The 72,089-nt window shown below is 42.0% G+C and overlaps 1 long non-coding RNA gene across 1 annotated transcript; it reads right to left on the reverse strand.

Moving 5' to 3' along the window:
- Nucleotides 1-21,251: 21,251 nt before the first annotated feature.
- Nucleotides 21,252-53,355, reverse strand: LOC137165903 (uncharacterized). The gene is made up of 3 exons (XR_010923520.1): nucleotides 53,240-53,355; nucleotides 31,328-31,462; nucleotides 21,252-21,405 (listed from the first exon to the last, which is right to left on the reverse strand). It is a non-coding gene; the product is annotated as an uncharacterized lncRNA (long non-coding RNA).
- Nucleotides 53,356-72,089: the final 18,734 nt, after the last annotated feature.

The following is a 72,089-nucleotide window of genomic DNA, read 5'->3' on the forward strand; positions in this document are numbered from 1 at the left end:
AATGGCTCCACTGCTACCTGGGGGCCTGAAGGAGAGGAATCTGTCCCTGCTGTGGAGAACTGGATAGTCCTTGTTTTGTCAGGCTTTGAAAAGGGGATGTGGATAGGCTCAGTGGGAGCTGTGCACAGTTATTTGAAGGCAGAATGTAACCCTTATTCATAGTATTTTCATATTTAATCCCTTACTTACAGTATAATTCCAGGACTGAATATATACTTCTCTGTTACATGTCAGCAGCCAAACTTGTGCACTGAAAGACACACAAGCACCTTTTCGTCTTCCAACAATTTTGTCAGTAAGAAACGTCGCAGGACAATGTCATTCAGACGCAACCATTAAAATCATTCATAATTCAATCCATTCATAATTTTTCCTGAAAATTAAGGTTCTGAATGTGACTAAAATTGCTGTCCGAGGAACAGATAGTGTCTGCCCTGCGTGCCGTGAGAGAGCAATCCCTTCTTGAAGGCCAGACACGACCGCAGTCCCTCCTTCTGGAAAACTGTTGGGAGGCCTCCCGCTGAGTGCCACTGGGGGTACAAAAACCATCAAATGAAACATAGAGAGAAATGGGGGCATCTGCTCTGAGGCCCAATCCCTCAGTGAGTGCCTCCTGGAGCTTCTGCTCAAGACTAAGGATCCATGTGACTTAAAATGGCACTTCAGCAGAAATAAGTCAAATAACGAACGCAAGTGAAACTGGGAATAGCACATGGTAGCGCAATCCATGGGACTGTCCATGATATGCCATGCAATAAAAAGCCTCATCTTCAGATGGTGTCAATCATTGCAGCTCCATGGACATCACTGGAGCAACACCAATTCACACCAGCTGAAGAACTGGCTCAGCGCCTGACCTGAAGGGACTTGGGGTCTGATCCAAGGGCCAAGGAAGTCAATGGAAATATTCCCGTTTACTTCTATGGGTTCTGGAGTAGGCAAACTTTAGAGAGACGGATGACAAATGCTGATGTCTAACCACCCAAATAAATAAAGCCCAAACAGGCCCCACTGTTTAGTTCTTTAATTCATTGACTATCATACCTGCTTAGAAAATATTTTTAGCAAGTTAACAAATTCTACAGACAGAAGGGTAGTCAATATATTTTAAAAACTCTGCCAGTGAGAGTGAAATATGTTTCCATCATTTCAGTGCTGTTATTTTCTGAAAATATTGTTGGGCTTAATGTGGAGACTGGCATCGAAAATCGAGTCATGCCATGGAGGGCTTTAGATATTGGTTTTGGTTGAGTCTTTTTGCCTCCAGCTGTGTTTGTGCTTGGGATCAGTATTTAAAATCAAGGGTCAGCTCTGCAGGCAACTGTGCTGATAAACATTAACTGGTCTGGTAAATGGAGTGGGTTTGAGTGCAATGCCATGTACAGCTGAGTGGGGAATCTATAGACTGGATAAAACAGTGGGACAGAGTGTGAGAATCTGAAAATATTTAATTGGAAAACATGACAATGGGACTGATTTCTTTAGGAGATTAATGATTAAAACATTTATGTTTAAAAATGAAGTAATTTCAACACACACCCCGTCCGCCCCTATTTGAACAAACCTTTTTTTTAGAAACCACTTCAAGGAGCTGAGTGGGGCAAATAGGGGAGCAGCTCACAGAACATGAACTCTCCTTCACCTCCCACCCCACTGCGCTGAGGGTGTTTTTGTGTTTGACACTCTCATTGCTTATAGAGTGCTTTGAATGCTAGTAACATCGGGCTAGATTGTGACCTGGAGAACATGTCACTGGCAGAGGGGTATCGGAGATGCTAGTCATCTCAGCTAACCCAGGCTTTTGACTGGGGACCTCCAGAGCTGAAAGCATGAGTCTCTATGGCTTGAGCTAAAGAGCCAGGCTGGGGTAGCAAGTGTGGGTGGGATCACTTTGTAGTGGCTCTAATCTTTCTGGTGACTGATTTAATGTCCTTCATCATTATAACATAGCAATTACAACATTAGATCAAATCAGTGGCCCATCTAGGCTAGGGTTATATCTCTAATAGTTATATCTCTAATATCTCTAATAGCCCATTAATTATGCTTTAATTAAAGGTTCAAGAAACCAAGCAGTAGACAGTTATGGAACAACTTTCTCATAGGAAAAGTTTTTTTTCCTAATCCCCCTAATCCCTAGTTTGGTTTATGATCTGAAGCATGAGAAATTTTATCCATTCCAATCTTGGAGGTTTTGTTTAAATCAGCACTAATGTAACTCTGAATATTCTTCCTGTCCATATAGATTAGATGTCCAGTCCTGTTAAGCTCTCAGCATCAATAATATCTTATGGCAATCAGCTCAACGAGCCAATTGCATATTGTGTGAAAGAGTATTTGTCTCTTCAGTGTATGTCTTCAAACTGTCTTGACTGTGTATGAAAGAACATTATTTAACTCGGCAAAGAACTAGGACGTACCCTTATGAGCCTTGTGTGAGCCTTATGCAATTGGGGCTCAAGCCTAGATGGTGCTGAGTGCTCTGGCTTCAGTCAAGGAAAGCACTGAAGCACATATTTAAGTTTAAGCATGTAAGAAGTCCTATTCACTTCAGCAGGGCTTCTCCATAGCCTTCAAGATGTGTTTAACTGCTTTTTCTGGAGCACAGCCAGCATGCTCGACACCTTGAAGGACTGAGCCCTTATTGCAAACTATCTGGAGCATTTAATATAGGTTTGTACAATGCCTAGCACAACGGGGTCCCAAACTAATAGAAATATAATGGCACCACCACAAACCTAAATGATCAATAGTGCATAATAATATGTTTTACCTTCCAGGCTCAGACTAAAAATGCCTAACGTTCTCTTTACAAACAGGCATAAAATACAATCTTATGGTCAAATATTTTGCCTTCAGATCACCATTTCAAATACAGTCCAGATTTTGAATATAATGTTAGCTACCATCTTGTGTCTTTTATAGCCGACAGAAAGTGATTAGATGTTCTGAACTTATTTCCTACTGGACAAATGAAGTCAGCAGAAATGTGATTTTTTTTTAAAGCATCAAGTTTTTGGTACTATCATTAGAGTATGTGTAAATTTTCTTTTCATTAACTTCCTGTTTATATTTCCCCCACCAACTGGTAAGGAGCAGCAAGGTTTTTTTTTTGTTTTTTGTTATTTTATTTATTTTGGTCAGCTTCGCTTCATTTAAAGTTTGTTTGCAACTCACCAGTGCATAGCTGAGGTCTGGAACCTTCTTCAGCATTGCTATGAAATATAGCGAAACTCTATGGTTTGCTTGGGTTAAAACAATACCAGCTTTTATTCTCCCTGCTTTCCCCCCAGTGCAAAAACAAACCAAAAAAGAATGGAAAGCGTGCCTGGAATTTCAGCTCAAGCAACATATGCAAAAGAGAATCAATCAACAGGCAATTTCAAAAAAGCTCAGCATTGGCCTGACTCTGCTCCCATTGGTCCATGGTGAAACTGACCTTGACTTGAGTGGGAGCAGAGTTAGGCCAACAACAAATGCCACTCTAAATGTTCTTAATACCAAAGGAAGGTTACAGCTATTTAATCCTATATTTATCTCTGGTTTATTTAGAACCTTTTCTACTGTTTGAAGGCCAATATGTTGGTTGCTGTCATGGTGTCAAGGATAAGGACACAGGCAGCTGCACCTAGTAGTAGGAGCAGGAGTCAGGCCTAGTGGTTGGAGCAGAAGTTGGTAGCTGGGAATAGGAGCCCAGCATCTGAGCTGGAATCAGAAGCCAGACGCTAGAGCCAAGGGTCAGAACTGGAGTCAAGGCCAGGTGTCAGAGCTGAGTGTCAGAGACAAAGTCAGAAATCAGAGCCAAGGGTTAGAGCCAGGTTACCTGGAGTGAGAAAAGGCAGGAGCAGGGCTGGAACAAGAGAGAGATAAGGCTGGGAACACACAAGCAGAGGTTGGCTATCACAGACATGGGGGGATGCTTCAAGCAGTCAGTACCCTCCCGCTGCTGGTCTTAAGAGCAGGTCTGCTGATCCCCTCAGCCAATCAGGTGGTTGGGCCAATTGGAGCCCAGCTACACTTAATAGACTGCCTGGGGTAAAACTGCCTATTTATTCTCACCCTTTGTTTGCTATATTTTAACATATTACTGACCATAAGAGGACCTTGAGGACTTTCCCTCTTATCCTATGGCTGCTTAGCTTGCTTAAGAGTCTTTGGTGAGGGATCTTGTCAAAGGCTTTCTGAATGTCCAAATAGACTATCTTGACTGGATGTGAACAAGAGTGATCCAGTTCTTGTTTAATTTATCATCTAGTTCCGATACCTCCCCTACTGACTCCTCAGCCTGGGCCAATTCCTCAGATTTGTCACCTAAAAACAATTACTTGAGTCTGAGAATCTCTCCCAGTCCTCTGCAGTGAAGACAGATGCAAAAATTCATTTAGCTTCTCTGCAATGGCCCTGTCTTCTTCTTGTGCTCCTTTAGCATCATGATTGTCCAGTTTTAATCCTTAGTTAGTTAGTTGTTCTTCAGATTCTTTCTTGGCCTGCTTAATTATACTTTTATATTTGACTTTCCAGAGTTTATGCTCCTTTCTATTTTCCTAACTTAGATTTGACTTCCAGTTTTTAAGGGATGCCTTTTTCCCTCTCACTGGCTCTCTTACTCTGCTGTTTAGCCATGGTAGCATTTTTTTGATCCTTTACTAGTTTTTTTATATTTTGGTATACTTTTAGTTTGAGCCTCTATTATGGTGTTTTTAAATAGTCTCCATGCAGGTATTTCATCTTTGTGACTGTTCTTTTTAATTTCCATTTAACTAGCTTCCACATTTTATGTAGTTCCCCTTTTTGAATTAAATGCTACTGTTGTGGGTTTCTTTGGTATTTACCCCCTACAAGGATATTAAATGTAATTACATTATGGTCGCTATTACCAAGCAGTTCAGCTATATTCACCTCCTGGACCAGCTCCTGTGCACTGGTGTGGACTAAATGAACAATTGCTTCTTCCCTTGTGGGTTCCAAGACAATCTGCTCCAAGAAGCAATCGTTAATGGTGTCAAGAAATTTTATTTCTGCATCCCTTCCTGAGGTGATGTCACACTGTCTGGAGTGATGCACAACCATGAGTGTCAACCTCAGGGCAGACTGTCAAAAAGCAGGGCAGAAACCTGAAACTGGCTGTGTGGTCTATAATTAGATTTCACCAACCCAGTTACAAGTGTGAACTCCTAACACACTATAACAGTCTAACTATGAAGTCACAGACAGTCCCCCTGGACATGACAGTCTACCTTGCCACCCAGGCAAACTGGACTACGTGATAGATGATCACTTTACACCAAAATCACAACATTATTCATGTTACTCCTAGTCCCAAAGGACCAGTCACTTCCCCTAGGTCATTTGTACTCAGATCTCAAAGCAAAAACAATGCCTGTAGCCAATCCTGTAATAAACTAACTAAAGATTTAATGACTAAGAAAAGAAATGAGTTATTCGAAGATTAAAATGGGAAACATACACACACAAATGAGTCACAGTCTTAGATTTTAACAGGATTGTAATATAATATAATATAATTATTAATAAGCAGTTCTATATGTCCTTTAGGGCTGACTCATGCCAAACAGCATGGAGTTCTCTTACTTACATTTAGGAACCTTTGCCCCTCAGAGTCCAGACAGCATAAAGAGACCCAGTTTCTCCTTGTCGGGGATTTTTATTCCTTTCATCCCTGAATCCAAGCTGATGGGATGAATTCATGCACAGGTCTCCTGTTCCTGGAGGGAATGAGGAATGTAGTCAACAAGGTCTCTGTCCTTTGATGCTACACAAAGCCTCATTTGCCTTCAATGGGCCACCTTGTGTGCAGGAACACTTTACCTAAATTAATGCTGCTTCTCCTGTTTGATGAGTTACGTGGTTACAAAGATTTACAATGCAAATACTCAGCGGAACTTTATACCATGGGATACAGATATTATAAGTAGGATTAACACATGCAGCATCCTACAAACATTCCGTAAAGTCGAAGCACTAAACACATTCTGATAACACTAATATCTATTTTAACTACACTAACCCACAGGTGAGCCGGACTGATTTCCAGCTATACATTTGTCAGTGTCCAATGAGGCCCTGGGCCATGGCATGAGCTGGCATGTCGTCTGCCAGCATCACAGGTGACATATACCCAGTCAATGTGAGGATAGTTGAAATCCTCCATTATTATTGCATTTTCTGCCTTTGCAGCCTCTCTAATATCCCTGAGCATTTCACAATCACTATTACCGTCCTGGTCAGGTGGTTGGCACTATTCCTACTGCTACATTCTTACTGACAGAGCATAGAATTTCTATCCAGAAGGCTTCTATGGTACAGTTTGATTCATTTAAGATTTTTATTTGACTCTATGCTTTCATTTGCACATAGTGCCACTCCCCCACCAGCATGACCTACTCTGTCATTCCTATATGTTTTGTACTGGTTTTACTATATTCCATTGATTATCCTCATTCCACCAAGCTTCTGCAATGGCTATCGTATCAATATCCTCATTTAACGCTAGGCACTCTAGTTCACCCACCTTAATATTTAGACATCTAGCTTTGGTATATAAGGACTTGTACATTAGGTCAATATTCAGTTGCTTCCTTCATGTTGCCAGTGTGGACAAGGTAGTTTGTCGCTTTCACACGTCAGCAGGTCGAGATAAAGATTGTGGGGAGTTTAAGGTTTACCTCAGCCTACTAATGGGATCTAACTACAAACTGCCTTGTCTTCACTTTTTACCTCATATTATTTACCACCTATTAGCTAACATGAGTGAAGAACACCCCCTTTGCCCTACTGAAGACAGAGCCACTTAGGCTCCTCAGGCACTTAGAGCCAGGTCTTTAAAGGTATTTAGGCACCTAAGGATGCAGATAGGTGCTTATGAAAATCCCACTGGCTGACTATCAGCATCTTTAGGCACTTAAATACGTTTTAAAAATCAGGCCTTTAGATACTTCTGAAAATTTTACCACAGATTGGGATCTGAACTTTGATACGCGGCCTTCTCTCTAGCTGAGGTAAAATTGACCAGACAAGATTTGGTTCCAGCACAAGTCTTTGTGTGACCCTTTCCACACCTTTCACAATATTTCACCTTTACAGCATTAGGTGCAGCTCAATACACTTCAGGATCTAATTACATTCATTTTCTGTTTGATTAAGAGTGTTTAAGGGGAAAATGTTTACAACAGCCAGAAGGATGTTGGCTGCTCCTGTTTGTGACAGCTCCCTCTCCCTCCCCTCCCTTTTACCTCCCCCTGTATGGGAAGAGCCTTTTTCAGTGACGCTTTATGACAGGTAAATTAATTCCCTGTTTCTGTCCATGGCATCCAGTCGGTCCTTGCATCTGAAGCTACACTAAAGAGTAAGGGTGCAATTCTGCCTTCAAACGCATCGGTCCTTCTCCCACTGAAGACAGTCCACCACTGACTTAGATAGCCTCGTACATTAGGATTGCATGGGCTATGAATGGGAGTTGTGTGTGTCTGGCTGAGGACAGGATTGGCCCCCTGTGTCTCTTTGCTGAAGCCTCTGATTGCTTTTCCAATCTCCAGAGTTTGAAATATTTGACTGTAAGATGCCTTCTGTGTCTCTTTCCCCCACAGAGAATGCTAAGGGCTCAGTCCTGCAAAGTACTAAGTAATCCTGCAGGTTGCTGAATGCCCTCAATTCCCATTAAAGTCAGGGGGAGTTGAAGGCATTCACTACTTCAGAGGGCTGCTTGGTACCTTGCAGGACTGAGCCCTAACTGCAAAAGATCCCAGAGGAGGGTACTAGAATGATATTGACAGAGGGAATCCAGTAACAATTGATACATTACCTACCTACTCTCAAGGGTCAGTCTGGCTAAAAAAGTCTACATGGTTAATGTCTGCTCCTCTCAAACCAAAGGTTAGCTGCTGATTTAAGATGCCCTGGAGGAAAAAATGTTACACACATACAGTAGATATTAATTATTTATCCATGGATCTAAAAGTCTTCCAGTTAATGGAAAAGGCACACTGCTTCCAAAATCATCTCAAGAAGCTGATGTCATAAGCAGCAGGCAAATCCTCCATCGGAACCAAGATTTAAAATGGTAACAAGACTATTAGATACTGAGTGCTTATATATTCTGTGTGTGTTTGTGTGTGTGTAGTGCATGGGAGGGAGACAGAGAGAGATATACACCATGCCACAACACATTCAGCTAAAATATACATGATTCCAAACAAACACTCATTCTGACTCGGATGCACAGTCTCAGTCACCTCCTTCCACCAGAACTGTATATTTTTCCATTTAGGGTGGACACAGAAGCATAGAGAGCCCAAATGATATTGTAAGCTTTCTCCAATACAGGTTGCAGGAGAGAGTTACATTGTCCCCTTAATAATATGCCTTGCTCAGTGTTTCTCCTTCTTAAACTCCATGAAAATTCCATGACCCTGGATCCGCCCTCAGATGAAAACTTGTTGGTACAGTAGCAAGTAGTTCTTTGGAAAACATCCAAGCTAGTGAGACCAAATGTATATGACTGCAATACAATCACATGGGCTCAGACAGCAGCTTGCTGGCCCCAGGTTAGCTTCTCCTTCTAGGTCACCAGAGTGTAGGACTAGGCGAATCTCTTCCTTTCCACTCTGTTTTGATACCAGTCGCATAGACCTTTCCAAAGGACTGCAGAGAATGTGACCCTGATACATTAGATTAAAATGGCTAAGTTTCTTGTAGGATTCCTTAACACTTTGCAATAGGAGTCCACAGTACATACAATCTGGATGGTACATTCAAGCCAACTGCTAGAATCTTTTCCCCAAACTTCATATTAAGACCAGTGGAAAGTACTGGAAGCCAGCAAGTAAATATATGCATTTTATGGAAATTTTCTCAGTATTTCATAAGGTTGGCATTGGAACGATCCCCAGACTGCTTCTCAAAATTCAATAAGTGGTTCATGAATTGCTAAATATAAGAAATGTAAATAATGGCCAACCTTACTGTGATTAATTTGGCTCACTATCATAATGTACTAAAACATCCAGGGTGCGATTTTCAAATGCATTCAGTATTGGTCTAAATCTGATCTCATTGATGACAGTCTGAGTTTTACTACTGACTTTGGTGCTGACCGAGTTAAGCCGATGCTGAGCTTTTATGAAAAACCCAGCCCTTGAGCAGCACCCATTCTTCCCGATGTCAGCAGCTCACTAGAAGGTCACTGCTTTTGTAATCACCTCACAGAGATTTAAATATCTTGGGACCATGAGAGCTGTGGAATTTGTTTAAACAGAAATTATGTACCTCTTAAGTGTCCACCTAATGCTTCCCTACCTTGCAACGGCAGCCCAGAAAAGATACGAGACACATAAACAGTGCTGTGAGAGAAGTATTTGAAGGGAGATCTAGCAGACGTCTATAAGATTTGAAAACATTTATGAGATGGGAGTACCATGTCTTTCTCATTTTGCCCCTGCCCAAAACACTCAAACAGTATTACTATTTATTTATTATATTTATGACTATAGCTTCTAGGAATCTTGGTCATGTACCAGGGCCCCATTGTGCAAGGTGCTGTACAAAAAGATGCCCTGTGCCCCAAATAACTGACAATCTAAATATAAGATGGGACAACAGATGGATACAGACCACCAGGACGAGTACAAGGAAACAATGAGACAATATTGGTCATCCTGTTAGGTAGTGATCACAGCACACCAGCAGTCTAACTGCTCTCAAGTTTTCAGGGGCATCACAGCAAATAAGAGTTTTAAGGAGGGTTTTGAGGAAGTTTAAAGAGGTAGCTTTGCAGATGTTTACAGGGAGCTCCTCCAAGCATGTCGGGTGGCATAGGAGAAAGCACAGAGGCACTTGTTCAAAATCATAACAAGTGGGCAATGGAAGCTAGCAACGTGTTCTTTGGCTGAAATTTAGGGCTTTGCAGAATGGTGCTGGCATCATTCAAAGTGTGCATTAGATCTGAGCAAAATATTTCCTTGAAGTTTGACACACTCATAATTTCCCCCTTTCCAAGTTTGCTTCACGCACTTGTTCCTCTGAAGTTTTTCATGTGAGCCAACATGTTGTCAAATTCAGTCAAGATGTATTTTTTGCCCCAGACTTTCTGAACATTGTGAAAATGTCAATGGGGATTCTAAAGACACAAAATTAAGATTCAAGAGTTCGTTGGCTTCCATCACGTGGTTAAAGCCAGATGGTTCATTTTCTGGTTCCCGGTGTTGCTGAGCCTGTTCAAAAGGTTAGTATAACTCACTGGTCAGTGTGTGTCATGTGTCCTCTTGTAAGCAGACAATGTGAGTCTACAGCCTACAAGGAAACTCATGCCTGTAGATGGAGGTGTCTGGTTCTGTGTGTCAGCCAAGATGGTAGTTATCACGACAGCAGAAGCCATTTTGATTCCTTCTCTCAGTGGCAGAGTGTGCTGCTTCTGAGCCACTCAGGAAAAAAAATGTTGTGTCTGTTATTTTTCAAGTATTTGAACCTCTAATAATTTTTAATTATACAGCCTGGGAGTTGATTTCTTTTTCCCAGTATTTCTGATCCTAATTAAGCCATGCATTTATTATTAACACTGCTTCCTATTTTATATGGGGGAACAGCCCCTAGAGAATCTGTTCTGTTGTGATGTGACACCCGAGGCCTTGTGTCTGTCTAATTATTGAGGCCTGCCTGTATTCCCCTCAGGCACTGCCCTGTTTATTCCCCATCACTTATAGAGCCTGCCGGGAACAGTTTCTTCTTCTAGTATTTGAAGTTCAAATTAAGCCTTATGTTTATTTTTAGTGTTTCATTTCATATGGGGAACACAGGCCTTAAGAGGAAGATCAGAGAGCTCTTCTGCTCTCTCTTGTAGTATCAGGGGCATTCCCCACAATGTGGAGAGGGTCAGCAGCAAAAAGTATAAACAGGAGGTAGTTCTAAAGTTAAAAAAGAAGACAGCACTTCTCCAAACAGGCCCTGCTGTCCAGGGGCCACCAGTAGGGTTTTTCATTCAAGAAAGGACAAGTCTCAGAGCTGCTGGCTCAGAGCTGTAGTTCCAAACTTAATGGGGAGCAAGAAGCCATGAGGAAAGTGCCTGTCTGAGCCAGAGACTGGGGATGCAGGTTGTCCACTTACATCAGAGAACAGGATGCTGTTGCTGTGGCACTTCATTTTGAACTGGAGGATCATGCTGACAGGCCTGTTGAAAGAAATTTGGGGTCCTGGTACATCCTGTTCACTGGAGCCCCAATCCCTCCCATTTCACTTTATTTACACAGACGTTACAGACATTTTGGGGGACCCCTGAGCTCGGGGCCCTGGAACAATTGTTCCTCCCCGCCTTGTCAACACTGCAGGCTGCCACGGAGCCTCTGGATGCTGAGACAGTCACTGTCACTAGGGGTAACAGTGGATAAGAAGCTAGATATGAGTCAGCAGTGTGCCCTGGTTGCCAAGAAGGCTAATAGCATATTGGGCTGCATTAGTAGGAGCATTGCCAGCAGATCACAGGAAGTGATCATTCCCCTCTATTCGGCATTGGTGAGGCTGCATTTGGAGTATTGTGTCCAGTTTTGGGCCCCCCACTACAACAAGGATGTGGAGAAGTTAGAGAGAGTCCAGCGAAGGGCAACAAAACTGATTAGGGGGTTGGAGCACAAGACTTATGAGGAGAGGCTGAAGGAACTAGGCTTGTTCAGTCTACAGAAGAGAAGAATGAGGGGGGATTTGATAGCAGACTTCAACTACCTGAAAGGGGGTTCCAGGGAGGATGGAGCTAGGCTGTTCTCAGTGGTGGCAGATGACAGAACAAGGAGCAACGGTCTTAAGTTGCAGTGGGGGAGGTCTAGGTTGGACATTAGGAAAACGTTTTTCACTAGGAGGGTGGTGAAGCACTGGAATGGGTTACCTAGGGAAGTGGTGGAATCTCCATCTTTAGAGGTTTTTAAGCTGCGGCTTGACAAAACCCTCGCTGGGATTATTTAGCTGAGGTTAGTCCTGCTCTGAGCAGGGGGTTGGACTAGATGACCTCCTGAGGTCCCTTCCAACTCTGTGATTCTATGATACAGATGTGGAGAGGCAGCCCTGTGTTAGTGACCATGAGGAGGCTGCTGGTGGGATGGAAATCTTCTCAGCCCAGAGTTCTGTACTGTGTCAGGAAAGAGCCTGCACTGCTCAGAAGGTAGAACAGCAGCTGTAACAGCATCATGCATGCTGAACTGCTGTTGATACTGCTTGCTGTCATGACCTGTCATCCCTTCTTTGTTTTCTCCTGTCTCATCATCACCATTATCAGTGTCATGACACCGGTAGTGGCAGCAGCCTTGGGAGGGGAAGCTTGCTCATTTAAAGCCCCAGGGCTGAATCAATACAATGTACAGGTTGGATTCAGTGGAGCTGTGTGTGAATACAATTGTATCTATATTTTCTTGTCCAGACTTTGCTGCTTTTCTTTTTACCATGCTGCTAGTTGTGTGTCTGTGGACTAACAGCCTATGTCAGTATGTCATTGATCTATGTCTCATATGTATCCTACTCACCGGTATCCAACTGCTGACTCTGTGTCCTCTAGCATACCTACACCAAGGACTTTAACTCAAGTACATTATGAAAAATGACTGCAAAAATGACACGTTCTCATTAAAGGGATTCTCCCTGCATGTACCCAGAGTCACATCAGCTTACTTTACTGACAATAATATTTCTCACTACTTTTTACTCCTGTCTGCTTTGCATGGCTGAAGTGGAGGGAGCTGGATTTTATTCCGATTGGCTCATCCTTGACGGAACTGTTAACTAAGCTCCAACTGCAGAATAATCTGTGTCATAGGTGATGATGCATGAGCCAGGAAAAAAACACGCACACCCCTCATGAATTTCCGATCCCAGGTGGAGTTTGCAGCCCTGGCAGTTACAGCAACCATCTGATCACATTGATATGGAAGCCATCAAGAGACAATGAACTTGGAAAACCTGGGTGCCGTTTTTACAGTCACTTCATAGAGCTGAGCATCACTTTAATGCGAAACCGACTATGGCACTTGATTTACTGGCGTCTTCATTTGCTGTCTTGAGGCAGGATGAGGCAATGGCAATTCACCTCCCAATCACCACAGGCATGTGGATAAATTGTTACAGTGCTGACTCATGGGCGTGCCCACTGGATGAACTGGGGAAGGCAATTTTGAAGCGAGAAGCGGTAGGAGGGTTAGTACTACAACAGAATCCAGCAAGATGCCACCACATGGACATGCAGTTTCCAGCAATCTCACGCTGATCCCTTCCATGAGCTTAGAGAGATAATAGCTGACTGGTCGGCCAGCTCCTCTGTCTGCTGGGAGGTGCTCAATGTTGGGTTTGTCCTTCCTCCCCGGTAGGATTGCACCAGGCTACAAACAAAGGAGCCGGCATCATGGCAGAACACAGCATAGCTGCATAAGGGCCAGGCTGGTACCCTGCTGAGTACAGCAAATCTTCCCTTTCCTTGTGCGTTACCCTCAGGAGATTGATATCGCTCATGGTCACCTAGGGAAGACGGCACATGTTTAAAATACCCGAGCTATACAGCAGATACCCTGTACCTCTCTATTCCCCATTGTAGTGTCCTACCAAGTCACTTTAATTATTTTGCTTTGGTTTCAGAAAAGACTATTAACCACCCAGCGCTGTCTGCAGATCCCTGTGGCCGCCTACTGACAAAACTTTCATCCAAATTAAACCATGTTGCCCAGGCACCCGTCTAACACAGGGCATTTGAAATGAGCTTTTTAAAAATCATGAATCCTCTCTATAGCAGAGTAAAGTGCCCCTGGCTTACCATCTCTGTAACGGCACAGCGAGCCGACCCTTCTGGGATGTTAGGAATGGAATGAGGGTCTGGGTTTGCCTTGTGCACTGTAAGGGGAGTATTTTATACATGGTTGCACTTGTTTCATTTTCTAACAATGGCAACCTTGTGCATTTCTTTTCGTTCTGTAGACACCTCGGGCTTGGCCCAACCCTCTAGAAATGCTGCGGAAAGACTATCGCAGATTAGAAAGAAAAAAAAATCAAGAGACAACATGTTTGGAGAGCTCATGGATGCCTCCGTGGCCACAGAGACAGAGCACAGAGAGTGGCGGCTGACCTTGTCCCAGAATATGGACATGAACAGGGAGAGTCGCAGAGAAATGCAGGAGCATGACCGCAGTAACACGCAGGAGATGCTGCGAATCATGCGCAACCAGGCAGACATGCTCAGGCGCCTTGTGGAGCTTCAGGAGGAGCGGAGGCTGGACAGAGTCCTGCTGCAGCCCTTCCATAATGTTCCTCAGCGTATGGCTTTGCTGCCCTGTCTCTCCCCCGCCCCTAAGAGGTCTCAGAGGAGAATGGCCAGGCTGCAGTACGTGATGCACTCCACCCCGATGGAGATGAGCAGAAAGCAGCGGCAGCACCGCTGACAGCTGGCCTGCAATAAACCATAGTACCCCTTGAGACTGTGAATGAACACTAGCCTCCTGCCCCCACCGACTTGAATGTTCATAAATAAAAGTTTGCATCACTTCTGCACGTTTCTTTATTAAATCATAGCTTGTTTGGGAGGGATTTCGAGGGTACTGATATCGATGGTGGGGGCAATGTTGAGCAGAGGCAAACAACATGCTTGAACAGAAATCAGTCCTGCATCTCATTGCAGAACCTGGTTTTCAGTGCTTCCCTAATGCAAAGTGCTCCGCGGTTAGATCTCAGTGTAATGCTGGCATCGGGCTGCCCATAACTGGGGGCCAGTCTTTCTGTCTCCACAGCCCAACCCTTGGGAAACCTCTCTCCCGTCGCTTCACACACATTATGAAGAACACAGCACACAGATATCACTGACGGAAGATTCTTTTCACTCATGTCCAGCCTAGTGAGCAGATTCCTGCATCTGGCCTTTAAACACTGAAACGCACGTTCAACAATCGTTCTGCAAGTGCTTAACCTGTTATTAAAACACTCCTTGTTGCTGTCAAGATGCCCGGTGTATGTCTTCATTAGCCAAGAACAAGAGGTAAGCAGGATCCCCCAGGATCACTATTGGCATTTCCACAGCCCGATGTGAATTTTTTGGTCAGGGAAAAAAGTTCCAGCCCGCATGTTAGAGAATAGCCCTGAATTCCAAACTACGTGCACGTCATGCACTTTCCCAGACCACCCCACATAGATATCTGTAAAACGACCTCTGTGATTCACAAGGCCCTGCAGGACCATGGAAAAGTATCCCTTGCGGTTTATGTACTCGGTTGCTAGGTAGGCAGGTGCTAAGATAGGGATGTGCATCCCATCAATAGCCCCCCCGCAGTTTGGGAACCCCATCGTGGCAAACCCTCCACTATGTCCTGCACATTTTCCAAAGTCACTAGCCTTCGTAGCAGAAGTCTATTGATGGCCCTGCACACTTGAATCATAGCAGCACCCACTGTAGATTTACCGACTCTAAATTGATTCCCAACCGAGCAGTAACAGTCGGGGGTTGCCAGCTTCCACAGAGCGATGGCCACTCTCTTCTCCACAGTCAGAGCTTGTCTCAAGTGAGTATTCACGCGCTTCAGGGACGGGACCAGCTCCGAGCAAAGTTCAAGGAAAGTGGCCTTTCGCATACGAAAGTTTTGCAGCCATTGGTCATCATCCCAAAATGATGTGGTCCCATCAGTCTGTGCTTGTTTCCCGGGACCAGAACTGGCTCTCCACAGACTGCAGATGATGCGTTACGGTCTGCAGCAATTGGGAATTGTTCCACTCGATGACTTGTAGCAGGCCCGCCTCGGTGGCATCGCTGTTGCCTGTGCTTTGGGTTCTCGCTCTTCTTTGAAAATACTCAATGATAAGCCATGATGTATTTGTGACGCTCACAATAATAGTGCAGAGTTGAGCTGGCTCCATGTCTCCACAGCAATGGCGCGCGCAACATAAACAAACGGCGTGAAAATTGGTTTCCTGTTTGTTTGGGGGAAGAAGGGAGGGGGAAGGAGCGTTGCATCATGGGACAATGAAACTTGTCCCAACAGCCACCGCGGCTAGTTGCACTGTGGGATAGCAACCCACAGTGCACTGCTTTGAATGTCGACACAAGTGTGGTGAGTGTGGACGCACGAGCCTGGCTCAAAGAGCGTAGTGTGTACACGCTCCAGTGACTTCTTAAAATCAGTGGGTGAAAGTCGACTTTAAGTAAGTCGACTTCACTCTACAGTGTAGACCAGTGCTTCTTAACCTGGGGGTTTAGAGGGGTCGCAAGTGCAGAGCTGGTATTGGGGGTGGCAAGAAAGGCAATTGCCTGGAGCCACAGGGGCGTCATGAAACTAAGTTACATGCCTCAGCCCCGTGGGGGTGGGACTCAGGCTTCAGGGGTACAGTAGTTTGGAAAGGTTAAGAACCACTGGTGTAGACATACCCTTTAGAAAACCATCTAGTCTTAGTCCAGAGGCAGCTTGAAATTGCATGCACAAATCATGGCATCATTTTCTAAGTTTTGTATTTGGAAATTCAAATTAAATGCCTTTTTTGGGCAAGTGATCTCCTTCTCTACATTCTCTTTTTGTCCTGGGACATGTCTTTCTCTGTCAAAGGGTACACTGGCCCTTTAAGAGGATGGCAGCTCTGCCTCACCTGTGCCAGGTGTAGCTGAAATCCCCAGGTGACAGGAATGATGGGAATGACTAGAATCAGGCCTGATAGGTAACACAGGCGGCCTGAAGTCACTCAGAGAGAGTTTGAGGAGGGAGGTTGTGGAAGGAGGGTAGGTGCCAACTTCGTAAAGCTTCCAGATAGAAGGTCTGGGAGGGAGACCTGCAAAAAGCAGGAATTTGTTGAGTGTTAAGCCTCAGCTGATGGACATGCAGCGAGCAGGAGCCTGCTGGGTGAAAAGCCCCCAGTTAGATGGGCTGTAAAGGACTTTGAGGGCTAATCGGAAGGGGAAACCCGCATAAAAGACTGGCAAGACATTTGAGACTAGAAGGCGGGTTATGTGAGTCCTTGAGTCTGCAGAAGAAGTCTAGAATATTTGTTATTTTATGGTGATAAACCAAGCCCAGAAGACAGCGGTATGGAGAAAACACCAGATGGTTTGTCTTGATGTGACATGGAAGGTAAAATGAGGCAGTGGATGGCCCCAAAACCAGACTGGGTAAGACCCTGCTACATTCTTCAGTCACATACCATGTGTACCATTCGCCCTTCATATTCCCAATGGTTTTCTGGAATCCAAGCAAACATACACCAATTAATACAAATTAGATTAATCAGTTGTGGCACTTTTCAAATTAAATTTACCCCAAAGTTGGCTACATGTGATTGCTGAGATTGATGAAAATGGAGCTCTTCAGTCTCCTCCATAAATCTGACCTTCCCATTTTGGAGTATTGTTAACCGCATGGCTTGACATTAGTCTAGTACAGGATTTCTCAACAGGGGTTCCGTGGACTGAGTTGAAGGGTTCTGCGAAAAAGCGGAACCGCGCCGCCGAAATTCAAAGAAATCACACGCCGCCGGACAGCTGTTAGCGTGCCGCTGAACAGCTGTTAGCGCGACGCCAAACAGCTGATGGCGCCGCACCAGCCTACACCGTGCCACAGAAAAGGGGAAGATTTCCTGGACTTTTCGGCGGAGGGTATGGCATGGCTGTGCAAGGGTTCCGCGGCGAAATATAATTGAGAAACACTGGTCTAGTATAAGGGGAGACGTCTACCATCATATCTGTATGAGAGATCTCTTCACTGCTTTGCTTTCCCGTCTCATCATGCAGAACTCTTATTGATATGAGTGCCAGACCTGTGCTTGTAGAAATGACAGAATATTAGAGATGTGATCCATCATGCAGATCTGAGCACCGAAATTTTGCCTTAATTAGGTTTTCTTAAAAGTAATTTATAATAAACTGCATTTACTAACAGTCCTAAAAATGTTTCCCTGTAACTTAGTGACTGTTTGTATCTTTAGCTCAGACATTTGTAAAATAGGCTATTTGGGTAATAAGAAGAGTTTAATGAAACTTCCTTCCCCGCCCCCCCCTCCTTTGGAGGGCATTGAATTCAACAGTCATAACTGTGACACTGACAAATGTATCACAAGGGATATTTGCATAGAATATGCTGGAGTTTCATTTTAGCTCCCATGACAAAACAGAACAGTGATTTTATCATTTCTGAGCCATTTATATTAGCCCAGGGCTACATGACACAATGATAATTCTTGCGCATGCAGCAGTTCATCATCAGTAGTTCATAATCTACATGATGAACTTTCACAGCTATGATAAGCTACGGGAGTGACAATACCATACATGTAAACCTGCTTCAATAGGAAAAAGGTCTAATTGCTCACCTATTTCCTAAAAAGAGTGATTATTTTATACAAAATGGTTATTTAGGTGTAAAAGAGAATGCACAGACCTGAAAACAGTGGCTTAATCACTTTGCCAACATAGTAATAGGCGAGATTTTTCTACTGTAATTTTTTTCAGTGGCATTTGCTCTTACTGCCTGGCCCTACTAAGACACCAACTCACTGCAAATTACTTACTAGCAAGCTACTGAGGTGTTTAATGCCTATTTTGCTCCAGTACTCACTAAAAAGGTTAATGGTGACCCAGATACTAAACACAATTAATATTAACAACAGGGAAGGAACACAAGTCAAAATAGGGAAAGAACAGGTTAAAGAATATTTAGATAAGTTAGTTGTATTCAAATTGGCAGGGCCTTATGAAATGCATTCTAGGGTACTTAAGGCACAAAAGTGGCAGAAAGGTGAATCAATGCGAATGTATAGCTTCTAAAAAGAGAGATCAGTAAATACACTTGCACATTAGATTTATCATCCACATAGGCATTTTTAAAAATGTAAATAATCAGCCCCTTGATTATATGGATTTATTTTTTTAAGGTCTAGTTACAAAAGTCTATTAGTGAGGCTCCCTCTTTACTGTTAGTTACTCTTCTGTAGCAGATACATTTCTCAGTGAGCAAATCATTCTTATCAATCCTGTTACTGAAGTTAGATTTTAGACAGGAGGCAAAATTTTCAAATGCACCAATGTCCATTTTCAAAACTAACGATAGGCCAGATTTTCAAAGACAGACAGGTGCCAAGTGGGATTTGCAAAAGTGCCTAACAGTCTAATTCACACTGAAACCAAGGAGTGTTGGTTGCCAAGGCCCAAATCTTCAAAAGTATTTAGGTGCCTGGGAGTTAGGTACCTAAATAGTTTTGTGGATCTAGACTGTAGGTAATTCTGAAAATGACATTTAGGCTCTTTTGTCACTTAGGCAGTTCTGAAAATTTTACGAAGTGTGCATTTGTGTATGTATCGTAACCTACTGTATCTGACTTCTCAGAAAGAACCAGACTGACAGGCTGATATATAAAAATATTCACAGACAAGCTTTTATTTCCACTGGACACATCCGGGAAAAGTATGCAAGGTTCTTGATTTTAATAATCTCTCTCTCCTCCTTGTTTTGGAAAGACTGAGCAGGATTATAGAGTTGAGATAATTTTTCTGCCATCTCTTATGAGGGTTTGGCAGACTGGTATAACAGCTCACTATCAGCACCGAATAATGCCACAGACATCAGATATAGCTGATGGGGGTGAAGGCTTGTCCTTGTTTGGGGTAGTTTTTTGTGCTGCTGTTTACAGTTATTAAGCTTTAAGGCTCCATTATTATTAAATCTGACCTTCAGTTCTATTACCTTATGCACATACTTAATGTATCTATTTGTTCTGATATCTCTGTTTCCCAAATGCTCACACATGCCTCATTCCTTTTAAATCTTCTCTATGACAATTGGAGTTTTAACAGTGTTAGTTTCACTACCATATAGTAATAAGATTCACTTCACTCTCCCATAACTACTAAAATTCTTCTGTAAAAATATTATCCTACCTTGGGCACAAACAAACACGTAGGTGGTTTCACTGCTTAACGTAGCCCCTTCTCTAAGGAACTGGAAAAGCAGAAATGACACATGTCAAGAGGGAGGTACTTTAGCAGAACTATATGGGGACGCTTTCCCAACTATCTATGCTTGTAATTTGCTTGGCTCAGGTCAGGAGGGTTATTAGTCCTTCTCTTTCATACAAATTCCTTGAAACAAAATATTTCTTTTTGGATCAAACAAAGTTTTTGAAACAATTTTTGTTGACACTTTTGCTTCATCCACCAAATTGAAACAAATCAATTAATGGTCCCCGGTTTGCCATAGTGTGAACTTATTATTACAGGATTTCTCAAACCAGGTTTTAATGGAACCACCTCCCATTTGTTAACACAGACAACTTCCCTTTCCCCATCCATTTGGCACATTAGGAAAGGATCTAGTGCATTTTTCATGTCTTTTAGCAGCTGGAAATAAGAAGGAACTAGCCTTAAGTGACCCACTAGCTCTGCAGACCAGTGGCAACTGCTTCCCAGATCACTAGGGGTCCTTGGAACATTGCTTGAGAACACTACACTATTATAATTCATTATTAATATTATTTACACTAAAATGTAAACCAGTTTGTTATTCAGCGGCTTTAAAACTTTGTGAGAAACTTCACAGAAATTACATAGACAAGCTATCCTGGAAGTTCATTAGCATTGTGCCTGAATAAGACACTGGAAGGACTGGAAGATTTGGACTGCTATTTATAGTCCCCTAATTCTTCCATGTTTGCTCTGGTTGCCCATGCAACAATGTTTAGTATTTATATTCAGGAGGTTTTGATTTTTGCCTTGTTAAAGGCATTCTGGCTCCTGGATATTCTGCCTAAGCTTGGATTTACTTTCTATCTCCCTCCCCCGTTCCCTGCAGTTTGTCTCCTGCTGACAGATGATCTTTCCTTAGCTGAGGTATTTTTCTCCAAGTGTGAAATTGATTCCAGATGACAACTGAGTGTGTCAATCACTTTCCACTTTTGTCATCTTCAAAGACTCCTCTCCCCCTTATTTAAATTGTATTTTCATAATTGAAAATTGCCTTCAGATGACTTAATGAATTCTTGCATTTTATTATGCTCCAAAAGGAAATGAAATACTGCAGGGTTCAAATGAAAGGCACTTTTACAGGGAAGCATTTGCAGCAACCAATTTGAAAACAACAACAACAAAAATGTCTGCAGCATATATTTGTTTACAAACACATACACCAAAGAAGCAAATCAGAGGAATAGTAGGAACAGAATCTCCCCCCACCCCCCTACACACACACACACACACACACCCTCACTATGCAAGATGTTTTTTAAACAAGTATTAAATTATACTTTGGTCTTGATTTTTTTTTTTAAGCTTCTGAACTCTTGAAGTTTCCATCAACTTCCAAATGGCTAATGGGGTTCATGGATCAGCAGAGATTTGTAGGCTTTCCAGTTCATGTAGTCTTGTATCGTTTTCTCCAGCATCTCTTTAGAAGGATAAGGCTGAACCTGGAAAGCATAAATGCTGATGGTAAAATATACTGTGTAATCTCTATTAGCCATCCACAGCTAATCTTATGACAGTAAGTAGAGTGAGGCATAAATTGCTTTCATATGACTACACAGCAGTATCATTGATCACTGGGGCTTGAAATGCAGACCTGCTCAGCAAAGCAGTAGGAAGATAAATGCAGTTGGACTATTAAATCATCCAAAGCTTTGCATTATAGTGATTGTTGTGCAAAAGCGTCTGCCCAAATCCATATGCAGTGTACCAGTGCATGTATGGGAACATTTAGGATTATATACTGAATTAGACTGTGAGCCACTGTTTCTTTATATTCTCCAAGTTCCTAGTGGGTACCCAAACTTGAAAATGAGTGTCTCTTCCATTGAATTGAGGTCTCATCATGTTTCATTATGCTGTTTTACTTTTTCTTATAAAGCCAGAAAATGAGATGACACAGTCAAATGGACTGAGCATGGGGCTAAGAGCCAGGAACTCCTGAGTTCTAATCTGGATCTCAGAGTGATTTGGTGGCCCCAATTCCCTGCTCACTTACATGCGAATCTGGAATAATTCCACTGAGGGCAATGGAGTTAACACCAGGCTTATCCTGGTATAAGTGATGTCAGAATCAGGACCACTGTGTTCATCTGATCTCACTTACACTGGCTTTCCAGCACTATGGGACAGATTCTCCGTTGCAGGGACCCTTTGCCAATGGAGAACTGACATAGTGTAGTACAGCTTTACCACATCCCTTTCTAAGCCGAGTCTGCCTAACTACAATCTAGTAGTGGCACAGATGTGTCATTATGGAATTCCCCTGTGCCAAGGAAATTCTCTATTGGCGATTTGTGGCTGGATTATGACCCCCTTACACACAAAGGGGCTATTACTGGGCTTGAAAATATAGCCCTGTAACTGTATAGACTTCAGTGGACTTACTCCTGGTTTAAATTCATTTCATAACCAGGCTTTGTCCCATTTTCCACATCTATAGTAAAAGGAACACAAATATTTACCTACCTCACAAGGATGTCATGTGGACAGATTAAATAATAGCACACTGGAAACACAGAGCCCTGTATAAGTGCTATTATTATGTTGCAACATAACCTAGTCCTACACAATTATCTGGGGGGGAAAAAACAGTTGATGGATTTTCAGATCAGGCAGTGCATATCGCACGTGAGTAATCTGTGGACTATATTCAAGTGAACCCATCTTGGCTTCTTGTTCTCTGCCAGCTTTTCACTGATCAGGTCTATCAAACCAGGAGCTACGCCCTTTTCAAATAGCCTGTCCTTAAATACCATGGGTGAAATTCTGCACTGTGCCTATTAGAGGCACATCACAGATCTCCTGGGGTGTGAGGGAGGAAACTGCTTTAATACCTTCCTAATCCTGGGCTGATCTGGCGGCTGGAGAGGCCCCCAGCATAACTGAGATAGTACTGGGCGCCTGTTTTGGTAGCATCCCAGGGCTGTCCTAGGGTTACAGCACTGCCTGGGATCTCTGCAGCACTATCTGCTGCAGCTACACCCCCAGCATACCTCTACAGCACAGCTTGCAAGAAAGGCCTCAGAAAGCAGCTATCTTTGACAGGGCCTGCACTATGGGACTTCTCCCCCATCCAGACCCAGGGCCCCATGATACACCTCCAGCCCTTTTGCCCAGGCCTAAGGATCTCACCCCAGATTTATTATAATAATGTGGATACCGACAAATATTAGGACGCTGCTTTTCATAGGTGCATTGTTTGCTGGGAAAGGCTGAATTGGACAGGTCACATGTCATTCTCCAAATGGCTCACTTCTCCCACTTCCATTTCCAGAGAACCTATGAGAATACCAGAGCATTCATGCAAACTTAAATGTGACATTAGGTTTGCGGTGAGATAGTAAAACTGGGTTCTTTGAAGCCAGACTTTTTAGGATATCAGGCCCCACCAAACTGATAAAGATTGCAAATCCATTTGGAAATAAACTGGGAAGGATTTGCACAGCTCCAGTAATCTATGTTTTGAAAGGTCCTGACATTACCCTGCACTGGTTGCCATTGTGGTGTGTTATGTTATTAAGTGGCTATTTAATGGATAATTATTGATTAGTAATTATGGGAAAAGAGCATAGTTCGAAGGTAGTGGCAGTCACAGTTTGAGCCTGCCCAATATTTCAGTGAGATTTTGCCAATCTTTCACGTGTATTTTATGTTAGGAAAGAACTCCCAAATCAAACTGAGAGGCAGTGTGAGCTGCAGACACTGGAGTAGGAGTCAGGAAAACATTCATTTTGTTTCTGGCTCCATCACTAATGTGCTGAGTGACTTCACATAAGTCATTTTTTCTCTCTGTAAAGTAGGGATAAAGACATTTATCCTCATTTGCAAAAGGCTTGGAGATGTACCAATGAAAGCGGCTCTATAATTAAAATGTCAATATAATTAAAATTGAGCAAAGGAATTGTAAACTGAGTTTGAGTGTGTTGAATAGTATCAGTGTAAAATAATGGTATGGTGAAGAAATCTATCATTTAGGTTTTGAAACCAGGCTGATTACTGTGGTATCTGTGACATCCTTTATTCACAAACTACAGTTATCTACTGCATTGGTCCAAAATGCTGCAGCAGAACTACCATCAACTTCAGTGTTTTGGGCCATCACTAAAAAATCCTACTGTAACCTCCATGATGGCACGGGAACGATAAGTTAATTATAAAATTATCTAGAGTCTTTACACAACCATGTCTAATCCTTAACTGTCTTATTACGTTCTTGCAGGCTTTTATTCCACAGAAGAGTTAAATGCTGCAAAGTTGAGCTTCCTTGACAATTTAATTTTATCTAAAGGCTTCAGTCTGGCAAAGAATGAGGCAATCATTCTTGCTGTAGAGATGTGATTATGAGGATATCAAGGAAAAGAAAGGTAATAATAATAATAAAAAAGCTTTTGAAGTAAATGAGTGCAGTAAATGGGCAGAGTTGCAAACGAGTGGAATTTTTTTTAGACTGATTTAAGTCACTGTATTGGGCAGTACAAACTGCATCCCTAAAGAAGTGCAGTTAGATGCAGCAGCTTGTAGCTGTAACTACAGTAAGATACAGATAACACTTGTCAAGAGCTATATCCTTTCTAGGTACAGTGCTTTAAGGAAGCTGAGAAAGGCAGAAGGGGATGTTTCTAAATCTAAATAATTATTTTTATTAATAGTTCCTGATTAAGAAAAAGCCTTCAAATGACGTGGCGGCCAAGGTTATATAGGAAACTAGGAATTGCCATACTAAATCAACCCAATATCTAGTCCAGAATCCTATCCTGGAGAATGACTTCACGTAAGTCATTTTTTCTCTCTCTGTAAAGTAGGGATAAAGACATTTATCCTCATTTGCAAAAGGCTTGGAGATGTACCGATGAACCAGATACCCCAGAAATAGGACAGTGGATGACATTTATGCAACCAGATGAGCACAAGGGAGGTTTCTTTCTATCCCAGACAATTAGTAGTTAATGTCCTAGAACATGAGACTTGCTTTCCCTTATAAATTTTGGCTTGAATTATCACAGGAGTGTGAGGGAGTTTAGCACTCAACTGAATTTCACTGGGACCTTCTGAAAATGCCAGCCTTTTAGCCCACTAGTGCAGTTATTACTCATATGAATGTACAATCCTTTTTCTGACTGCTGCTTAGCCCGCATAGCAGTGAGTGTTACAGTCTCATCATGTATTAAAAATAGGGTTATTTTCCATTTTTAATTTTGTTACCTTTTCATTCCATTCTCTGTTCCCATGCCATGAAAAATGGCAAATAAGGGCCCTGTATGTCTTAGTCTTTAAATAGGATAGTAAACAGCATAGCAAAACCAAACATCCTTGAACTGCTCCTTTTTTATGTCATGAAGGGGGCCTTTTAATGGTGATATACAGGGCAGCCTGCTTTAAAAAAGCAAGAGCTGAAATCTAAGATCCATTAATATAATTACTGTATTTAGCTCATTTCTAAGCTACAGTCAGAACATAAAGCTGCTGTGCTGGTAGAGTAGCCTGCAGCTTCCTCAGTCTCTAAATGGCAAAATAATGTAAAAACAGCAGGAAATAATGATCCATGCTGCAATAAAGTCTCATTGATTTTTAATCCCCATCTTTCCTTTCAATAAACATACACCATTTGATTTTTTTCAAAATCAACAGAATAAAAGAGGGTTTGTGGTAAGGCAATGCTTAGATGAACATAACTCCCTTGTATGCAACAGCATCAACTCTCAGCAAAGGCCTCTAGGCATTTGGAGACACGGTCTCTTCTCACTTACACCACAGCAGACTCCATTGACTGGAAATTAATTGAAAGGCGAATTTAGCCCTTTGAGTTTATCCAGTTTATGGAAGGTAGTTGCACCTGGCAATAAGATTTCACTTTAAGATTAAATGCATTATGCCCTATTTCAACCTGATATGAACTCATTATAAATCAGCTTTATTTCTTTGTGTTTTGTTACTTATTTCACAAAATTTCATTTCAACCTGGCTAGCTACTGTGAAAGGTTTTCAGTTACAGTAATGGGAGAGACACTTCTCTTGTCACACTCTGCAAAGTACTTGTTGCTTTTAGAGTAAGTTGAAGAAAGGGCAGAGAGTGATCCTAAATGCTGATTTATTCCAAAAGAAGAATAAAACTAAATATGAAACAACAGTTTTTAAGTTGTTCTTTGCTTAACATAACCCAAAGTCTGGGACTGTGGCAAAATAGTCCCTAAAGTTCTGATTCTGCAAATGCCAATGGGGTTGCTTGTGGCTCTCACTGGTTCCTAAGTCTGGGAGTTAGGCACTTACGTCTCTCTGTGGATCTGGGCTCAACACTTTTGACCCCACGTTTGGTTGCTGTCCTAATTTTACTGCAAGTCTATTGACAGCTGATATTTTTCTTAACGCTCCAACTTTCAAAGTCCAAGGATTACACAAGAATCTTAGCTTTCATCTACAATAATATTGTACACCTCTAGCCCTCTCGGTTGCAGGGAAAAGCTAAAAAATGTGATCTGAAAATACCCCAAAAGCTGAGAAAGCAGAAAGCAAATAAAAAGCCTATTTTTGAAAAAGAACTCATGATTTTTAAGCCAATCTTCTGATCTCTTTTGGAGGCCTGACTCATGGTTGTTGACTGCTTGGGTGTGGCAATACTGCCACCATTTTTCAGGTGGATACCGTCTGTATTGGCAGGAGTGGCTTTACAAGTGAGCAACTGCTCAGGGTGCCATGCTCGGGGGGGGAGGAGGGGAGCACCATGGTCAAGAGGCTGCAGAAGGGCTGTGCCCACCTGGAAGGCAAGGGGAGGGGATAAAAGGGGCTGTAGGATGGAAACCAGGCACTCCCACGCGTCCCCATTCAGCCCTCCCGGCAGCACGGCACCTAAAGCGCCGCCGCCGATCCACCTGCTGTGGCTGTGCCTGCTGCTGAGTGGCTGCCCTCTGCGGGGGGGGAGCAGTACTTGAAGGGTGCCAAAGAAAGTTTGCCCAGGGTGCCATTTTCCCTAGGGTCGGCCCTGTATAAGCTCGCCAGTTCATGGCCTATAGTTCTGCCTGAATATATGGAAAGTGGGACGGTGCTGGGCAACTAAGGTCTGTGTTACTTTTGTCACAGTCCCTGACAGCTGTTTTAAACTCCGGTTTTCTGTATAGTTTGTTTTGTATATATTCAATTAACTTAGCGGTAACACCTGAGAGAACACAAATCTGATGAAGAGGAGGTGTGAAAAGGGAATTATCTGACTGGAACTCACATTACTGGGGAAAAGCACAAATGGAACCAGAGCGGATCATAAGGGCAGATGCCAGTTGTGTGTGCAGTAGTGTAGTTCACCACTCATTTCCTCCTGTTTAATAAAAATTGGAGAGGCCCAATGTAGCACATTTGACTGAGTGTACACAGCGGAGTAATTACATTGAAGAGACTAAATGTAAGTCAGAGCTGGGAAGTAATGAATCCAGAACAGTTAATTATGCTGTAAGCAAACTCATTAAAAGCCTGCCAAGAATGTGAAGGTGAGCATAGGGTTATTCAGCAGGACAGTGACATTGTAAATGGAAAGCCGAGGGGAAGCACAGCTTTCCAGCAATGTAAAAGAAAGGATTTTTAACAGCAGTAATGGCTGTTGGGAATGAGTGTGAGTCTGTGTGTCATTAGCATCTCCATAAAATATGTTTATTTCACATTCGCACACAATCGCTTGCCCATTTCCACCAGCCATTACGGCTACTAAGCTGGACATTAAGCAGGACCGTTACATTGCTGGAAAGTGGTGCATCCCCTCTGTTTTCCATTTGCAATTTCACTGGTAGGTGACACTGCTTCTGAGTTATTATGGTGATGTGTTTATTTTTTGTATTCCAGTTGTGACCAGAGGCCTCCGCTGTGCTGGCCGCTGCACAAACAGGAACTGAAAAATAGTCCATGCCTCACAGGGCTTACAAACTATGGCCTTGATCCATGTGGGTGGACACCCTCTAGGCACATGGCATCCCATTCACTTAAGTTAGGCTCCGGTCCTGCAATCCATCTGCCTGTGTGGATCGAGTTAAGTATTTGAGCCTATATTAAGACAAAACTCTACAAGACAGTCCAATGGGATGAAAGAGGGTGAGGATGACAGTGATAGGAATATGTAGTGACATGTTAGGATAAGTAAAATGATAGGAACATGGTGTAACATATAGGGAGGAAGGATGGTCCAGTGTTTAGGGTAATAGGCTGGCACTTGGGAAATGTGCAGTCAATTTTCTGCTCTATATGATCCTGCACAAGTCATCTACCCTCTCTGTGCCTCTAGTTTCCCATCTGTAAAATAGAGCTAATACCTCCCAGGGATGTTGAGAGGATAAGCACATTCAAAATGGTGGGATAGTCATATAATACAATGATGGGGTCCATATAAGGCCCTAGGATGGAGAACAGCTGTTTGACAAATAGTGGCTTTCAGATCATAGGAACTGTATGTATAAAACTAAACCAGAAATGTGAATATGATGTGTTAACTATATGTCAAATATAAAAGAGATAAAGTTCAAGAGTTTAAAAACCTAACATCCCAGAGTATCTATTTGATTGCACAAAGGCCTATCGGATATAAATACACCACAGTTTATCACCAGGAAACAAATGTTCATTGAATTCCATCCAAACTAACACTTCAGACTTAGTTTCTGACATCTCCTTGTGAATATCCAGATATCAGCTAAAACTTAGCATGGCCAAAACAGAGTTCTTGATCTCTGTATTCCACTGTCTTTGCCCCCAAGCCCCAAATCCTCTACCCGCTTTCTCTGTCACTGTGGACAGCACCAGCATCCTCCCTGTAACTGAGGCCTGTGATATTAGTTCCATCTTTGACTTGGCACTCTCTTTTGATGTACACATCCAGGGTGGGTCTAAATCTTGTTGCTGCTTCATGAACGTGCACCAACTTTTTCACTACCCACACTGCCAAAACTCTTGTCCGTGCCCAGATCATCTTTTGCCTTGATTACTGTAATCTCCTCTTCTCTGGCATCAAAGGCTGTCACCTTGTCTCCCTCAAGTCTGTTCAAAATGCAGCTGCAATCATTTTCCGGGCTTGCCCCTCTGTCACTCCTAGAGCTGGGGTTGGAAAATGTTGTTTTGTTTTTGGAAAATTTTGACCTTTCCACACAACCCCCTAACCCTCTTCACACACCCCCACCAAAAAACAAAAAACAAAAACCCAACAACCCTGAAAATCTTTGTCTGAAAACTTTTTAAATACAAAAACTCAATTCTGAAAGAGTGCTGCATCAAATCCACTGGAGTTGAAGTGGAGGCACCTCATGCTTCTATTCTCCTCCAGGGGCCAGGCTCTCTGGTTGGACATCTCCCATGATGCATCACGGTGGTGCCTCTTGCTAAGCCACCACACACATCATGGGTGTCCCTGGCTGTTGGGCATCACGGGAGAAGTAGTTTGGCTGGGGAATCAGAAGAGGGGCATGAGCCACCCAAACTATGACTCCCATGTCACTTCGGGAAAATCACCGTCCTCTCTCTGTGCCTCTGTTTACCGCTGTCTATCTTTTCTATTTACACTGAAAGCTTTCCAGGGCAGGGACTAAGGTTAGGTCCACACAGGAAGCTAGCTTGTATCCAGCTAGCACAGGTAACAGCAGCAGTGCAGACAGCGCAGCATGGGCTTCAGAGTGGGCGAGCGAGGCTAATACCTACCCAGGGTCCATGCTGGGTCTGAACTACCCACACTTCACTGGATGCCCGGCTAGCGTTACTCACATTAGCTGGATTTAAGCTATCTCAGGTAGGCTAGCAGTATGTTTTTGCTGCGCAGACATGCCCTACATGGTAAAAAGTGCACGATACAATGGGACCCTGATTTTGATTCTTACTTCTGGATGTTAACGTAATGCAAATAATTAATAACGGAGTTCCTCTCTTCAGTTGTTTAAACTGTAATATCTGCCTGTGGTATCTCCCTTTGGAGCGGTCTGAGCACGATATTGTCAGACTCTGCGATTGCTGAGCCATATGTTGTAGCAGTGGTGGATTAATTACTTTAGCAAACCCATGCGTAAATGCTGAATGCATAGACAGTGATGCCTGGGTACATTTTCCTCAGGTGCCCTCTACTGATGTCCTCATAATCAAAATTCGGTGCGAATTAATCCTGTTTGGGTTATGTCCCACTGTGGAATTTTCTCACAGCCAGTATGTTTTTCTCCTAAGAAAATGGTATTTCTCAGCTGAAAAACTCTACCCTTGAAGAGCACAGGCACCGATTATTTCTATTAGTCAGGCTCTTGGAGCATCTCTTTTTTCTCAAGTAGAAAATCCATCAACTGGATTATTTTTCTCCACTGTTTAATTCAATATATTATTGGGAAATGTTTAGGCAGATTTATGAAAATTTATCTTTTGGCAGAAGGTTTAATAGGTTTAATATAACAGATATTCTGCACACGATATTATAAATAGATACCCAATAGTATCCGTGCTTTCATGAACAGCATTGATTTAAATCACTTACTGTAGTCAACAATTCTATTTTTTTTTTCAAGCTAGCTAAAACCACCTCAGATTTCCATAAAAGCAAAATATACACAAGTTTAAAAGTTAAGGTGCATTTTTAATATATATCTTAGTGCACAGGGATCAGATAGCATCCCTTCAAATAACTTATGAGCCTTCTAGTGACTCTCTCTGTCAGTTTAGTAGCCTACCAGAGCAGCAGTGGATATGTAGCTAGGTCTTGCATGGTGAGTTGACTTAGTAAACACGGTTATTTGAACCCCACTGTGCTCCTGTGGTTCCTTCATATTTTGTGTGTGGTGTAAGATAGCTGTGAAAGACAAAATAGTGGGCCCCAAGCTACACCATCCAGAGACAAACCTATTACACGACAAAAATATACACCCTAAGCCTGAATCTGAGTAAGTTCAGTTTCACTATTTCACCTGTTTGGTCAATAAATCAGTTTCTCTCTTGCTGAAAGCATCCTGATATCAAAAAGTCTGCATCTTGTACACCCTGTGTTTGTGTTTTCTGTTTTAATTCCAAAAGTGATAGCCCACTCCTGGACTCCAAACAATTCTGGTTGCTTTGAAGTCATAACAATAGCTTAAGTTACTGGGGAAGGAGGGATTTGTTACAGTTTTCTTACATAGGTATACAAGCAAAAAGATCCCATCTAAGTGAAGACCCTTTCGCTCTCCCTGCATGCCAATGGCCCGTGTCCAGGAGTATGTTACTGGCTCGGGAAATCTGTACAACTGGGAATGGGCCTGCTCCAGATAATCCGTTTTTCCAAGCTCTTATACATTATTTCTGGATGCACTGTTTGATTGTAATGTGCGGTAAGCAAGGAAAATGGCATCCACAGAATGGTAAAACTTCATAACCAAACACAAGACTTACAACTGTGTGCAATTTATGTAGATAGTCCTCATCCATGTATCTTTTGAAGAACTCCTTTGATATCACAATACACTCAGCTCCATCAGAAACCAGGGTCATGCTAAGTGTGTCTTCAAAGACAGCATACACCAGGCCCTATAAAAACAACAGTATATTATTATTTATGTTGCACTAGCACCTATTCTATACTATTCTGTGTAGATTCTCAGACCGTCCTTGCCACCCTCATATGTGAGCATGTTTCGGTAGTGCATAAAGCAACGGGACTAACATCCGTTACATCTCTCATTCACTCCCAATAGCAACTGGGCCCCATAATACTAGGTGATGTACAAGCATAACAAGACAGGGTCCCTTGCCCAAAGAGCTTACAATCTAAATGGGAAAGACAGTCAAAATGAGACAGGGAAGCCTGAGGCACAGATAAAAAGTCTTGCCCAAGGTTACACAGCTGGTTAGTATCATAGCTGGGATTAGAACCCAGATTTGCTGATGCCCAGTATAAGCATCCTGACTACTGGATGATACCACATCCATAATTACAAGCCCTGAGCATTTACTGTCAAGAAGTTTCAGACACGAGTATTTTTTAAATTATTTATGTGAATTGCATGAATTTACATGAACTCCACAAACCTCCCCCACCAGTCCCCCACCCCTAAATCTACCCCAGGCAGAGTTTGGACACCAAAAAGGGAGAAATGACAGAGACTCCATGAAGATCCACTAAAAGATTCTGCTATTGCAATTGATTTTACATGGCAGGCGCCCAGATGCTATGGCGATGAGTGGCAGTATAAAACCCTAAAATAGAAAATAAAACATGAACTGTGCCCAAGGGGCTCTTTACACAACAGGAGATGCTCTTCAAGGGACCAAGCATGCCACCGTGGCATCCCCAGTCCTTGCTGGAATAGAGAGAGAGAAAGACCGAGATCAAGAACAAAGCTTGGGTATTCTGTACGGCTTTACAGAAGCTCTGGATGAACAGCATAAGGATATTTCAAAGTGAACTCTGACAGCAGATAAAATCAGCACAGCCAAGTGAACTTGTTCTTAAAATTACTTATGGTCATATAATAGGCCCTTATCTCTCAGTGTTGCAAGGACATTGTACCACACAGGACCAAACCAAACTGCTGCTGACGCAAAACTCTCACTGAAGTCACACATTTAGGCCCTGAGTGGAGATTTTCTCCGTAATCCACCCCCGCACATCTAGTACCATCGCGATTCCTGCCAATATTCTGAAATGCCAAGGCCTGAAGACCATTAGGATTTAATTTTACACCCCATAATACTGTAGCTGTGGCACATTGCCTTTGTGTGGGAAGTCACTTTGTCGCTCAGTTCCTCTGACACAACACAACTTCAGTTTCAGAAGTCCAGATTTTGTTATTGCTGCTACCGCTAAGAAAAATGATACAGAACATGGGAGAACGCAAGAAGCAGGGCCAATGGTATAATACTGGTAGCTTATGGCAGCAAACTGGTAGCCTATGGCAGCAAAACAGAGCCCATAACTGCCTCCTCCAGAGACAGAAGTAAACAGTGCAGCTCATCTCTTCAAAAAACACATTTCGATCTGAAGTCTCATGCTAGCCAACAGTTTGACATGAAGTAGATTTTAAAATTGGGCCCATTCCTCCCACTGTACCCAACAACGTCTCCTAAAAAATAAGTTTTCAGGGAGGTCCGGTAGTTGTATCCTGCAGTGCATTTTAAAAGTGTCTCCTGTTAAGAGTCAATATTGACCCCTCCTATTGGTGGAAATTCAGGAATTACACAGCCAGTCTAAGTTCTAGTGGATCTCCTGTGCATTGTGGAAGTGATATTCTTCCCCACGGACCATCACTTAGTCATGTGCATTCACTGACTCCTAGGTCATGAAGAGACAATGGTGTTGGCTTTAGATCAGATCACTCACCCATCTTCCTGTTTAGAGAAATACAAGACTCTGGGGTGTGTAACAAACTCCAATGGCCAAGTTATTCAAAAGTGGGGACTGATTTTGGGTGCCTTCTTTTTTTAAGTGCCCAACTTGACACACCTTTAATGGGCCTGTTTATCAGAGGGTGGCTGGTCAACTTCATTAAGGTGCCTCAAACATGTCACCCCAAATCACTAGCCACTTTTGAAATTTTTGGCCTTATGATTTTATTTTCTATGCACTGCATCTTCGCGTTTCTAAAAACGGTATGCAGCAACTGCTATCACTTATTCTCAGAGTCACTAACGCCTGCTATGTGGGAGACAGATGTTCTCTCATGAAGACTTTATTTTTGTTCTTGTTATTTTTCCATAATCTAAAATAAGACATTGTAGATTGACAGTGTGTGTCTTGCTCTTGGTGTGATCAGAATTGTCAAAAGAAAATATAAATGGCAAAAGTGTTCTGGGACAAGGTGGTGAGATTCCCTGGAAACTGCTGGAAGACCTGTCTCTTTAGAGTCCAGGATAAAAATCACCCCAGCATTCTTCACAAGACAAGAAGCTTTAAAATCTCAAAGGCACAGCCAGTCCATTAGCACTAAACTAAAAATAGTAGGATGGGTGTTTCTTAAAAATCGAAGTGTTCTGTAAGAAAAAAAGAAGCAGTAAAAGCTACCCATGAGATGCTGAGAAAATGTCCAAGGAGAAGCAGCATCTTACTAACTGTTTCTTCTCTGTATTACTTTGGTTGTTCTTTAATTCGCTACTCCAAAGTAAACACAACCACACCTTACCATAGGAATAATATAAACCCCAATTCTGGATTTCATTAACGCCAACACAACACTCATTTTCACAGTATGGCAAGGATGGAAGTAAGAGCACAATGTTGGGCTTTTCTACAGACCCTTAATTACATTTATTGGGTTTTTTTTTACTTGTATTGGAAAGTGCAAGGGGTTCCAAATACAGATCAGGACCCCACAGTCCTAGGCAAAGTAACCCACACATTATTGTCTTTTGCTCTTCACACACCACAGTCCCTGCCCCAGAGAGCTTTAAGTCTATGGCCCCAATCCTGTGAGCACCTTTGTGTTTACCTTGATTCAAACAGGCAGTCCCCTGGACTGCAGTAAAACTATACCCATGCTTAAATTTAAGCACACAAATTACTGTTTGCAGGATTGGGGCCACTGTAGCTAAATTATAGTTTAAAAGCAACAGTCTAAATATTAGAAACTGAGATTTTAAAGAATCATAGAACTGTAGGGCTGGAAGGGACCTCAAGAAGTCTTCTAGCACAGCCCCTTCTGCTGAGGCAGGAATAACTATAACCAGACCATCCCTGACAGATGTTTGTCTAACCTGGTCTTAAAACCTCCAAAGGATAAGTATTCCACATCTCACTAGGAAACCTATTTCAGTGTTTAACTATCCTTATAGTTAGAACATTTTTCCTAATATCTTATCTAAGTCTCCCTTGCTTCAAACTAAGTGGATTATTTCTTGGACAGAGAGAATGACTGATCACTGTCCACTTTATGATAACCTTTTTACATATCTGAAGACTTGTCATGCCTCCCCCTACCCAGCCCTCTCCTCTCTAGAAGAGACATGCCAGATTCTTTCACCTCTCTTCATAGGTCATATTTTACCATTTTTGTTGCACCTTTGGACCTCTGCAGTTTGACTACATCTTTCATTAAGTGTGGTGTCCAAAACTCCAGCTGAGGCCTCACCAGTGCTGAATAGAATAGAACAATCACAGCCCCTCTTTTACATACAATGCTCCTGTTAAATACATCCCAGAATGACATTTGTCTTTTTCACAGTAGCACCACACTGATGACTCACATTCAATTTGTGATCCACTCTAACAAAGATTCTTTTCTGCAGTAAGTACTATCATCTAGCCAGTTATTCCCCATTTGGTAACTGGGCATTTGGTTTTTCATTTGTAAGTGAAGTACTTTGCATTTGTCTTTACTGAATTTCATCTTGTTGATTTCAGGTCCATTCTGCAATTTATCAAGGTAATTTTGAATTCTAATCCTGTCCTCTATAGTGCTTGCAATCCCGCCGAGCTTCGTGTCATCTGCAAATTTTATAATAATACTTGGCACTCCTTCATCCAAGCTGTTAATGAAAATATTGAATAGTACCAGACCTAAGATAGACTCCTGCAGGATGCCACTTGATATGTCCTCCCAGTCTGACAGCAAATCGTTGATAACTATCCTCTGAGTACAATCTTTTAATCAGTTATGCACCACGTCATAGTAATTTCATGTAGACCATATTTTCCTTGTTTGCTTATGAGAATGTCATGTGGGACTTTGTCAAAAGCAGCCTTACTAAAGTCTAATACACACAATTTTTGCATTATTTATAGTATAACTTCCTTTTATGAAATTCATGCAAACAATTTAAAGAAACTTCACATAAATTAAGCCATATTTAATACAAAATGAAGAACAGATCTTATGAAGTAAAAAGTTAGACAGAGATGGTTTCTCACCTTGATGGCAAATAGTCTGATAAAATAAGACTTTTGTGGATTGTCTTTTATAAGGCAGGCTACCCCACAGCATTTCTCTGACCACATGGCATTGCAATCTGCTGCATACAACTTGACAACTGATGAAGATATTGTCACACATTTTTTGCTGAGTTTCATTTTCATTGCTATTTAGTTGTTTCACATTTGTATATCCCTATGGTGCTGAACAGGGCACATATTCTATTTTAATATTTAACAGGGCGAGCTGAAATCTATCTGTGAACGTGGAAACAAAGAAGAGCAGCTTCGTTTTCTTTTTAATGTCTGTATTGACGTGACCTCAGACAGCTCTCATGTACACTATCATGAGGCTGGAGTAACTCCACTAAAGTCAGCTGTTGGAACTGAGAGCAGAATCTGAGCTCATGGATCTTTTGCTATAAAGAAGGGCAAATACCAGGAAATACAATGCAACCTTTAGTGCCATTATGTAGGCCCTGCTCAAACATGTGTTTTTCTGAATCAGGCCCAAAGGTCTGCTCCCCTTGCCTTGCAGTCTGAGCTGTGTGGGCTGGCCCCGTATCTTTGTGGAGCCCCAGTGACTTCATTCAGACTCCACCCAGGTATAAAATTTCAGGATTGCTCAGGCTGTGGCGCTGATTGATGACTGGGCTCAGTGGAGGTCTCCCTTCCCATCCCCGCTCTCCATCGACACGGAGCTCAACGTTCCCGGAGTCTATAGAACCAGTTTAAATAGTAGGATGTCTCTGGAAGCAGCATTGACCCAGAGAAGAACAATGAGATGATGGGTAGGTGGTTGGGTGTAGAGGGAAGGAAGAGAAACACCCCCAGCAGCCAGCATCCGCTGCCCCGACCCTGATCACGGCTCCCCAATCCAGCATCAACTCCCACTCCCAGACAACAGCACATCTAACAGCCTCAAAGCCAGCCCTACAGCGAACCCCCATCACCAATGCATCCCTATCCAGGTCCTACCAACCAACTCCAGCAGCACTCTCCAATATCACAATCTTTTGCCACCACAAAGAAAAACCTGCCAGTTAGTCCCACATAAAAAAGGGTAAGAATGCTTGAAACAGAGGACTTCAATTTCCAAGGGCTTGATTAAACTCTTCCTAGAGATGCAAAATCTTCACATCTAGCTCACCAGCCAGAATCCAGTCTAATGAATGGTTTGAACCTATGAGTTGCACCAGTGTCAATCAGAAATAACTCCACTGAAATCAGTGGAGATAACTTGGTGCAAAACCAGTGCGAGTGAGAGAAGAATCAGACTCTAGGACTGTACATTTTTCATATCTGATGAGCATTATATTCACTTAGATTGATTTTAAATGGGTGTATCAGTGTTCTCACATGTTGAATCTGTATAAAAAATTAAACTCCTAATGGGATTCTTCTAAGATTACATTCTGAAATTGAACTTAACTTGAACAACAGAGTTTAAATATCTGGGGATGGAGCTAGATTTTAATACTCATACAGAAGAGTAAAACACTGAAATGTGCAGTAAAGGTGGTTTGCTTCTTTTACATCTCATCTGCAGCATAGACCAAATTTATTATCCTTAGCATAATTCCACTGATTTATACCTCAGAGGAATTTGACTCAGTAGGTATAGAAGTTTCTGTATAGTTAATTTTGCCTTTGGATTCATGTTGGTGATGTATGTACCAATCAGCATTTCACATTATCTGCTTGGCAAACCAGATGTTGTTAAATCTATTTGTCTTTTTTGTTATGTGATCTTTGGAATTTTTATGCTGAACTGTCTGACTTGTCACTTCCTATATATAGGTTATTTCCATTGTTGGACTTGAGCTCTAAAGGTTCAAATAAAAGATTACTGCCATAGCCATCTTTTTAGTCATAATTTGATGACTTTGTAGCAGCACCAAGATTGTTAAGCATGTGGGATTTTCTGCCTTTCTGCTATAATGCTGATCTTGATCACAATGCCATTTGGGGCAGTACATCTTTGGTATGAAATGGATTTCTAGTTGAGGTAAATTTTGTACCATCTCTGCTTTCTTTTAAGTGAAAATTGTTCCACTGGGGTTTGAAGTAGTGTAATTATTTGTACTTTATTATACAACTTTTTTGCTTCAATTCTTATCCTTTAGGACCCTCTGAAAACTGAGCTTTACAAACCTCAAGTGATTTTTTCAAGCCAAGTACAGTACTTGACACAAATAAATACCAGATCTGATTGCTGTGACCTTCAAAACTTCACACTGGTCTAGTTAAACTGAAGGCAGTTCCTGCACACAGGAAGAAGACCAGAGACCAAATTCTTCTCCTACTTAATGCCTCCATTCAAGCACAAGGGACCTGTATTGAGGAGGAAGTCAATGCAAAATCTGGACCTTTTATTTCTTCACATTTGTAAAATACATCAACATAAAAGGATTTCAGAGACATGAATCATGTGAATACCACAAAGTCTACTACACACTTTTCTCTCCGTTATTAACAAGCAACATCACATATGTATAACCTTCATTTTATCCCCAGGCTACAAGTTCATTATGATCTAGGTGATTTATTTTTTTCAATTAACTATTTTTGGTTTAGAAATTACCAAGATGCTTTTTCTTCCGTATAGATAAATGAAGATACAGGGCCTGATCCTCCACTATTTACATCTGGTGTAATCATTTAGATCTGTGTAAAATGAGTGCAAAGTGGGTATAAGAAAGTACCAGGCAAGAACATACTCATTTTGCACAGGTGTGAACAGCTACCCAAGGTCTAAGGCAGTGAATAATCAGCCCCAGCATCTGTATTTAAAACATCAGTAATTGGTTTGGATGGGTTCCCCAGCTTATTAAACTAACCTGATGATATTTTTTCTGAAAGTTCCTTGCTTAAAACCCCAGCTACCAGACCAAATGCCCTTCCTTACTGATATTACAGCCATATAGAGTCTTCACAGAGATTTCTCCAGGCCTCTTCTTGCTTGCTTTCCTGTTCCAGTTTTTAAAGAAACAGGCTCATATATCTACACATTAACATGCTTCTCAGGGTATGTCTACACTGCAGAGTGAAGTTGACTTACTTAAAGTCGATTTTCACTCACCGATTTTTAGAAGTCACTGGATCATGTCCACACCACGCTCCTTGTGCCAGGCTCGGGTGTCCAAACTCACCACGATTGTGTCGGCAGTCAAAGCAGTGCACTGTGGGTAGCTATCCCACAGTGCAATTAGCCGTGGTGGCTGTTGGGACGAGATGCATCATCCCATGATGCAATGCTCCTTCCTCCTCCTTTCTTCCCCCAAACAAACAGGAATTTTCGCACCATTTGTTTATGGAGCAGTCACCATTGCTGTGGAGACATGGAGCCAGCTCAACTCTGCACTATTATTGCGAGCATCACAAATATATCGCGGCTTATCATTGAGTATTTTCAAAGAAGAGCAAGAACCCAAAGCACAGGCAACAGCAATGCCACCGACGCTGCCCTGTTACAAGCCATCGAGCAGAACAATTCCCGATTGCTGCAGACCGTAACGCATTATCTGCAGTCTGTGGAGAGCCGGTTCTGGTCCCGGGAAACAAGCACAGATTGGTGGGACCGCATCGTTATGCAGCTGTGGGATGATGACCAATGGCTGCAAAACTTTCATATGCAAAAGGCCACTTTCCTTGAAGTTTGCTCAGAGCTGGCCCCGTCCCTGAAGTGCGTGAATACTCGCTTGAGACAAGCCATGACGGTGGAGAAGAGAGTGGTCATCGCTCTGTGGAAGCTGGCAATCCCTGACTGTTATCGTTCGATTGGGAATCACTTCAGAGTCGGTAAATCTACAGTTGGAGCTGCCGTGATTCAAGTGTGCAGGGCCATCAATAGACTTCTGCTACGAAGGCTAATGACTTTGGGAAATGTGCAGGACATAGTGGATGGGTTTGTCGTGATGGGGTTCCCAAACTGCCGGGAGGCCATTGATGGGACGCACATCCCTATCTAACCGCCTACCCACCTCTTGACCGAGTACATAAACCGCAAGGGGTACTTTTCCTGCAGGCCCTTGTGGATCACAGGGGTCATTTTACAGATATCTATGTGGGGTAGTCTGGAAAGGAGCATGAAGCGCATGTATTTCGGAACTTGGAGCTGTTCTCTAGCATGCAGGTGAGCACTTTCTTCCCAGGCCAAAAAATTCACATCAGGGTTGTGGAAATTCCAATAATAATCCTGGGGGATCCTGCTTATCCCTTGCTCCCTTGGCTAATGAAGCCATATATTGGGCATCTTGACAGCAACAAGGAGCATTTTAATAACAAATTAAGCACTTGCAGAATGGTTGTTGAATGTGCATTTGGGCGTTTAAAGGCCAGATGGAGAAGTCTCCTCACTAGGCTGGACATGAGTGAAAAGAACATCCCCTCAGTGATATATGCGTGCCGTGTTCTTCATAATGTATGTGAAGCGAAGGGGGAAAGGTTCCCCAGGGTTGGACTGTAGAGGCAGAAAGACTGGCCGCCAAGAATGAGCAGCCAGATACCAGCAATACGCTGAGAGCTAACCGCGGAGCGCTTTGCATTAGAGAAGCGTTGAAAACCAGGTTCTGCAATGAGATGCAGTACTGATTTCTGTTCTTGTATGTAATGTGCCTTTGCTTAACATCCCCCCTACCACGGCTATCAGTACGCTCCAAATCCCTCCCAAACAAGCTATGATTTAATAAAGAAACGTGTTGAAATGATGCAAACTTTTATTTATGAACATTCAAGTCGGTGGGGGGGGGGTCTTGTGTTCATTCACAGTCTCAAAGGGTAGCATGGTTGCTTGTAGGCCAGCTGTTATCGGGGCTGCCGCTGCTTTCTGTTCCCCTTCACTGGGGTGGAGTGCACCACATACTGCAGCCTGGCCATTCTCCTCCGAAACCGCTTGGGGCTGGGGTAAGGGGAGGGTGGCAAAGCCATAGACTGAGGAGCATTATGGAGCGGCTGCAGTGGGACTCTGTCCACAAGCTCCACAAACTGCCGGAGCATGTCAGCCTGGTCACGCACAATTCACAATTCCTGCATGGTACTGCAATCATACTCCTGCATCGCTCTTCAACTCTCCCTGTCCATGTTCTGGGACAAGGTCAGCCGCCATTCTCAGAGCTCTGTCTCTGCTGCCATGGAGGCATTCATGAGCTCGCCAAACATGTCGTCTCTTGTTTTTTTCCCTCTTCCTAATCTGCAATAGTCTTTCCGCAGCAGTTCGAGCAGGCTGGGCCAAGGCCCAGGTGTCTACAGAACGAAAAGAAATGCACAACGTTGCCATTGTTAGCGGACACAGAAAACTGAAGCAAATGCAACAATGTATAAAATACTCTCCTTTCATTGCACAAGGCAAACCCAGACCCTCATTCCATTCCTAACATCCCAGAAGGGTCGGCTCGCTGTGCCGTTACAGTGATGGAAAGCCAGGGGCAATTTACTCTGCTATAGAGAGGATTAAAAAAGCTCATTTCAAATGCCCTGTATGACACGGGCGCCACGGTTTAATTAAGGTGACTGTTTTGTCATGAGGTGGCCACAGAGGATCTGGAGACAGCGTGGGGGGGGGTTAATAGTCTCATCAGAAACCAAAGCAAAATAATTAAAGTGACTTTAGTAGGACAATACAATGGGGAATAGAGAAGTAAAGGGTATCTGCTGTATAGCTCGGGAATTTTAAACATGCGCCATCTTCCCTAGGTGACCATGAGCAACATCAGTCTCCTGAGGGTAACGCACAAGGACAGGGAAGATTTGCCACACACAGCAGGGTACCAGCCTGGCTCTTATGCCGCTATGCTGTGTTCCGCCATGATGCCAGCTCTCTTGACTGCAGCGTGGCATGGCAAAGTATCCTACCAGGGAGGAAGGAACAAGGCTGCCCTCCCCTGAAACCTTGTGCAAAGGATAACAGATTACCTACACGAAAGTTTCCTTGAGAGATCAACTGATGATTCTTGGGGCATATCTCTGCACATAAATAATCTGTTCCAGAAGTAGCCGGAAGACACTCCGCTAAACCCCTGAAATCCCCTTTCCTCCCCCACCCCTTTAAAAAAGAACATAACTGCTAAGAAGAAGAAAAAACTCACCAGATGTGCCTTCCCCGAGATCATTAGGGCTGTCCTGCATGCTGCTGGACTGCTCTGGGGTCTGGAATAGGTCCTGACTGTCTGGGAGAAGAGACACCCTGCTCTCTTGCACCTTGCTCTCCTCATCCTCCTCCTCATCCACAGAGTCCTCATCATTGTCCCGGGAGTGGGATGGCGCGGAGGTATCGATGCTATGTGGCGGCACCGAGGTAGGGTCCCCACCGAGAACGACATGCAGCTCCTCATAGAAGTGGCATGTTTTGGGCAAGGAGCCAGAACAGCTGTTAGTTTCCCTGGCTTTTTGATATGCCTGCCGTAGCTCCTTGATCTTCATGAGGCACTGCTGCACATCCCTGTTGTGCCTCTTCTCCAGCATGCCCTGGGATATCTTCCCGTAAATGTCCAATTTTCTTTTGCTGGCTCTGAGCTGAGCCATAATGGACTCCTTGCTCCAAAAACCGATGAGATCTAAGACCTCTGGTCGACTCCATGCTGGAGCATGTTTGGGCCTTGCAGTAGCCATGAGGAGTTCAGCTACAAGCTCTCTCCATGCTGGCCGAACAGGAAATGAAAATCGAAATTTTCCCGGGGCATGAGAGGAGGGGCCATTTCCACTGAGCATGACCATGTAACAGCAGAGCGCGAATGTCCAGAGCGGTCACAACCGGGTATTGTGGGATATCTCCCGGAGGCCATAAACGTCGAATTACATTACACTCTGTCTACACTGACGCAATATCGAACCAATAAAATCAAATTAGGCGCTACGCCACTTGCGGAGGTGGTTTTATTACGTCGACTTTTGCCACACGTTAAGTCGACGAAACTGCTGTGCCAGTGTAGACGCTGGCTTTCAGAAATCGAAGTAAGTGACATTATGTCGACCTCAGTCGCCTGTGTAGACCAGGCCTGTTATTGTAATAGAACGCTAAACTGTACTATACTGTTGATCCACTAGATGGCAATGTGTGAAAAATACCATATTTAAGCTAACCTTAGCTATACCTGGCAGAGCATTAAAGGATCTTATGATGAGCACATCTGGTGAGTATAAGCAAGCTCGGTTATCAGTCCATATCTGCTACCGAAGTATATGACATGGTGTCTGGAGTAAACTAAGAACAGAAAGAGAGGGAAAATAGCAGCCAGGTCACAGAAAGAAGGAATAAAGCAACAAAGTTTGCTCGTTCTCATCGAAATGCCACTCTTCAATGCCCCAGAAAACTTTAGTTTTGAATAAACTTCAGAATGAACAACCTGGAAGCAACATTTTGCAAGAGTTCAAATTGCAAACAAACTCCACAAAAAACTGGAGATATACAGGTCTTTAATTTATGCTTTTAGGAAGCTATAAGAGCATATCTTTAATTCCTTTGACTTTACAGAAGTCAGTCACAAAGATGATTATTAAAGGGTTCTGGCTATGTTTCATGCATATTTTATAGCTCAAAGAAATATGGTATATGAAAGAGCATTTTTTCACCAGAGAATTCAAGAACCAGAGGAAAATGTTGAATGTTTTATAAGAGCTCTACATACGCTGGCTTAAAACTGTGATTTTGAGAATGCCAAACGTGACTCATGAAAATATCAGAGACAGGCTGGTTATTGGATTAACAGAAAAAACCTTTCCAAAGAAAGATGGCAGGACTGTTAACAAACACTAATGGAATTATAGTTTTCATAGACGATATTCTGATACATGGATCTTCAATGGAAAAACACAACAAAACCTTCAGTGAAGTTCTATGTTTAAAAAGTCAGTCTGAACTGAAGTTAAACAAGGAAAAATGCATTTTTTGCCTACCCCAAATCAAGTTTTTGGGACAGACAACAAACAAAGATGGAATCAGTCCTACCCCTGAGACAGTACAAGCAATTTGAGAATTGAATGCACCAACTAATCCACCAGAACTGAGACATATACTGGGGATGGTAAATTACCTTGGTTGGTACCTACAAGACCTTTCTACAGTAAAAAACACACTGAACAAACTGTTAAAATCCAACACATCTTGGCTATGGAGGACAAGTCAAGAAATTGCCTTAAAAAGGACAAAAGAAATTATCTCGACAGCTCCAGTTCTCCAGCACTATAATGTGAACAAACCTACAATAGACAGTGCAGATACAAGGAGCTATAGCCTAGGTGATGTGCAGTTGCAACAACATGACTCTGAGTGGAAACCAGCTGAATTTAGCTCTCACACACTTACAGAAGTAGAAAAAAGATGTGCACAGATTGATGCCTTTAGACATGTGAGAACTTTTACAGATATCTGTGTGGAGCGGATCGTTTACACAGATAACAGACCATAAGCCACTTGTAACCACTCATAACAGATCAACGGAAAAGATCTGGATGAAGCATTGCTGATATGCCAACAGCTATTACTAAGGTAATGCTATTTTACTCAATTGCTAACTGTGTTTCTGGGAAATATCTGGTAGTGGCAGACACTCTGTCATGGATCCCAGCATTGTACTCAACTACCCATGAGCTCGAAGATAACGTAAAGACGTACATGGATGCTGTGCAGACATACAGACCAGTGTCAGAAAGGAAACTACTCCAGCTTCAAAAAGCACCCTCAAAAGACATGCAACTTCTGGAAGTTCTACGTTACATGAGGGGCAGCTGCCTGAAGTGTCTAAAGGGCACTAAGGAAGTGACAATAGACTACTTTGCCATGCATGGACAATTAAGCAAGTCAAATGGATTCAAATGGTTAAAGGAAATTGCATTGTAATTCCAAATGAAATGAGAGGAGCAATCCTAATCTTCATCCATGAAGGACATCAAATATTAATTAAATGTCATGAATGCTCCAACTAGTCAGTTTGGTGGCCTGGCATTAGCAAGGACATAAAGAATAAAGTATCTGCATGTGAACACTGCAGAACTAACGGACCAACACAACACAAATAACCTTTAATAACAACAACTCTACCAGACAGACTTTGTTAGAGACTAGCTGCAGATTTATGTGTACTCATTGGACATCATTACCTGGTCATCATGGACTATTTTTCCAGGTATATAGAAATAATGTACTTGAAAGACATAACATGTCGCAGTGTTATTGAGAAACTGAAGTGCACTTTTACTCACTTTGGTATTCCAGAACAACTAATGATGGACAATGGACCATAATTCACTCAGCATAATTTAAGTCATTCTGAGCCTAATATGATTTTGAACATATTACTAGCTGCCCACATTATCCGCACACAAATGGAGAGGCTGAGAGATGTGTACAGACAGCTAAGAAAATCCTACAGCATCAATATCCATTCCTTGCTCTCTGAATTACAGATCAACACCAACTGGATATAGTCCAGCACAACTCCTGATGGAAAGACAACTCAGAACTAGTGTCCCAACTTTGGAAAACAATCTATCGCCAAAGTGGCCAGACATGAAGAGAGTAGACAAATTGGATAAAAAGACTAAAAGAGCTTATGAACACTTTTAGAACATATGTCACTTAATTAGAGAACTGTCAAGTCTAGAACCTAGTGATGATGTTCATGTAAAATTGGAGGGAGAAAGAGGACAGACAAAACACCAGTTGTGAAAGAATGAAAGACAGAAAGCAAAAGAAATCATATGTGATCGAGACTGACAGGGGAGAGTAGAACAGAAACTATCACCATCCACAATGTATTGCTCAGAAAACACAATCAATGAGCACACTGTATGGATGGAGGATGCAGAAGAAGAAGAAAATTCAAGAATTCCAGACCAACCACAGCCAGTCGCTGCAACTAATGGACCTCCAGATGACCAAAGTTACACATTACATATTGTGTAAATAAAAAATCAGTATGCTTCAGAGATACTTAACAGACCAATCCATACTAAACTTAAAAGAGAGTGTGATAGTGTATATTTTGTAAATGATAGGAGTGTAGAACTTAAAGAGGGAGATGTAATGGAATGCTAAACTGTACTATACACTGTTAAGTGGCACTAAGTGGCACTGTGCGTAAAATACCTTATTTCAGCTCACATTAGCCATACTTGGCAGAGTATTAAAAGATCTTATGAAGAACACATGTGGGGTTTATCAGCAAGCTCTGTCATCAGTCCATGACTGGTACAGAAGTACATGACAGTTATCATTATGTGTCCTAAATGTGGGCCAAATCCTGCTCAGTGCTCATCGGAGTTTGAATCTGACCGTGGGCAGAGGGATGAGATGAGACAGTTTTATACGTTTTATGTGACTACCACTAGGGGTTTTCCCCCTTCAGGATACAAGAAGGCCTCCACAGCTGTGAAGTCTGGCTCCAGTGGTCTCTGCACTGCAGAGGCAACAAGTACCAGGGTTTGTGTAATTTACTCTTCTCACTTCCATACCCCAAGCATTTATTGGTTTAGGGAGGTAGCTAGAGTATACACCATGATGTTCACCCAGAACAAACCACTCCCCTTCTGGCAACTAACTACCCCATTCATTTTGCACCTGAGATCTCCATACTATCTCTAATCAGATCATTTTGTCATCCTCCCAGTCAGCCGTTTTCCCTGGACTTATCCACGTTCTTGTCCTTTAATAAAAACCTCACTACTCCAGTCCAGCTTCTCCCTGCTCTGCAAGCTAATTCTGGTGCCTTCCATTAGGGCCCTAGAAAGGAAAAAGACGTGTACAATTGGGCAGAATGTGATATTCCAAAACAGATTGCTCATCATGATCTCTGATGCACTGTTCACCTGGGCAGGACGAGTCAGTCAGCTCTGAGATTTGCCTTCTGAGCCTGCTGAGAAATCATTTTTGGACGGGAAAAATAAAACAAAGATCCTTCTGCAGTGACCTGAGTAGATATTTTGGGAAAGTGCACATGTACAGGTGTGCTGCAATTGCTGCAGCTTATGTGGGAGCTAGCCACTTGAATTGTCGGTCTACAGCTTCACAACTTATCAGGGAACAAAGTTAATAAGAAATGTCGACTGTTGCAGGAACTTAAGCCAATTTTATTCTCTTGCTCTTTGACAGAGAGGCTCTTTCCTCTTCAGCCCCATCTCAAGAGGCAGGTGCTGCTTAGTTGTGAAGTAGGAGTGAGGTCTCTCCCCACTCCACCTACTCAAACATCTGAATGAACCAAAGGCACTCACCTTTTCATCCTCTGAAACACCTAATTATACAGCAGGGTACTCAGATAAGTTATTTTCTTGAGCCACCTACAGAGAGAACTATAATTCACATCTTCAAGTGAATGATCAAACATCTGGCCACCAATAACAAGGCAAGATGGCTTTTTGGTTTCTGATCTGCCAACCAATAAGTGTTTATTCAGAGAGTGTTTTCACTGCTGCAAATACTAATTAAGACTCATTTGCTGACTTTAAGTGGGGGAACATTTTTTTTTTTTGGTCAAAGGTAAATCACAGGTGAATACAAAATGAAGACCAAATAAAAATTCCCCTTGAACTTTGCATCCTTGTGTGTCTAAGCTGCCAAGTGGAAGGTGCAAGGGAGGGGTGGGGAACATAATTATGATAGGCCTCAATCCAAAGTCAATTGAAAGACTCTCATTGACTTCAAAGGGGTTTAGATCAAGATTTTAATTAATATCTTCACATTTTTACAGAGCCTTCAGTCCAAAGCACTTTATAAATAACAGATGAGTTATTTCACCCACCAAGGAATTGCTGCCACTTCTGGGGTGGAATGCGGCAGCCATTTAACAGCTGTGCCACATGCTAATGTAGGATGTGAAGGAAAGAATTACTTATCCATTTGAAAGTGCAGAGGGAGTTTAGCTAAGTGATTAGAAGATGTGGTTAGCATACCTCTTCTGGCAGAAAGAAATACAGGATCTCAGTGGCTATTTAAGATGCCTGAAAAACCTTTTATTAAATACATTAGATAAAATAAACTGAAGAATATGCACAGTCTGACTACAACCCAGAAAAGTAAAATGAATAAGCAATCTTTTGAAATGTGGAAAAATACTAAATTACTAGAGATGAGCAAAAGGAAAGAAATTGGTTTTTTTTAAAAATATCACTAGAAAATGTTCATGATTGTTTAGGGGAAAATTGCAAAAGCACTCATGAAAAGACAAGTAGAAATGACACTGCAGTCTATTTGAGTGCTTTGGGGGGGGGGGAGGGTCTACCCTTACGGGTCATCAGTTCCAAACTCCCACCTCTTGCCTCAGGGTGAAGAACCCTCATACAGACTTTGGGGAGGCAGGAATTCACCCCAGAATTCCTCGTGGCCCTTGAGGAGAGAGGGAAGAGCTCTGCTTTCTTCCTGCAGCAGCCCCGATTGGCTGCTCTCCCCCAGGAGGTTTGGCAGGCAGCCAGTGAAAGGGTACCCCCTAACCCCTATGCCAGGCAAGGCTGAAATTCATGCAAAGGCTGGAGCTTCTGGCATCATCAGGAGACTGGTTCCAGCTCCAGCCAAAATGATGTGATTCACGGGAGTTGGCGACACTTCAGGGCCCCTTCTTCCCTTTGACCTCCAGCTGATTCTCATGTGCAAGGTTAGGGATGTGAAATTACAGCACAGTCTTTACTCTGAATCTGCCTGTCCCTGTCTGACAGTGGTCAGGATGGCAGCTTTATAAAGTCAGCAGCACTCTTCTTTCTCTTTCTCCCTTTTTCCTTTCTTAAAGGTGATAGTGCTCTGCAGAGACAGTTTGCTTTCTTGACTCCATCTGCGTACCACTAAGGCTGCTTAAAAGGTTACTTTGCTTTGGTAGCCACAGCTCAGGGACCAGAACTCCCTATTGCAATTCACTGTGGATACCACGAGAAGGCTAATTTGCATAAGCATCTTTAGCAGGACAGCGTGTTATCCTTTTTAACCAGTCAAGTAAAGCTAAAACAGCTATTTTACATTCGTAAAAGATACAGAGCTTGGCCAGTTTCAACCCTCTACCATCAATGTTTAGGCATTAAAATGACAGTGGCTTCAGATGTGCTTTAGCTATAGAAGGTCTCAGGCAACTGAAAATCTCCATCGTTATGCTGTTAATGCAGTCTGGTAGATTATCTAAATTAATGACAGAGGGGATACGTTGTCCCGTCTGGAATGTGCCAATCACTTCAGAAGCACTTCTGGTGTCTGTAACAGTGGGGGAGCACACCCAATCATGGGAATGGGGGGTAATTGGCTGTCTCGCCTCTAATTATGATTCAGTTGCAGCAGGAGTTGATGTGAGATGTTCCAAGTACTGAAACAAACTTGTTTTTTTCTATCGTCTTGCAGATTTTACTTATGTTATCATAATGATGCTGCTTAACTCTGAAACACTCAGGAAGCACTTCACTGCCATCTCTGACAGACAGATGTGCTATCCAGAGTCAAATAAACAGACAGTTGCATTTTAAAAAACAGCTAATCTGCTACAGGCCTGCACCTTCACCCTGTGCATAATGCGTGAAAGTCACCTCTGCGCAGAAAGCTAGCACCCAGCGCATGCACTGCTTGTGTCCGGCTTCAACCCTGTTTCAAGTGCTGAAGTGGGAATTAAGAGATGCAAAGGCCCTCTGCAGGGATGAGAATGTCACCTGACGGGAATGCAAACTCTGTTGTTAGGAGTGGGAGGATGCACTCGTGCTTAAGTCATTGTACAAAAACCAATACAACCAGGGTTCAACGCCAGGCTCTGCCACAGATTTCGGGATTGGCCTCAGGAAATCACTTAGGGCCAGATTTTAAAGACATTTAGACCCTTAAAGATACAGATAGATGTGTAGTGGGATTAGGTGCCTAACTCTGATTTGAAAATGTTACCAAATGTCTTTCTATATCTCAATGGGCCTGTGCCTCTGTTCACTGTCTGTAAAATGAGGATGATGGATAATAATGATGCTTCTTTTCTCCCACCCCTGGTTTGCCTAGATTGTAAGCTTCTCAGAGCAGAGCTTGTCTCTTACGGTATGTTTGTATACTGCCCAACAGATGGGGCACGGACCCAATCTCAACAGGGGCCTTGAAGGGCTGCAAATAAATAACAATAATAGTGTCCACACCTGCATTCAATTATGAGCAGTTTGAGAGCATGGACTCTGTCTTAGGTATTTATGCAGTGCAAAGCCATAAATAAAAACAGATAAATAGCATTAACTGTCCATAAGCATGCCTCTCATATTCCAATAGAGGGCAGTGACACACATGTAAAGAAACCAATGCATTGTGTACTGTTCTTCACCGTTAAGATACAGATTGTCCTTGTTCTCACATGAGAAGGTGTCCATAGGATTTACAACCAGTGATTGGTCCCCATTCTGTATTGAACTGTGGCCCCGTACTCCCACAACATACATGCAATCAATATTAATTAAAGGAAACATATGGCATTGTCATGCAAACAGTGGGGTAAGGCTGGCAAAAGAAATTCTCCTGCATAGGAAACCAATTGCACCTGATTCACTCAAACTAGAAAATATGACAAGAGGTAATTTCCATGCAAAAAATGGCATTTCTATCCCTGCTTCCAATGCTCAGTTGTAGGCAGAAGTGGAGATAGCTTGAAATCTCAGAACCCGAGGTTTGATTCGGCTGGGAGCTTAGTACCATCAACTCCTCTGTTTCAGGCAACCACCGGATTTTTGTTTGCCAGGAAGGTCTTATAGGGGATTTTTCTCCTTAAGAGGAAGTTTGATCCCAGACACACATGCAACAGTATAATCAGGGTAACTCCACTGATGCCAACAACCTCACTTTCCCTATCCCTTCAGAGAGCCAGCTACCTTCCAACAGACACCTTTAAACCAGTATAACTGTGTCCACACAAGGGGTTGTACTGATATAATTATACTGGTGAAATAATCACACCTCCAACCAAAATAGTTATTCCAGTACAAAAACGGTGTGTAGACCAGGCCTTAAGCCTCTTTACAGTGCTCTGGAAATAATAAAAGGCCTTATAGTAGGTTTAAATTATATTTGCAGCCACTTTAAGATCCTGTTACACTTCCAGAGTGCTGTAAAGGGGCAGTAGGGTAAATGAGAATCAGGTCCTACCATTCTGATTTGATAGCATTTTATGCTCAATTTGCAAAGATATAAATGAGAGCACAATGTGCAGGGCAATGGAGAATTAGGCCTACCCTACTGAAATGGTACAGAGTGCTAGAGTCTCCAGTGTAGCGGAACTGTATTCAGCAAGATGGGAGGTGGGAGGGGAAGCAGGAGGCAGGCAAAGAGAGCTAAACACCTTTATGTTGGCTGCAGTGGAAGCTGGGGTGTGTGTGTGGGGGTGTTCAGTGTCCTATATGATGCGTTAGCACTTTGCCAGATAAAACCCAACGTTCTCGGGTGTGTGGGCAAACCCTGATCGCATCGTGATCATTGGTAATTTTGTCACTGATTTCAATAGGACCAGGATTTGACCACTGTGAAAATAACCAGAAATTTGGGTACTTAACCAGACTGGACTAAGATGAGCACAAAACAGCCTGTCTCATGGAATTTTTGTCACCTTCATTCTCTGTTCTGTCTGCAACCTGGCATTCCAGGACATTCCATGAACATGAGAATAAAAACCAGCAAAAAAAAATTCAACCCTCAAAAACCACGTTCCGTTCAAGTTTTCTTGAAAGTTTGGAGGGTACCTAATAGAGCTATTTATAAATGGGATGACGTTTTTGTGAAAAGTGTCAAATTTCATCCCTTTTTTGTCAAAAATGTGATGGAATTGAATTAGTTAAAATTTAAAAAATGTTGACCAATCAACCATCCTTAATGTTAGTACATATTGTGCATGATCTGTTGCTATCAAAAACCTTTTACTTAGCAGCAGCCCACCTGGGAGTTCTCCTGCATCTATTACCTTGTCTAGGTGTGCAATATTTCTAATCATTCATTGCTCTGGGGAGAGATGACAATTAATCCCTGAATTTACAGGCAGAATGGAAAGAAAACTATTTGGCAACCTAAGCCTGGGTCTTTTTGTTCATGGGATATGCATGTACTTTAGAGAGAGGAAAATCTACACATCACAATTATCCTATCTGAGCAATGAAGCGTGACAAAAATCTCCACCAGTTGTATATGTTTAAGATACTCCTAACTTTATTGACCTGATGGCATTAACAGGGCTATTAAATTAAAGAGAAAAGAAACACTGAAAGCAGAGCTACAGCCTTAATTAAGGCAATTTTGTTGTAAGAGCAGAATATACTTTTATAGCTTGAAAATGATCTCTTATTTCATTTCTAAGTGAGACTTTACAAGTACTAGCTTGGACCTGAAGTATCTACTTCACAGCAAAAAAGGGAGCATAGGAGCTTGGAGAGCAATTTCACTGTGAGATATAAATCTTGGAGATCAGGATGGTTGTTTCTTAGTTGGATTTTTTATATAGATCTTAAATATGAACAGCGGAGAAACACTGATAAGGGTAGAAATCCATAGCTGCATTTTTTTACAAGGATGACATAGTCTCTTGTCAAGAGGTTCTTCCCATGACAAGTTAGTTTAATTACCGTAGCTTCTTTTATTGTCTATCAATACCATTCCCCTTAAAGCATGAGCCATGTTAGGCAACTTTTAATGACAAGCTTGAAATTTGAGATAGAAAAAGATATCTAAAAGAACTTCTATAGTTGCATAGCGAACTCTAGTTTTGGATTAATTTTTTATAGTCCAACGGCCACATGACTCTGTTTTTCTTTTCTTTTTGCTCCAGGCAATTTCCATGTTAAGCAGTCAAATACAGACACATGTTGTGTCCAGATTCTGATAGCCTACTCAGTGAGGAGCGCCTAGCTCTGCCAATAGACCCACTGAAGTGAATGGAAGTGCTCAGATAGTAGAGAGCTATTCAGCATGAGGAAGTCAGAATGTGGCCCTGCAAAAGTTTCTGAAGTTTGCCCAACCCCCTTGAAAACTGAAACTGCAGACTTCTGTTAAAAGACTTCAAAAAGTAGATTATTTTTTATATTATGAACTGAACTAGGCTCTCTGCTGCTCTGGGGCATTCAGTCAGCTACCTTGCATAATTCAAATCCTTAAAGCCTGAAATAATCCAAGGCCATGCTCAGTCTGCAGAAAACCAGCAGAAGAAAATAGTTGCTCCGCATATTTCCAATACCATATGGCAAATTGCATTTTCTACCAGTATGCAGCACACTTTAACTCCAAGGAATTTGTAATTATATTCCACTAATTGGCTCCATTTATTTCTGTAGCAAGTTTTCCTTTCTGTAAAAAAGGGAGGAAAGTTCTATCTCTACCTGCTATGATTATCACTTTGATTGTATGTGTTAGAGGAAAAGGAATTTAAAAGATCAACTAATACATATGCACAAAATACATATCAAATGAGGGAGCACTTCTGTCTAAGATATACAAGTTGTCCAGATACCCCCTGTGTTTTCTTTTAGGGTCATCTGAGGGCTAAATACATACTTACAAAGATATCACCTGCTTGGAGAGTTTCAATGTGAATGTATTTGTGTGTGGCTTCCCCTCCTTCCTTTATTCCAGTGCTCTCTTCCGTGTCCGAAGTCACAGTCTTTTGGGTGTACCTTGATGCTGGTTGTTGGTGTTCAGCTGTTCTTTTTTCCTTCTGTAGCACTGGCAAGAGGTATTCCTCTTTATTAAAAGTATTTGAGAATGACTGAACCTCCTGACTTCCAGGTTCCCTCTGCCAAAATGATACATAAAGTAATTCACTTGAGATTCTGAATCTAGAATTGGCCTTTTAGAAATGTACTGATGTTGCCATTTCAAGACAAGAGTTGATTATATATCATTATCACAAAGCTCAGTGTGGACTGCAATTTACAAACTCTCCTGGTTTCAAATACAGAATTTTATCTGTGAGACTGGAAAGAGAGCTGTGGTAGTAACCTTGTCAGCACACGGACCAAGCACATGAATTGTGCATCGCTTAATCCCTGTTTCCAGACTATAAGTGAGTCTTATGTGAAGTATAAGCTTTGTGCTGGCTGTCTCCGTAGAAGAAAATTTTACTCACAGGGAGGAAAATATTATGGACCAGATTGCCTACTAAGTATAGCCATGGGGGAAAGGTTCTTAGGTGGTTTACTGCCCTCTCCCCCACAAAACATGGTGGTAGCCTGACAGCAGAGATCTATTTTTCAAATGGTGCAGTTGATGTTGTCCTAATTATCTATAACGATGTATGGAAAGCTGTTACAGGTACTGGGGCTGTATCACTTGCTATTGCAGAACACACACAGAATCCTGAGCTCCAGCCTTGGCTGGTAAGTGAAGGAGGAAATGGGGCTTTTTTAAAATGTGTTTCATTCAATTTTGCTTCCTTTTTTTCACAGGCAAGGGCTCACTTGACTCATGTTTTCAAAAGTGGCCACTGATAGACCCAAAAACTGACAATCAAAGGCCACTTGAGCATCTTCTTCTCCCTTTGGTTTTGATTCTGAAAACCTTTACTCTCCAGTAATGTCAGTGAAGTCAATGGGACTACTGGTGTCAATAAATGGAGTTTGCAGAATTGGGAAAATGGGTGTGATCCATGAAGGTACATAGGCACCTAAGTCTCATTTTTAGGCACCACTGTGATCCACAGAACTGCTCAGCTGCCACCTAACCACGGAGGCATTTAAACTCCCTTGGCACCTAAAGTTTTTGCCTCTGGGCATGCACGCTACAGCCTCACTCTAGGCACCCGGGCATCTATCTCCCACCTGAGTATGTGCACTACTGCCCTGTGACAGGCGCCCATATGCCTAACGCCCAGAGCAATCCACAAACTGGGGAAGGATAAGAGGCCGCCTGACAGATTGGGCCTGTCAGCTGAGTTCCCACAACACAGCTGTGGCTGGGAAGAGGAAGACCTCCATTATAACCTTTGGCCTAGTGAATAGGGTACTCACTTGAGATATGGGAGACCCTGGCTCAAGTCCCCACTTTTCCTGAGGTGGGAAGAAGGGATTTAAAGAGGGTTTCTACCACCTCACAGGTGAGTGCCCTAACCACTAGGCTACAGAGCCATTCTAACAGTCTCTGGCTCAATGAATATTTAATTATTCAATTATTTATTTAGAGTGAAACAACATCAATAGGAGAGATTGAGGGAGCCCCAGCTCAGAATATCCCATTGGCCAGTGGTTAGGGCACTCCCATAGACGTGGCAAATCCCTTCTCCTCATCAGACAGAGGCGAGACTTGAACATGGGATCTCTCACTGCTTGGGTGAGTATCCTATCTACTAGGTTAAAGTTTATAAGGGAGGTTGTTCCCCACCCACAGCTGTTTTGTTTCATGCCCCACCGGCAACTTAGGCAGCCTAGTGCCTATCTATCCATTTCGTGGATCACAAACACCTATGTGTCTCCCTGCAGCCTGGATTAAGGGTATGTCTTCACTGATGGCAGCAAATGCCACCGTCGGATTGATCTATCTGGATCGATTGAGTGGTCAGTGAAAACCCGCTCAATCAATCCGGAAGTCGACGTGTTAAAACCACCACCGTAAGTGGTGTAGCGCTGCGTCGATGGGAACGCATTTCAAGTCAGCGCAGCTCAGTGAAGATGCCACATAGAAGAGGAGTTACAAAGTTGACGGGAGTTACGCGAGTAGCTTGTATAACTCCCGTCGACTGCCGCCAAATTTCCAGGTAAGTGTAGACCTGGCCTTAGATACCTAACTCCATGAGAGGGATGGGACCTACTACACACACCTCTGGTTGGCATCTCCTATTGGCTAGCTTAGGCGGTTCCCTTCCTAGTGTGCTGACTTTGTGGTTTGCAGTCCAAGGTGCCTCTCTCAGGGAATCTAGGCACCTAATTCAGGCTTTGTGGATCGCAGTGCTATTCCTGTGGTTTTCTAGTCACCGTGATGTTCAGAGTTGCAATGCCTAAGTCTCTTTGTGGATCCCACCCTTTATCTTCAGCTCTTTCTACACTTCATTACGGCTACCTACTAATGCCTCGCCTTCCTTGATCCCCCAGGAAAGGCTCATCTAGAGGAAGGATGGGCTTGTAGTTAAAGCACGGGACTCAGATGCAGGGAGTTAAATTTCTGGCTCTGCTGCACATTTCCCATGTGACCTTGGCCAAATCACTTAACCTCTATCTGCCTCAGACCCTAACCTTCTGCTTGATGTTATACCCCTTCAATTCTCTTGTTTATTGAGAATGCAGACTCTTTGACACAGGAGCTATCTGTGTGTTTGCACTGTGTCTAGAAAGATAGGTCCCCAATACTAGTTGGGGCAGCTTGACTCTACAGTATGACAAATATTAATACACATTTTGTATGGACTTTAGTATTTTAACATCCTCATACACATTTGTTCAGGTAACTGGTACCAGTAACTAAGACTGACTGTCTGAAACACCAACTCTCTCTGTTTGCTTCACTCCATTGAAACCTGCATAACAAAGTACAGTTCCTTAGATTTTTTTTTTTTTAACGTCAACAGGTAAAACTGGAAATACACAGACTGAGTTTTCCACTATCCAAATGGATTTGCATATGTATTAATACCAATTTTTGAGTGAATCATAGGAGTTTCTGTACTTCAATATAATCATCATTTACCCTCTGCCAAGTAAGTGCTTTTGGCAAGGGTTTGTCACAGAGACTTGCCAGGAGAGAAGGGCTCTTTAGGGGATAACCATACGGTTTGGATAATGCACGGTGGACGTGATTTGGTATGGCTACTTACCCTACTGGCTACTGAAAAAGAGAGATGATTTTTTACTCTCTGCCTATAGTTTGCTTAAATTATTTAGCTGTCTTTATTTGACTCATTAAAATCTCCCCACACTGGACTAAATCACAATCCCATTAGCTGATGGCAAAACTCCCATTGACTTCTATAGGATCTTTCTCTCTCTGTCTGTCTTCCAGTTTCACTTGCTCTCTATCTTCCTCATCCCATCCAGCTCCGCACACTATATGGAAATGGGAACTCAGAGCAACAGGGTCTTTCTCCCTATTCCTCCACAGGATAGATATATAAGGCCAACAGACCCCATTCGTCGGTGGCCAGGATCAAACCTGGAACCTCTGATGCTTAATGCATGATACTGCATGAGCTAAAAGACATCTCTCTAAGCCAAGGTTGTAGCAGACTCATCAATCTCTAGCTGGTCTAGCTGCTACTAGAAAGGATACAGTGCCACACCAAGCAGGCCTGGGTTACATACTTCCCCTAGCTGAGGAAGCGCGTCTCAAGCTTCAGAGATTTTCTAGGTGATATCCCAGACAAGCCCCCATTTTTGACGCTGACAGACCCGGTCGTCATGATCAGACCCTGGGCAGCCTGGATCAAACCTGGGATCTGGGAGCTTAATGCATGAGTCTCTACTGCATAAGCTAAAAGAGACATCTTTCTTTTAGCCCAAGCTGCAGCAGATTCATCAATGTCTAGCTGTCACTAGACGGGGACAGAGTGCCATACCAAAAAAGCATAGGTTACACATAGATGGTTCCCTTCCCTCTGTCCCTACCAACAGAACAGAAAGAGCCGGAGTGAGCAGATATCTGATGGGCAGAGCTGAACACCTCTCCACATGTCCACTAGCCTCCCTTGTCAGGGGAGAGAGTGGAGATTGGCACCCTGTGATTCTGTTGCATGGCCCTGTAACCAAAAAAACATTTAAGCTATTCAGCAGCTGATGGAACCTGAGGTATAACAAGAGTAAATTATTTGGTCAGGATCAAGTAGGAAGTCCGGGGCAGAATCAAAAATTGTACCCACACCTCTTGAGATCCAGGAGTTGATTTTAGTCATCAGACCATACTTCTTCTTGTGCACAAACTACCATATAACATGTGCTCTTAAAATATATAACCTAGTGTCTCAAGGGTTTAATATTTTTTCTCTGTTTAGAGATGGAATCCTCCTGTAGCACTGGGATAGCAACTCTTGTAGCCTACTGAGAATTGTGTTATGAATGCAAAGGATTCACTGGGCTTTCTCTATTACATTGTTATCTACAAAATGATTGCTTCTCTTTAAATGGAAAGTAGCAATGTTATAACCCAATGTGGCCTACTTCCAGCCAGAATTTGCATGCTTTTAAAGTTTCAAATTGCAAATATCATCATTAATTTTCAAGTTAATGTGTTCAACCTCTTCCACATGGAGAGTATTTAAATGAAATTACTGAAATGAGTACCTTGGTCAGGGCCTCGTACGAATATCCTTCATCGCTAATGGGCTCACAGTAGAGTTGGGCTGTAATTAATAACATCTTTGGTTACAAACAGCAAACACCATGAACTGCGTGAGTCTCTATCGTGATCAAGGTCTTTAGATACAGGAAAGAAGTTTGTGGCCATTTGTTGTAACTGCCCAAATATCTATATTTATATCTCCCAATGTTTTCAAAGCAGTGATTAGGATATTTTCCAATTAAAGGGACAAATTCTCCTGTCTGCATCACAAAGGGAGGAGGGGAACCAAGTCTGTCTAAATAGCAGTTAACATAATTTTACATTCATATTGTGCTTTACCTGTTCAAAGTCCTTTACAAACATTAATTGCTTAATTCACATGACACACACCCCCTTCCCCAGAGGGAGAAATTAACTTGTGTAAGGCAATGAAGAGAGGACATCACGGGACTGGAACACAAATCTTTCAACTCCTTATACTATGTCTGGTCCTCCTGACCACCCTACCAGCACCCCCAGGAACTGCTGACACCACAGTATGTTCTCTCACTTCGTTTGATCCTTTGTAAGCCTATATCTGGGTACTGGAGCTGGTCGGAGAAAGGAAATTCCATTTCTTGGAAGATTTCACTATTTCAAAATTTAGTTTTACTCTGATTTAGAATGAAAACCCGGGTCAGGGCTCCAAGGCTCTCAGCTCCCTATCCGCACACTAGGCAGGTTGCCAAAGAGCCAGGCTGGCAAGAGCAGAAAACCCCTTTGCTAACTAAAACCATGGGTGTCAGGATCACCACTAGTGACGGCTACATGGCAGCCTCGCTCTTGGAGATAAGCCCTGGACCTCCACACTGATGATTGCAGGCTTCTTTTGATGTCCAGACAACCATGGATTCAGATCTAGCTGAGAGCAGGATTTGGTCCCATATCTTTAGCCGTTGCTCCTTTCCCTGAATAGGTTTATTTAGTATTGTAAAGGGAGGGAAGAATTCCCCCCTTAGCTTCATATGGTGGATCTTGATCTCAGTATTCACTGCTCCCTACAGAAGCAGGATTCCTATTGATACCCATGGTAGTTCTGCACTAGCAGAATACTGGAGGTGAGATCTGTCTGAGGTGCATTTGAGATGGCTATTTTGCCCAAAAGGGAAGAAAAAAGAAGTTACCTCAAAGTGTGTGTCATGCCCCTGTCATTTGCTACACTATTCAAAGTGTAACTAAATCGAAGTTTTAAAAAAAAATATTGTAACAACGTTTTCAAAGGAAATTGAATCAATGGCATTACAAATCATAAATAGTAACAATGCAGTGGAGTGCAGAATCATGCCCAAATATTCTAAAGAAAAAGAAATAGCCTCAGCCAGGAGCAGAGCCCCATTATGCTATTGACTATACATGGAGTACATCTACACAACAATTCATCATCTGCAGCTGGCTTGGGTCAGCTGACTTGGCTTTTGTAGGGCTTGGGTTTCAGGGCTGTAAAATTGCTGTGTAGATGTTTTGGCTCAGATTGGACTGGAGCCTGACCTCTGGGGTCCCATGAGGGGAGAGGGTCCCAGAGCCCAAATGTCTACACTGCAGTTTTTAGCCCCAATAGCCCAAGCCCTGTGAGCCTGAGTCAGCTGACCTGGGCCAGCTGTGGCCATGCTGCAGGTCTTTTATTCCAGTGTAGACATATTCTAAGAGACAGCCCTGCCCCAAAGAGTTTAAATTCTAGACAAAGGGGAAGCAGTAGCCCAGAGAGCTAACGTTACTCACCCTGGGCCACAGCTGAGAATAGAACATGAGTCTTCTGACTGGAGTTAGGTGAACTTTTTTTGACAAATAATTTAGTCACCAAAAACTGTAGTTTCAATTGACACAAATTCATTGAATAGTTTTGGCCAGAAAAAAAAATGGGACCAGATTCATGAGGAGGAATATATATTTTCTCCAGTGGTTAGGGTGCCCTGGGGTATGGAAGACCCAGGTTTGAATCTCTGCTCTGGAGCAGGGACTTGAATCCAGGTCTTCCCCCTCCGAGGTGAGTGTCCTAGACACCAGGCTACCATCAGTCTCTCTCTCTCTCTCTCTCTTTTTCCCCACCCCCAACTATTTAAGAATTTTATACAAAGTGGAACAATGTCATTCATGTCAGAATATCCTATAGCCTATGTTGTATGGATGACTGTGTTGGAATTGCAAGTTATCACTTTAATATGGGGAGGAGTGTGTGTGTGTGGCAGGGGTTTCTTGGTCCCACTTGTAGATTAGAGGGTTCTGCAGGGCAGCATGCAATCAATCTGGGAAAAGCCAGCCTAGAGTAAGGTTGAGTGAGTTGTGCCTCTCTGCCTCATGGAGCAGCCTGCTTTGTCTCTCTCTGTTTTGTGGGTTTTGTGTGCTATCAGCTTGAATTTTAAAAAATTAAGTGGTGTTTGTTTGCAATCTTCCAGCAAGAATAGTTTATATTTTTCTCTAACGTCTCCGTTTATGTGCTATGAAACATAATATTGGTCAGAGGTTAGGGAATTGCCAGTGCAGTAATTTGGCTCATTCTACTCCTGACTCCCAATGCAGTGCCAATTCTACTATACCATGCTGCCTCTGTGAAGCAAGGCAGACTTGATGGGACAGGTGGATATGCACTGATGTAATGCCATTGATTGTAGTGAATTTCATCCTGATTTCCATTGGTACGAGATCAAAAATGGATTAAATATTTTTCAAGGTGTTATGGCAAAAACATAGCATGAAAGCAATGTAGTGGAGGAATTGCAAAGACATGATAGTGGGCTGAAAATGCAAGAATCTTAATCAAATGAAAAGGAAGTTCATAAATTCTGGGAGACCGCTCACAAAGTCTCCACAGGCATGTACACAAAAGGGACATCTCTAATACATCTTGTCAGTGCCTGGAATTTAGAAAATTACATTATGGAATGTGAGCATTGAGAAGCAGATTGTCACTGTTTAAAAAAAACAACAACAAAAAATGCTTCCATAAAAATGAAGACTTACAGTGTCTAAAAGACTTTAATGATAGACGAGGTTTAGAAGATGTCATTGCTTTCAGGACCCGCAGCCTCCCCTGAAAGAAAGGACTATTTTTAGCTCTGTGTAATTGCAGGATGTCTTCTCACTCCAAAGTGAAGGGGATTATCTCCAAACATAAGACAAATAATAAGACATTATCTTTCTCTTCCAGGCAGCTAATTAATCAGGCCCGATATCTACTGTAATTTCTGCCTTATCGTAACTACAAAAATTACTGTCAGGTACCAAAAAGCAGTAGGAATAAAGGATACATCATTGAAACATAATGAGGTAATAATTACCTAAATATATAGAAAAAATCTTATGTTTTCAATGTAAAATTCTCAGCTATGGATTATCAGTTTCTCCCACAGATGTTTATCATATTCTCTCTCTCTCTGGCTTACTCCTTCTCTCTGTACAAACCATTGTGCATTGCTTTCCACCCAATACCTTTACTCTGGTTGAAAAGATTGTATCAGCAGGTGATTTTCATAAAGCCCTGTGAATTCCAAATCCTTTTCATGAATGTACAGGCCAATTCGAGGAGGAAATGTGAAATTTGATTTCTGTGTCGTTTAAATGGAAAATTTGCACAACAGAACTCCCAAGGATCTAACTTAATTTCCCTTCAAAAAAGAAATTCATGGCTATAGTGAAGAGAATCCTAAATATTTGAGAAGACAATTCTAATGTATGTAACAATACTGTTACACCTTGGGAATTGGGAGCTGAAATTGACAACTGAGTCAAGTATTGATGCATTATTTACAAGGAATGTACAAAGTCCTGCTTCTCCGAAGGCAGGAGGAGTCAGAAACAAAAAGAGCAGTTTCCTAGCATACAGATCCCAGGTCAGAACAATACCCAGTGGAACCCTCCATCCCCCTGGTGCTGGTTTCTGGGTAAACTCTATCAGGCTTTGTTTAGGTGTGGCCTCTAAACTCTCTTTTATAACTATCTTAAATTAAGGGTGCGTTCACACCCTTGTTTGAACAACTCAACCCCTAACAAGGGTTTGACCCAGTTTGTAACAATATATAGAGAAATTTCCTGCATCAGTGAGCACCAAAACATTTTTTATTGCCATTGAAGGAACATATTGAATTTGATTTAATCTCAGTGACTCTTCATGGAACATACCCCGACTGTATTTCTTTTCCAAAACTTGGTTGCTGGCCCACAAAAAAGGCTAGATGGGAGCTACTCCATTAGCTCATCCTATTAGCGCTGTAGGTCCAAGTTCAAATTCTACTGTGAACCCAAGTGGGTGGTCATAATTGACATTTTCAGTCAATAGATCTTAGTGTTCATCAACAGAAACCCTCTTAATACAGACCTCCAAATAAATACAATTAAGAATTGTTTTTAACCCAGAACTTATTTTTTCCTTACTTCTCCGTCTTTTTGATGCCATCTTGTTTTATAACCTTATAGCTTTCTAGTTCATGGCTTGGTTTTACATACATCCAAATGCAAGTCACAAAGGGACTTAGATATTGTGATGCTCAATGCCTAACTTTGAGGCATCTAGAAAACCACTGGAATTCTCAAAGGCTGAGGTAAGTGCTCAAACTCCCTGTACAGTTTTTTACATTGTTGCCATATGCCTCTTTAAATCCACAAATATTTTTTTTCCTCTGACACCATGCTTGAACGTTGGAGAGGTTGAAGAGCCCTTGAGCCTGGCAAGCAGTTTTGGAAAAGTAGCTTAATGGCAGGGGACATCAAACACAGAAACACAGGAAGAAGTCGTTTGTAAAAATGCGTAGACATTAAAAAAAAAAGACAGTAATTTTGCTTTAAAGTGGCATCTTTTTAAATGGGGGCAGAGGAGGAGGGAGTGGGAAGCACATCAGGGCGCACAGGTGTGATCAGTTAAACCCATAAAGATTGTTCTATGAACAATCAAATATAGTCAATAATTAGGAACATAAAAGTTGACCAAATAAAAATGGAAGGCATCAGGGGACAGGAATCAGAGGCCTGCAAGACAAGAGAGGGAAGGAAGGTTTAAGAGAGGACTGGAATTTGGAAAGAAATCAACGAGGTGGAGAAAATCAGAAAGGCTTTTCCATACAATGGAGCTCGAGACACAGAATGAACTCCTTTGACAATAATGATCAGTTTAATAACAGAGATGAACCTCAAGTTGAGGGTGTGAGGAAGAGAGAGGGCATAGAATAGAATAATGTGACTTAGACTCAAGTACCTGGATAATTTTAAATACAAAAAGCCCCATTCTGAAATTGGATAGACAAGTTGCAAAGGGATGCATTTTGCTATGGATTGCACACGGACTTCCACTGACTTCCGTCTGGAGCTCTGTTTGTAGCTGAAGGCAGAATTTTGCCCGTATAGAGGTGCTTTGAATTTAATCCTAGAGAGAATGGACAGCTACACCTAGATTCACAAAGGGATTTAGGTACCTAATTCCCAGATTTAGGTACCACTGATATTCACAAAATCCTTGCTTAGCTGCCACCTAATCCTTGAGGTGCCTAAACTCATCCAGCACATACATTTTTGTAGTAGTTGCTCCCTAATGCTTCACTCTAGTCATTCCTCTGCCTAACTCACATGGGGGTCTTGATCTAACAGGTGTGCTGAAAAGCCTAATTAGCTCTATGGAGGAGGACTTCCCTCCTAACTTTTATCCCAGTGGCTAGGTTGTGAGAAACCAACAGTTCAAGCCCCCTGCTCTGCCTGCTGAGGAGCTGGGATTTGAACATGTGTGTGCCCTAACCACTGGGATATGGTATATTTTAGTGTGGGTTTTCCTCAGTCTTTCCAGTTGAAATTGTTCCACTTTGGATAAAGAAAAAAATAGTCAACTAGCCAGCAAGAAAGAATGACTCTGTAGCCTGGTAGGTAGGACACTGAAGTGGGAGATTCAGGATCCAGTCCCATTGCTCCAATAACTATTTAAGTTATGAGGAAGTTCCTCCTTGAAATGCCTTAAGTACCTGACTCTAGAAGAGGGGTCATGTCTGATAATCCCAAGCAGAGATAGCCTGAATTTAGGTGCAGATCTCCCTGAGCAGGATGGGGGTTAGGACACATCCTTCTTCTGGGCATTTCCCATTGGCTAGTTTTGATAGCTCTCTACTCAGCATGCTGGCTTTTATGAATCCCAAAATCCTGTAACAAAAGAAAGGAGTCTTCCAACAGAGATGGCACTTGCAGCATTCACTGGCTGCCCATGTAAAACCATTGTTGGTTGGCACCAATGGTCCAAAGGAACTGGCATGCCATCCCAACAGATGGGCATGAGTATAGGCAGCCAAGAGACCATATATGAACATCAAATGTGTTTTAGGAGAATAGTTCATAGCCAAGAATATATCAATGGTTATCTGTCTTGTGTAGTCAAGAGAAAAGCAAACCTGTGAGATGGGCATGGTAAAGGTCAGAAGCCCTCAACAATATCACCCATTTGATAGTGACACTTGCAAAACACAGCTGATATCGCTAACTAAAATTCAAGAGACTCACTATGGTTTTTTATGTTATTGGTAATGTGTTCTCCTTTAACTTAATGGAAGGGGGACAACTGTGTCCCCCTTAATGGAAGGGGGATAAACTGGAGCAAGTGGGAGGATATATGAGTTTTCCCACAGTTCACCATGAAATTATATGTACCCATGATGGGCAGTACAAAGATAAATGAATAGTTCCTAGATATCTTCACAAAATAAATGGGAATTGTATTTTTAAGCAAATACTTCCTGTATGAAAGTAACCCTGTAATAGTATAAATTAAAACAAAATAATCTACTGCACATAAATTATTTTTATAAAAGGTGGCCAATGAAGATGCTGACTAGAGCTGGTTTAAAAAAAAAACAAGAAAAGAAATTTAAAAAAAATAAAAAGCTTTTATTTTTTCAGTAGAATTCAGCATTTCAAAATTTGAAAGTTGATCAGAATTCAAAAAAATTCCAATGAGTTCAAGATGGGGGCAGTGGGAGGGGGTCCAGAAATATTCCCACTTTTTAATGTTGAAATTTAGAACTATCTGTAATTCTGAAACTCCAGGTATACACTGACTATAGCCTTGAGAATGATCCAGAGCTCATCCACTGTTACAAAAATGTATTAAAACATTTTACACCTGGAAAACATGCACTTGGCTGAATAATAAAACAAATGATTGGGCAAATTATTGTCTTTGTATATGTATGTGATTCCCCACCCACCCACACTGCTCCTGAACACAAGGAGGCAATTTTTTAGCCATTTTTTAGCATGGCAGTGTGGGTATGGTTGTCACTTCAACTGATTTGCAATATGTGATGTGAAAATCCATTTAATCTCAGTGGAGATCTGTGCTTCTAAGAAAAGATTATGACCCTGATTCAGCAAAGCATTTAAGCATGTACTTAACTTTAAGCATCCTACTCCAGTTGATAGAACAAGTCATGTGATGAAAATTAATCATGTGTTTGTCTTAATTGAGGATACAATCAATATGGTTGATACCATGGTCAATGTGACCATACTAGAGGTATTAAGCAGTTGGATTCACTTCTATCAGGCTAATTCTCTGCATGGAGAAAGTACTGCAGGGGGCAAAAGGGAAACATAAGGGGGGAGTTTTTCTGTGCTGACTGATACTGTGCTGCTTTAAACAGGATTATAGCTGACAAACCTTTGAGGTGGGATGTGCTAGATTATTGTCTATAATCCTCATTTTGTCATAGAGTCAAATCAGAAGGGGCCACCAGATCACCTAGACTGACCTTCTGTATATCACCAGCCATCACCACCACCCAGCACCCACTCACTAATCCCAACAACTGAAATTACACAGTAGTGTCACGTTAGCTATTATATAGCTATGCTAGAATTTGCCCTTCTGATTTTAGTTTGTCCTTTCCGTGGCTCATGATGTGATATGTAAGCTGTTCTCAGAATTTTTTTACTGTGTGCAGGTGAAGGGGGAAGAAGGAGTTAAAATACTTGCTTATTATTGTTCCTCACACTTTTTGGAAAGGCTTCTCTTTGACAATTAAGAACAAACAGGTTTAATGCCCAAAGCATTTTCATAGATTTATGTTGGCTTGATTTTTTTTCTTGTATTGTTTACATTTTCGGTGCCATTTTTGTATCATGTAACCAAATACCCACAATACCATTCTTAAACCAATTAAAACTAGAGGGTATGCAAGGACAATCAACATATGAATTGCCTGGGGTATGTTAAAATGAATGTGAAGATGCCATAGTGGCAAAAAAAAAAAAAAAAAAAAAAAAAGGCAGCTCACTTCCATCTGCAGTTGGCCAGAAGATTATCCCCATCCTATTAGACACAGTCTTGGCGACATTCATAACCTTCAGGTTTGATTATTGCAACTCATTATTACCTCGGAATAAAGCTACACACCATGAAAAAGCTCCAACTGGTACAAAACACAGCGGCACTTCTGCTTATCAACATAGGTCACCGTCAATGTATCACCCCAGTGCTCCACTCTGCAGTTCAAAGTCAGTCTTCAAATTCAAAGCCCGCAAAAGGATTAGTGAGTGATTACATCTTCTCTCCACAACCCTGTCCTCATGTGATTGTATTCCACTGGAACAATGAAACTGCCAACCAATATCACGAGATTCATGAGTGTGGAACACAGAACTTTCACAGGAGCTGGACCTAGGCTATGGAACTCACTGCCACAATGGATAAAAATGACCACAAAACTAAACATTTTTCAGAATTAAATGCAAAACTTATTTCTCTAATTTAGCTTTCCCACAATAATTTCCACACATGGAAAGAACACTCCTTCAGACATCTGAACATAAAATAACTTATTGCAGGCTAATAAAGCTATTTCTGTGACAGGCTGAGAAGAAAGAAAGAAAGAAAGAAAGAAAGAAAGAAAGAAAGAAAGAAAGAAAGAAAGAAAGAAGCACATTGTTTTTATTTATAAATTCATAGAGAAACTCAGATATTATAGTGTTAGGGACCATACGAATACACAGACAGAGCTGTGCATTGATAGTACTAGTGTATGGTGTGGAATTCTCTGTCTTGGCTGGAGTGAAAACAATATTCCAGCATGGTTTAAGTAAATTCTCAATAGGCCAAATTCAGTGCTGGTGTTGCAGCTTAACTGATGTCAACAGACTTGCCCCAGGTCTGAGTTTGACCCATTAATTCTTGTAACGGAGCCACAATATAAACAGGGACTGTTCTTCCAGAAACATCAAACAACTCTGCACCTAAATGTTTGCAATAAAATTCTGTTTCTACTGGGTCCTTTCATTGTTCCATAGAGAAAAGATAACTTTTACTTTTCCAAATACACCTCAATCAGATGAGCCTGAATGGGTCACTTGCTTTATCTTAGCCCATTCTTTTCTCATTCAGAATTTTAAATGAATAGTTCTTGACTATACCCAAAAGCAATTTAAACTACAATAATGTATTTAGGAACTTTGTCTCCTGGGCCAACAAAGGATTCAAAAATCCCCTGACAAGACTATTCCCTTGATTCTTAATTATGTGCCTCACAATCTTTTTCCAGTCAGTCTGAAATTTTCCACATGCTGGTAGATTTGTTTTTATAACTCAGTTAATACTGTGTTCTGAATGCAAACCATTGCTAGGGTCTATCTTCTTGATTCACCCAGTTAATCCTAACATTTATTAGAATATGGTTTACAGATTATTTGATTAATATATTTAATTGTATTTATTTATCACAAATTACATCTGTTACATTGGGATAATACTTACCACTAAACACAAGGCCTCAATCCTGCAATTGCTGGAGCCGCACTGACTTCAGTGGAGTTTTGCATATGGAAAACAGTATGCCCATGCACTATCAACTGCTGTATCAAAGCCTATAATTGTATCAGAATGCTATTCTATAGCATTAATTCCATTCAGGGATGTGTGTCAAGGATTGGTTAATGTTTGTACATCATTTTGGAAATGTAAAGCTCTATATTTAACAATTACTGTTATGCCAAGTGTCACCAGATGACGCTGCTAAACATAGTCTTCCAAGTTTTTGTTAACATCTAAGCAAATTTTCAGTCTTGGAAAGAAATCTTTTAGTGGTGATTGTGGTGCTGGGTTTGTTTGGTTTGGCCTGTTATGTAAGGTACTGCAAAGAGGAAGTGGTCTTTGGAGAAGGAGTTGTGTGAACAGCAGGAGAGTTTGTTCTCTGCCTTTGGCTCTGATTAGTCAATTCTTGAGGCTGAGTTACACGCTGGGAATCAGGCATTACTGTTGGGTTGAGATTTCTGTAAAAAGGAATTGCTCTACATGCTGTTTCCAAGGAGTTTGGCTTGTTTAGCCTAAAAAATGAAGGCTGAGGGGAGATATGATTGCTCTCTATAAATACATCAGAGTGATAAACACCAGAGAGGGAGAGGAGTTATTTAAGTTAAATTTGGCACAAGAAAAAATGGATATAAACTGGCCATCAACAAGTTTAGGATTGAAATTAGAATTTCTAACCGTTAGAGGAGTAAAGTCTGGAACAGCCGTCCTAGGAGAGTAGTGGGGGCAAAAAACCTAACTTGTTTCAAGCCTGAGCTTGATATGTTTATGGAGGGGATGGTATGATGAGGTTCCCTACAATTACATATGGCTCATCCGCATCTGCTATTAGCAAATATCTCCAACAGCCAGAGATGGGACACTAGATGGGAAGGGCTCTGAGTTACTACAGAAAATTCTTTCCCAGGTGTCTGGTTGGTGGGTCTCACCTACATGTTCAGGGTATAACTGAATGCCATATTTGGGGGTCAGGAAGGAATTTTCCCCTAGGTCAGATTGGCAGAGACCCTGGGGCATGGAGTACTTGCTGGTTTGAACTAGAATAAATGGTGGATTCTCTGTAACTTGAAGTCTTTAAATCAAGATTTGAGGACGTCAATAACTCAGGCAGAGGTTATGGACCTGTTGCAGGAGTGGGGGATGAGGTTCTGTGGCCTGCAATGTGCAGGAGGTCAGACTAGATGATCATGATGTTCCCTTCTGGCCTTAAAGTCTATGTGTCTATTCCATCAAGATGCAAACTTGCTGCTGAGTATTGAACTTATTGCTGGAATCAGAATTTTTTCTGGGGCCTTTCCTGCTTTCAGCAAAAGTGGTAGTAAAATTATATATGGAACAGTAAATCAAACACAAGTGCTGATGACCAGTGAAAGAATAAAAGATGCCTCCCTAGTGGTAAATATTATGGATTTACTTACTGTTTTGATCACATAAATTTTGGATGAAGCCTTTGAATCCTTTGTAATGACTGTTCCTGGCCTGGAAAGAGATGGAACACAAATTAACTACATGGTTCTAGTGATGAGTTTGGCCTCAAGAAAATAAATGCCAGGACGGTAAAATGAAGAGATGATTAAAAAAAAAAAAAAAAGATAGGTCAGATTGTCCCATTAACCGCTAAAAAAACAGAGTACCATTACTGTCTTCCATTGCTCTTCTTTGGAACTTGGAAGAACAACAATCATTTCAACCACAGTAAGTTGTGAGACACTGAATCAAAGGATAGTACAGAATGGCCTATCCCAATCAGCTATAATTTTCTCCTTTGGAAGGAAAAGAAAGTGTATGTGTTACAAAAGAGCCCCCTGTAGAATCTTATCATAGTGATTTGGTTCAGTTAAAACTTAAGTCAACATTTTTCAATCTACAGAATGAATAGACTCTGATAGTATAAATTAAGCCGCATATTTTCAAATTTGCTTGCCTTCAGTCAAGCATCCAAGCCTATGTTTAGGCACCTAAACAAATGTGAGACCTGACTTTCAGACATTCTGGGCACCCACAATTTGTATGAAAGTTGCACAGAAGCTTTGCATTATTAGCACCTTTGAGAATCCACTCTTATGTAGGTGGCTGAGTGTGGATTTAGATGCCAAGCTTTAACTATTGCACTTTGAAAATCTGGGGTTTAATTTATGCGATAGGGGTCCTATCCTGTACATCCTGTTCACACTGATAATATTCCCACTGATCTTCAGTGGAAACAGGATTGATCCCTATGTCTGCTGCTGAGGGGCTGGATTATTGGTAAGGTGAGGACATATGTTGGTTTCTGAATACATGTTTGAGGAGCACTTTGTAACAACAGCCTCAATGGCTAATTAGGGGTGTGACTCATGCATTCTGAAGGAAGACCCATCCTCCAAAATCTCTTTGGCTGGTAGGATGGTGTCTGTGATGATAGTTGATAACACTCTGCAGTTCTATAGAGCCTATTCAAAACATCCCTGTGTGCTAGGTAAAAGTTCATCCAATGTTCACTTTATAATTGGGGAAACGGAGGCATGGCAATTTGGCCAAGATCACACAAAATGGTAGCAAGTGAGTCCAAAAGTCTGACACCCAGTCACATGGTATAACCACTCAGTATGGACTGGGGCTGGTTAGATGGGGGACAGAATGGGAGGGGTTGATCTTCATTATTCTATATTATTTAGTATTATCTGGGTACTTTACATGGCTCCAGTTGACACAATTAAGATCTGACAAAGAAAGTCCCAACTTCTAGTTCTCTGATGTCTACTAATTGACGAGGACTCCAAGAATCAATCAGTGGGACAAAGAGGTACATCTCAGAGCTTTAGACGAGAACCCAGAGGGGGAAAGATGTGAAAAATAGAACATGTGGGGGAATTCATACAAAGTACTGAAACTGACAGAAATGGAAAAATATTGGTAGAGCTGTGTGTTCAAACTATATTTCAATAACATTTTAAAAGCAGAAAAATAAATGGATCTGACATTTATCCATAACACTTCCTTCAAATACTAATAAAAAAATCTGCCTCTTAGTTATCCCTTCACCAATAGCAAGATCAGCTAAAGTTGGTTTTAAAAAGCTGCATTTGCATGCTTCAGAAATATATACAAAAGAACAGAAAAAGACCAAAAGCTCAAAGTAAGATTCTGCTACTGTGTCTACTGAACTTATTCTGAAATAAGTCTTTTTTATTCTTTTTGTTTAACTGAAAGCAGAAAGGAAAGCACACCATGTGTGAGAGTTTATTCTTCGCTGTGAGAAATGTTCCCACAGGAACATATGAATTGCCATACTGGATCAGAGCCAAGGTCCATCTGGTCCAGTATGTTGTTTCTGACAGTGGCCAGCATTAGGTGCTTGAGAGGAAGTAAGAACCCCACAGTAGGCAAATGTGGGATAATCCGTCCCCACATTAGGTCTCATCCTGGTCTTTAATAGTTATAGATTGACTTAAGCCTTTAGCCATGAGGTTTAATATTCCTTCCAATATTTTTGTTAGCATTAGTTATAACTCTGCATATTCTTATTATCCATGTAAATGCTCAATCACTTTTTGAATCTTGGTAAATTCTTATCCTCAATTACTTCCTGTGGCAATGAGTTCCACAGGCTAATTTTGCACTGTGTAGAAAAAGTTATTCTTCTTATCAGTTTTGAATTTGCCTATTTCAATGTAATTGAATGTGCTCTTGTTTTTGTGTTGTGAAACAGACAGAACAGAAGCCCTTGATTGTTACATAGGATTCATTTCATATACGTCCACTCTTATTCATCCTTTCTATAGAATATAGTATATAAAACATGAGACCTTTTAGACATGGTCCAGCCAATCTTTAGGGAAATTTAGAACTGTATGTTTCTCTTGTGGTTTCCATAGGTTAGAACTATCACCAAAAAAAAAAAAGTCTCTCTCACCCAACAAATAATACATGTGTTGAAGGAAAACATTCCACCTGTTCTCCTTAAAATGTTACATGCCTCAACTATACATCTGTTCAAAATTTTCAATTGAACTATTTTTCGACAAAACACATTTTTTCATGTCTACTTCCCTTTTTGAGTTTTGATTGAAAAAACTGAATACAAGAAATCGTTGATTCAGAACCGCAGTGCCTCATGGGAATTGTAGTTTGGTTACTTCCTGCCAAGAGTTCAGCAAGATGGGAGACATGGTACATCTTGGAAGCTGTAATCCAGCCAGAGAGACCAGCCCACAGAGAAGAATGGGAGCATGAGGGGTCAGCACTACAACTCCTATGAGGCACTTGATATTGGCATTTCTGAACCAATTTTGTTCCCCCCGAAAAGTCAATTAGTTCATCAGTTTCCCACAAGGGGGAAAAAAATCTATTTTCTGACCAGCTC

The sequence above is a fragment of the Emydura macquarii genome, unplaced genomic scaffold, assembly GCF_026122565.2.
Source record: "Emydura macquarii macquarii isolate MOO-44397 ecotype Brisbane River unplaced genomic scaffold, CSIRO-AGI_Emac_v2 contig_318, whole genome shotgun sequence".
Lineage (NCBI taxonomy): Eukaryota > Metazoa > Chordata > Testudines > Chelidae > Emydura > Emydura macquarii.